General features: G+C 30.9%; 4 protein-coding genes across 4 annotated transcripts; 2 read left to right on the top strand and 2 right to left on the bottom strand.

Moving 5' to 3' along the window:
• Window positions 1-22,844: 22,844 nt before the first annotated feature.
• LOC111020058 (fructose-bisphosphate aldolase 3, chloroplastic) lies at window positions 22,845-26,502 on the bottom strand. Its single transcript, XM_022296619.2, has 6 exons — window positions 26,209-26,502; window positions 25,121-25,390; window positions 24,899-25,008; window positions 24,605-24,695; window positions 24,135-24,404; window positions 22,845-23,473 (listed from the first exon to the last, which is right to left on the bottom strand). The coding sequence occupies exons 1-6, from the start codon at window positions 26,359-26,361 to the stop codon at window positions 23,195-23,197; spliced, it is 1,173 nt and encodes a 390-aa protein (XP_022152311.1). The 5' UTR covers window positions 26,362-26,502; the 3' UTR covers window positions 22,845-23,194.
• Window positions 26,503-30,646: 4,144 nt separating this feature from the next.
• Window positions 30,647-37,783, top strand: LOC111020059 (2-oxoglutarate and iron-dependent oxygenase domain-containing protein CP2). The gene is made up of 9 exons (XM_022296620.2): window positions 30,647-31,099; window positions 33,796-33,843; window positions 34,339-34,515; window positions 34,607-34,757; window positions 34,853-34,939; window positions 36,053-36,177; window positions 36,590-36,708; window positions 37,209-37,320; window positions 37,411-37,783. The coding sequence occupies exons 1-9, from the start codon at window positions 30,800-30,802 to the stop codon at window positions 37,444-37,446; spliced, it is 1,155 nt and encodes a 384-aa protein (XP_022152312.1). The 5' UTR covers window positions 30,647-30,799; the 3' UTR covers window positions 37,447-37,783.
• Window positions 37,784-52,689: 14,906 nt separating this feature from the next.
• On the top strand, window positions 52,690-53,421 carry LOC148211992 (E3 ubiquitin-protein ligase RHA2B-like). The gene has a single exon (XM_088122434.1). It carries the CDS (start codon window positions 52,748-52,750, stop codon window positions 53,147-53,149), a length of 402 nt encoding a protein of 133 aa, XP_087978560.1. The 5' UTR covers window positions 52,690-52,747; the 3' UTR covers window positions 53,150-53,421.
• Window positions 53,422-56,726: 3,305 nt separating this feature from the next.
• On the bottom strand, window positions 56,727-58,552 carry LOC111020029 (multiple organellar RNA editing factor 3, mitochondrial). The gene is made up of 4 exons (XM_022296570.2): window positions 58,036-58,552; window positions 57,842-57,939; window positions 57,379-57,444; window positions 56,727-57,276 (listed from the first exon to the last, which is right to left on the bottom strand). The coding sequence occupies exons 1-4, from the start codon at window positions 58,407-58,409 to the stop codon at window positions 57,002-57,004; spliced, it is 813 nt and encodes a 270-aa protein (XP_022152262.1). The 5' UTR covers window positions 58,410-58,552; the 3' UTR covers window positions 56,727-57,001.
• Window positions 58,553-72,089: the final 13,537 nt, after the last annotated feature.

The following is a 72,089-nucleotide window of genomic DNA, read 5'->3' as shown; positions in this document are numbered from 1 at the left end:
ACGACAATTGCCAGCGCTTTGCGAATATTATCCATCAGTCTCCCGAGCTGTTCACCCCCATCTCGGCCTCATGCCCATTTGCACAATGGGGGATTGACATCATAAGTCCTTTTCCCCTGGGCAAGGGACAAACCAAGTTCGCCGTTGTTGCTGTGGACTCTTCACCAAGTGGGCCGAGGCCGAAGCGCTCACTCATATCACAGAGCACAGAGTCACATCGTTCGTATGGACGAACATTGTATGCCGTTTCGGTATACCAAATGCTATTGTGACAGACAATGGAAAACAATTCGATAATGCAAAGTTTAAGGACTTCTGCACGAAGCTAGGCATAAGTCATCTCAGTTCATCCCCTGCACATCCGAAAGCAAATGGGCAGGTTGAGGCAATAAACAAAATTATAAAACGGGGGCTCAAACTGAGGTTGGACTCCAGAAAGGGAAAATGGGCCGAGGAGCTACCCGAAGTGTTATGGTCATATCGGACTACCCCAAGAGAGCCAACTGGCGAGACTCCGTTCTCACTGGCCTTTGGCTCGGAAGCTGTGGTTCCAGTTGAGATTGGCATGCCAACCGACAGAATAGAGCAGTACAAACCGCTTAGAAATGAGGCCGAACTGCTCCTCAACCTCGACCTATTGAAAGGAAAAAAGGAAATGGCTCAGCTACGCTTAGTAGAGTATCAGAACAGAATGGCCAGACATTACAACACCAGAGTTCGACCTCAAAGCTTTCAAGTTGGACATTTGGTCTTAAGGAAGATTCAGAGTCATGTGGGCACCCTTGACCCAAGTTGGGAGGGACCGTTCGAAGTTAAAGGCATAGTCCGGCCTGGAACGTACATGCTGGCCGATCTAGAAGGAAGTGTGCTTGCGCATCCGTGGAACACGGAACACCTAAAGCGCTATTACCCTTGAAATTTCAAAATGGTCCTAGAACGGACTTGTAAAAATTTTCAAGGGGATGAGCTGAATTGTTAGTAAACAGTTATTTAATTTCGTGACTCCGAGTTCGATCAGAAATTAAATGGGGTCACGGACTCCCATAAAACTTGCGGTTTATAAGTGAAAAAATTGATTAAATTCAATCCTCAAAACCCACAGGCTCGAGGTGCGATGTTAAAATCAAAATCAATTGCGAATCAAAATTCAATCCTTTGAACATCTAAGTTAAAGGTGCGATGTGAAAAATTCAAAATTGTTTAATAATCTTTCGAACTTCCGAGTTCGAGGAGAAATATAAAATGAACTCTCAAATTCAAACCTCAAGTAAAAGGTGCGATGTGAAAAGAGTTTATTCCACACTCAATTTTTTAAATACACGAGTTAGAGGTGCGAGGTAAAATTATTCATATAATAGTTCAGAGTTGCAAAAGCTCGAGGAAAAAATAATGGAAGAAAGAGACAGAGCTAGATGCACAGAAGCAGAAGGAATGAAGAATTCATTGATTGAAGGATAGAGCCAAGGCTTATAGACCTTGTAGCTCTGCCCTGCGACTTACAAAAAAAAAAAACAGAGAATGGAAGCCTCAGCTACTTCCGAGGTGGGAGGGCAGCTCGCCGTGAGAGCCCAGAAGGTTCATCTCCTGAGATCCGCCCTGTTGTGAAGGGACTTCCTCTTGCGTGATCCCAACATTAGCGAGCTCTCGACTTGGAGCGTCTTCATCCTCCGTGTCGGAGTAGTCAGAGTCCAGCTCCCGGCGTACTTGTCCACCAGGGACTGGGGGCTAGGAGTACCGTCAGGACCGGAGGCCCATTTCTCAACATACCTCTTCTTCAGATCGCCGAGGTCGATCTGGAGGTGGGGCATATCAACAGCAATGTCTTTCATTAGAAATTTTAAGCCTGCGTCGCTGAAGTCCTTGGCAAACCCATCAAAGTCAGGGTGCTGCCTGAACGCTTCCTCCAGAAGAACTCCGTTGGTGAGGCGTTCTTTCTCCACCTTGAGGTCGACAGTAAGGCGCCCTATCATAGCGTCCATCGTCTCGAGGGCCTGGAGCATTTCGTCCTTCTCCTTTAGGAGTTGGAACTTCTCCTTCTTCAGCCCTTTAGTGATAGCGTGGGCAGCTCGGAGGTGGGTCTTATGCCTCTCATCCTCCATCTTCAGTAGCTCGGCCTTGGCTTCCACCTCAGCCTTCAAGATATCCACCTCGCTCTGGGTCTTCAGCAGTTCGTCCTTCAGCATGGTGGCAGCCTCTAAGGCAGCAGAGGAGTTATCCCTCTCCTTTGCTGCCAAAGCTTTTCTTCCATCCAGTTCGACCTTGATCATAACCGCTGAATGGATGGAAGCGATGAACGCCTGCAATACACCGAGAGCAAACAAAGGTTAGATTATGCCACAAGTTGGGAAAAATAAAACCAAGTGTAGGAGTAGGTCTTACCTCGACGGCGTGGTCAATGGTCCTTTGCAGCATAGACCCTGGATCGCTTACAAACTTGGACGTTCTCCTCAGACAGCGGTCCAAGCATGCAGTTGAGATGCGGGACACCTGGTCCTTCACCCCGGAGCTTGACGGTTTAATTTTGAACCGCATCTTTACATCAGACGTCCCCCCCATCCGAGCTTCGGGGTTATCCACCAATTCGACATGACTTGCAGGCAGGGGCCCACGAGTTCCAATCTCCGAGGAGGAGGTAGTCTTTTTCTTCTTCGTTCTTTTCTTCAAAGGGGACTCTCCCCTCACCGCGTTCAGAGGAGGCACGTCCAGCGCCTCCGACTCATCCCTTGGACGCTTCTCTCTGGAGTGCTCCCCAGCAGATTCCAACTCAACCACCGGAGTTGGGACTTCGGAACATGCCCCAGCAGTGTCTTGAGCCGCAGGCTGAGCCCCGACGGGGGTCGTTGGCTCCGTGCTCCGAACAGCCTTGAGGGCGTGTGCACGACCCTTGGATTTGCGTTTCACGCTGCTGGAGAATCCACACACCATTGCTGCAAGGCAAGTAAAACAAAAAGTCAGAAACGAAAAATAAAATAATTGAAGTAAGGCCGAGCTCGACTTACCGAGTTCGGAATTTGGCCTTGAAGCTTCAACCGGACGCACCAAGGGGTTGTAGTCCAACAACCCTGATTCGAGGAGCAGTTTGTCAGTTACCAAGGTCCCGATTTTCCAGCCCCTTGGGAAGTGATCCTTATAATGCTTGAGGGTGTCGAAGGTGGCTTGAGCGAGCTCGGGAATCGGTTTGATTGATACTGCACAAGGCCGAGAAGAATTCAAGTTAGATACGATAAAGTTGGAACGGAAAGATTTAAAGATGCAAGAAGTGAACATAACGACCTCATACCTAGGTTCCCAAACCTAATAGGCACATGGGTTCTCTATCTCTTCAAGCTCGGACTCTAACCTAAGAGCTAAGTCCTCCCCAGAATCGTTGGGTTGGGGGGCGAACTGCTTATAGTCCGACCTGCGCTACCTAAACTATCACTATTAGAAGGGGAAGACATGAAAACTACCATATTTGAAAAGAGTAAAACAAGAATGACTGACCCACGGAAGGTTCGAGCTGGTTTCAGGTCGAACTCCAGAAATTCAGGGAATGTAAGGTTTGACCTGAAGTCTCAGAACTATTTATAGCTAATCGGAAAAACCTCTGCATCGTACACGTGTAATGAACAAGCGGCTAGGATCATCTCGAGATCCGTAACGACGGAATACTTGAGTACTCCGACAGCCTGACAGATCGAAACGTCTTCCACAACGGTCATATTCTCTCTACGAATTAGAAGTCGCCACGTGTCCAAAATCAAGTCGGATAAACTTCTCTGCCAGGTTGAGATCGAACCTGACAGAGAGGGGGCCAATGTTTGGGGGTAAAAATACCTCGGACACATGGAGGACACTTACTGGTGTCCAAGGATTAAGTGTCCCAGGTCCACCTCGAACCTGCCGAAGAAGTCGGGTTCACCCATTGGGAACAGGCTAAGTATACATGCCGAAGTCCGATCTAATTGGGGTTCGATCTACTCGGAACCCGACAGGTCCGACATGAGAAAAAACATGTAACCGCCGGTCGTGTGTACTGTCGGATTCCCCACCTATAAATAGAGGGTCTCATTTCACGCTCAGGTATGGAATCTCACCTCGAACTAAATACGGAGTCCGACCTATACTGACTTGAGCGTCAGAGTGTCTACTCTCTTGTGCAGGTCCACTCTTGTGTTCAGGTCAAACCGGAGACCGGGTTCAAGCTAGGTTCGTAAAGTGTCGTTGTGCCGACCTTTGCATAAACAGGTAAAAAGTAAATATATTTTATGAAAATATAGGATAATCGCCTAGATTTTGTTCTTGAATATTGCTATTTTTAAGTTCAACTTTTGTAGTTAATTTTGATATAATTATTTTTATTTTAAATATTTTTACATATTTAAAAATTGTTAGGTTGTCAGTTTTATTTAAATACGACAAGATTAATCTTTGATTTTCTCATATACATGAAAAAAAAATAATCATCCTATCATTTTATTTTATGATATACTTTCAACAAACATTAAATAATATTTTTTACGAATGCAATGTAAAAGAATAATTTTACTAAAACAAATATACCATTATCTAAAGTTATTTTTATTTAAAATAAAAAGTTAAAAGTAACATTATCTTCATGATTAAAACTTCCTTTGAAAGTAAATTTTATTCTTAGACACACAATAACAACATTTTTAAGGTCAACCAAATCATAGTAAGCACGTTTATCCAACCATGAGGTTGTTGTAAATATATAAAAATTAATTTATTCAATCAAACAGTGAGCTATTTATTTTAATAAGTGTTACTAAAGTTTAAAAATAATAAATAATTATCAAAATACATAGAAAAATCATTCACTATTGATTTATAATTTATTTTGTTATAAATAAGAATGATGGTAGTATTTGATAGATTCATAACTTTATTATAACTAAAATTAACGTTAATATACAATACGATTAAATTAAGATAAAACGTGCAATGCACTTGTTAAATTACTAGTATATTCAAGACAGTTGAAATATGGATACGATCTTAATTAAATATTTATAAATATATCATGGTAAATATTTATGTATATGTTTTCTATATTGTTTTATTAATTTATTTTATATTTTCTTTCCCGTGTTACCCTTTGTAGGATTTAAATTAACAGCCAAAGGCATAAACTGGAATAATGTTCGGTAAAAGATAAACAATTTACCCACGGATCAAGTCCTATATGAGCTAGTTCAATACTAACTTAAGTTTCGAAGAAATTTTGCTTGCCAATATCTAGCTTCTATTTTTAGCTATTCTAAAAATCTACTGTGACAATCGCATCGAGAACTCCTAGCTCTACCACGTAGACCAAGGTAAAAAGTATGTTAAAAAAAAGTTGTTATGTATATTGTGTGTGTATATATATAGGTTATATATTGTTTGTATCTATGTTTTTCTATGTCATCTCACTTTTTAAATTTTAATATAAAATATAGTCCCTATATATATATATATATTAATTTCTAAATTTCTAAATTTTTAATTTTGATTCTTTATTGAAAAAATATTTTCATAAATTTCTCATAATATTGTGTTTACTTTTTGTAGGTTTAGAAATGATTTTGATAAAACAGGATCCTTTTAGTTTATTTACTTTTTCACCTTTGATTTGTTATTCAAATCTCCCCCAATCTTTTTCTTTCCCCGACATCTCCATTACATTCATATTTGATTCATGGACACATCCGTAAATACATCTCCTATTTTTATTGTAAATATTTGGGTGATATTATTTTGTAAATGTTCACTCAATATATTGTCTATAACACACCCAAAAAAAAAAGCAAGCTTTTTCTTTTTCTAAAGTTTATATATGTTGAGTATTTGACTTACTTTATATTAAGAAATGTCAAAAATATATTATAAATATGATAATCATTATTCGAGGTCATATTTCACGTGGTACATATTGATTGGATGATGGATGTTGCATGTGGCTTTCCATGGATAAGCTTCAAGTTTCATCTTGCGCCATATGTACTGAGATTGTTCGGGAGACATGGTCCAAGCCCGGTGAAGAAAGAAATGCAAATTCAAAAGAGCTCGTGAGCTAATGGTGCCTGAAAGTGACGTAACGTAAGTAACTTAGTGCTCTCCCTTTAATTGGCCGTTCTGTCATTGTCTGATTTTTTGTTGTCTGATCACAAAAAAAATGAAATGAATGTAACCAGAAAAAATCTTTTCTTTATTTGAGCTTGATCTTTATTTTTCGTCTATTTTGTTCGATCTGCAAATAAAAGTCAGAAAAGAGCTTTCCACTTCCTTCACTTATTCTAATATATGTACTCTATCATCGATTTCGTTGGCTTCTTCGCGTCGACTTAGTTTCCAGCTTGGGCTGGTGCCTTATCCTTTCGAATTTGGAGTGTATCCGGATCGGATGACAAATCCTCGGACACACTTAAAGCTCTCTTGACTTTCCCAAACAATGCTCAGGATCTCGCTGAGGTATCTTCGCGGCCATAGCAGTACTCCGGGATATAAACCAGGGCAACAAATGTCGAGCATACGACGATGCCGCCCGTTTTCATTTCGTGGAAGTCCCCGGCAGAGGAAAGAAAGGGCTGTAGGTGATGGCGCGTTCTGCTTCTTATCTAGAGAGGGGCGCTGAAATCGTTCCTATTGGGTCCAAGCATCAAAAGAGGGGACTGGGGATTGGTCCCTGGTGATACAGTGAATATCGAACCATCAACGACTCGGAGAGCATCAATCCCAATAACCCTGAAATTGCGATCAACTACCTTGCCCACAAGGCATCCACCATGGTAGTGCCATATAGTACTCACTGTGAGACGGCAAAACTCTCCCATCAGCCGATCATTTGATTGATCAACGGGCAATGCAGGCCCCACGTATCTTCAATCTCGGCCCCCAAACAGCAAGCAGCGGTTCAACGCTACACCGCTTTTGCATCAATTCCTTCCCTGTTTCGGGTCTCACTCCCACCTATTCCTACCGTCGAACGATAGAGAGCACAGAATAGCTAATAGCATAAAAACGGATCCCAGTAAAGTATAAAGGAAAAACTGATATGCTGCCTTGATCTTTCTTTGTCTTGAACCCCATACCCCTATAATAATGGAGCCGACGCCTTGCGCAACCAAACCGATGGGCTTCCTTGAAACTCGTTCCCATTTATTAGTTGAACTTACCAACTTCATTTCAGCTCAGCTCCAGTCTCCAACAGACTCAACAACAACACGCCGTGATTTACAACCACCTTAAAAAGCCGTCGACACCTTGTCGGGGATATTATCAGGATAGTTGCCAATAAATAAACCCATTTACCTTTCGAGTACGCAAAAACTAAATTCTCTCTCGAGTTTAGTTCAATCATCTACTGAATTTAGCTTCGAAGTTTGTTCTGTTTTGCAGGTCTCCTGTTCAACACCTCTTCAGCTCGTCATCCAAATCATCCTCATTTAGAACCGACATTCTCGGAGTATGTCAATTTCTTAAAAACAATCATCATGGATGGCTCATTAGTCAAAATGGAGCAAAGTAAATTGAAAAGATTTAGAGGGAATGAACTTAAATAATCCTGCGATGATGCAAGCTGGCGTTTTTCAATTTCGTCTTGTTCATGATTTTTTTTTTTAGTACTGTGTTGTCCATCAACTAGAGTAATATAATTCACGTTTAGGTAATTTTTTTTTAGTACAACCACTTTTAGGTAAATAAATGCTGTAATGAATTTTTAGTCTTTTTTGTAATGATACTTTTTACCGGAAAAAAAGAAAATACTTTCCAAAAGTTGAATGCTTTTATTGCTATTTTTATTAATTAGAATTACTGGAGCAAATCAAAAATTGATTAAAGCATATATACTCAACTAAAATATCAAAAATTCAAATTCCCTTTCCCAAATGTTCAACTTAAAAAAAAATCTCAATTTTGGAAAAGCCATATGGATGGATGAGGGAATTAAGCTTGGTAAGGTCAACACATAAATCATATCTTAGACAATGAAGAAAACAACAATATAATTTGGAAAACAGTCAAAAAAAAGTAAGATGTATATATATTAAGTAAAAATGGAAAATAATTAATGAATGGACCACCAAAGTCCCCACGAGACACACATACCAACCCACTTTATTAAATTTCATCAATAAGCATATTATAGTCAATTAGAATATTCGTGTTATTTTTCTTTATTTAATTTCTACCATTAAATAATCTAAAGAATTGCTCCCATTTATTAATGGTACAATGAATAATTAATGAAAGTTACTCTCTTCCTATATTGATTAGGGAATAGTACAAAGTTTGAATTTTTTTTTTTTGGAAATATTGTACTTTTGGAATAAAAATAAGTATTCGTTCATTTGGTCAAAATCATTGAGATTTTCATAAATTCAATTGTGTCTTTTCAAAATATCCATACCCTTAATAACCACTAGATATAGATTTGAGATATTTTGTGGTTTTTCTCATAAATCCAAGCGTGTAAAACTGACAACCACATTGTGGCCGTCTATTGGAATAATCTCTCCTCTTTTTTTCTCCTGTATATTTGTTAGGATAGAAATATTGAACCTATTATTACATTATGGGACAATGTTCGTTTAAGGTGTAATCTTTGTCTCGAATAATGTGGTTGTGGGATCTTTGTCACTTCGAATTTCAAGTTTCGAGATTAATTGCACTTGTCTCTTAGTGACAATAATTTTGGAGGGATAAAGAGGTCTAAGAGGTTTTGGTCATTGAAAGGGAAATATCAACATAACAAAGTAGATGAGAGAGTACTTCAGACAGTGTGAAAATGGAGAGTTGCTGTTGTTTGATGTTGATCATCAATGTGGGGTTGTCTATTTTGTTTCAGTAAATGAGAAAAAAATAGCAAATAATTGATTTTGAATAATAAAGATGGAAAAAGGAAATATTGCTTTTAAATTTTTGTTCAATAAATGAGAAAGCTTTGGAATAATAATATGATCTTTTTTTTTTTCCTTTAGTTTTTCACTGTTAAAAAAACATTTTTGGTATTTAACCAAATTTTTTTAAAAATTATTGTTGTTGTTACTATTATTCTTTTAGGCTTAAAATTTTTATTGGAATCTCAAAAACATCTAAACAGTAGTTTAGAGAGAAGAAAATTATTGGTAAATAAGGATAACTTTTAAAAATATAAAATTAAAACCAAAACTATTATCAAATCGTTTTTATAAAGGTTCAATTAACCGAACAGTAGAGTTACTCCATATAAATATAAAGAAACTTACCTCATACGTACGTTACGCAAGCACTACATGGTGTTAATCTCTTGTGTGAAGATCATAGTTACATCGGTTTGAAGATATATGTCAATTACCACTGGGTTATGCTCACCTTGGCAATATCAAATGTTAGTTGAAGTATACATTTTACACAAAAGCTTTATTTTTATTAAAACTAATAAAAAATTTTGATATTGCTAAGATATTTTTTTTGCATGCTAGTTAAATACACTGATACTTTTCTTTTTTTACAAAGAAAATTATAACTTAAAAATAAAAATAATCACATTCCATGTAGGTTTGAAATGCAATAACACATCAAAGGGACAATCATTGACCATTCAAAATAATGAGAAAAACAAACACAAAAAGGTGAAAAAGATAGAGACTGATTCAATAGTTTAAACAATTCTCAAAATAAACAAATAAATGAAAAGTTGGTCAAACAATCCCTGACTTTTTCAATAAATTAAAAAGAAAACTCTATTCACAACTATTTATAAAGCCATGGGCAAAAATGGAAATTTCACAAATTTCATTTTTCTTTTTTCTTTTTTCCTTTTTTAGTGGGAGAAAATTGTACTGTAAAAAAATTGACCTTCTTTTTTAAGATCATTGTTGGAATCTAATGTGAAGAAATGTTGATGAAAAAATGTTAAATTCTCAATTTTATTGAAGTATGTTAAGAAATGAACATCAAGTATGTATGGGTTGAACGTTTTAATTTCTTGTTTATTGTTTTCATTCCTCCTTTCTCATTTTTAATCTTTTAGAAATATAAGTGTTTGACAACCCTGTTTTTCGTTTCTCATTTTAAGAAATTTTAGAAATAAAAATTAAGTTTCTTGTTTCTGCGACTCTTTTCAAATTTTTTTTTACAAATATTATTTTATTATATTTTACTAATACAATTCAGAAAACAAATATGACATAAAAGAATTGAATATTTAGTCTGAAAAGTTAAATTTCACATAAAATTTTTACTTCTTTTTTATGTAAAATTTTAAAGAACAAAGAAACTATGAATTATTATCAATCATGTTTCTATCTCTTTTTTTTCCAATAAAAAAGAAAATTAACAAAAAACAAGAAACGGTTGTCAATCACAAATTTGTTTTTCTGGATTGAAAAAGAAGAAACTATGAATAAAAAATAGGAAACAAGTAAAAAAAAAAAAACAAAAATGTTAGGAGTCCTATATATCTTGTTTCTAAAAATAGAATTATAAATCTTACCATTACAATTATATATTTACATTGATGACATTTTTACGTATTAATCTTATTGTTAAAATCTATCAAGATTTGTATAGAATTTTAAAGGTATCGATTCAATTCTAATATCAATTTAATGTCGTTAAAGCGAGCATAGCTCAACGGTAATTGACATATCTCTCTCCAACTAAAAGGTTGTAAGTTCGATCCCCTACCTCATATATTGTATTAAAAAAATATCAATTTAATGTGGAACTTTTTGATTAGTAGATTTATCAACATGTCACTAATATATATTAATTTTATTTTTTGCAAAAGAATATATATTAATTTATTGGCCTTGAAAACTGACCAAAACAGTGGAATCAAATATTAAAATCTAATTGGGCTGTCAAGAACCCTTGAATCATCTGTCAAACTATTTACAAACATAAATTGTCCCCATTACCATACAAATTTGGGGATTTATTATTATGGTTGTTATTCTTATTATTATTATTATAATATTTGTTGTGTTGGGATTCACAAAGCCCTAAAAAGTTAGTCCAATTTGTGTGGCCCAACATCAACCTTCCCCTTTTTTAATTAAATCAATACTAAAATAAAAAATAGGCTACTTAAATTTTTAAATTTCTTAATTTTACTTTTAATATATTGCAAATTCGCAATTTGATCCCTAACTAAAAATATACTAAAACTTATTAACAAAAAAAAATAATGTAACATTATAATTACATATTTATTACACACATAAACACGCTACTTAAATTTTTTTAAAAAGATATGGTCAAATGGTTACGTTTTATGTGTCATGAAAGAATTCGAGTAGCATTTTTAGATGTCCAAATCTATTGATATAATAGTAAATTTATTTCTGTTAATAAAATTTTAACCATTTTTCATATTTAATCAAGATTTTTTAATACATTAAGAGTAAAATTAAGAATTAATTTTTTTAATTTTTGAGAAAATAAGAAGAAAACAACCTAACATAAAACAAGTTCCGAAAAAACTAAATTGTGCAGCCACATGGGAGTCTGACATCTCCACTCTCGACTCAAATCATTTTCTATTGCTCTTTTGGCTACACCATGGGCCACCTTATTTGGCTCTAGATTGATATGTCTTTTTGATACTATTTTCGTATCTTCTATTATCTGTCAAATTTCTTTTAGAAGCCAAATAATTTCGGTTTGATCTTGACACTGTCCATGAAGGAGATAAATCGCTTTGAGGGGTCGGATTATATTCTAGGTGAATTGGTCAGAGGTGTTCTTGTCGAATCGCATGCAAGTCCTTGTAAATAGCTATCACCTCCAAGTGAGTAACGTCTCTTTCCATTCTTGTAATTCTACCTCCTACTCTGATGACTTAAATTAAGAATTACTTTAAAGATTAGATACCTTATCGTATATGTAGCACGAAAAATATTCACTACTTTTAAGAGAGGGATGAGTGTGCGATTAAATTAAATAATAATGAAATGTAGCCTTCATGTTACTAATCAGATGGTTTATAATAATTTAAATTGGTCAAAGATGCCGGATCAGTGTATATAATTTGAAGACAAGAATTATGTTTTTTTAAAGGTGGGATTTATATTAATTATCCCCGTAATACACACTGAAGCTTTTTGTTTTTAAATAACAAACTTGTGTATTAATAATTGATACTAGAAAAAACAAAGATTCACTATTTAAAAAAGGATTATGTGACAAAATAAATAATAACATATGGTGTGAAGTCTTGTTACTAAAAGAAATAATGAATAATGTTATAAGTTTTTAAATTTGAATCGGGAAAAGATAATCAAGAAATATATATGATAAGGAGATGAAGACGAAGGGCCCCAAATTAAACTATATCTCTATTATATCTGTTTCGGGAGGAAATCGTTGTGTCACGTGGAGGACAGAGAATTGCTCACGTAAGCAGTAGTTTCGGACATGTCCACCTCAAACCTTTCGAGGTGGGTCACTTAGTCATTTTTCCTCCTTCTTACATTTGTTAAAGGTTCAATTTGCTCCAAGATCGACATACCGAGTCTGACATGTCCGATCTGTCCCCCGACATGAATAACCACTGGTCGGAAGGTTTGTCGGATCTCAAACCTATAAATAGAGGACACCATTACACCAGGTATCGAATTTTACCTCGAACTTATTATTAAGTTCGAGTTGTTTTACTTATTTGAGTGTCGGAGAGTTTGCCCTCTTGTGCAGGCCATTCTGTAGCATACCAAGTCAATGAACTTCCGAGTCCAATCTTGACCAGGTCATACCTCGTCACATTTTTTTATAAACAACATCATTAAGTTTGAGCTCTTTTGTTAATGAATGAACATCTTAGCTATGGTAATTGACACCTATTCTTGAGTGGGTCAAACCCCACTTTTTTAAGGAAAATATATATTTTTAATTTTTGTTACGTATTTTTTTTTGTTGATTTTTTCATTCACTAAAAATATATATATAAGGACATTTTTATTCAAAGTAAAATATGACTTTTGTCTCTTATACCATTTAATTTATGAACCCATTTTTTATTAGTTTGAATTTATAGAAACGTTAACAAAGTATTTGATTATTTAATAGGCAGATAATATTTATTAATTTTGTTTTTATTTCTTCTTTAAATTTGATATATAATTTGATATATATATTGAATATATGTGGAAATGTATAATTTTTTTTAAATGAAACTCGGAGAAATTATTTTTCGTGGAGTTGAACTTTTATATTTTTTACATGTGTTGTATAGTGGATTCAATCTCTAATCCTTGTCCTCTGATTCTTTCTCTCGAACTTGATGTGAAGATATATGTTCTTGAATTTGGATCGAAGTTATATGTTCAAGTTGGTCTTCGAATCTTCAAATCTTCGAAGAGTTATTTATAGAGGTTTCCATAGGCTTTGGTGGGCCATTGGGCTTAGATAATTTTGGGCCAAGCCCAATTCTTTAAATGGATTTATTTAAATTTAAATATTTATCTCCTGTAAATTGGGTTTTGGGCCAAGTTTGTGAACCAAATCGATTCCAAGCCCAATACTCATATGACCCAATTATATATTTTAATTGTCAAATTATCTTTAATTTTAATTTAGGGTTGATATATAATTGATCCCTAAATAAAATAGACAATGACGTGACCGTTTATGATTAGCCCAAATTTTTTGGTTCTAGAGAAACTTTTAAAGTTGTTTAGTAATTGCAAATAATAAATTGAATCAAATCCGATAAAAGTTTCATTTCTGACATAAAATTCTAAATATGTTCTAAACGTGAGAATAGCTCAACATTTAAGATATTAGTAACCTCTCGTGTTTTCTATTCAAATTTTAATTTTCTATTTCTAAAGAACAAAGTGGTTTATTGCCAAAAGCGAGCATTAGCTTCGGTAATTTGCATATATCTCCAACCAATAGATTGTGAGTTCGATCTCCTACCTACACATATTATACTAATAAAAAAAGGTGGTTTACTAATAAATTCTTTGTTTTATTATTATCTAATTTTTAGAGCCTGAGTCAAAATTATTTAAAGAAAATCAACCAAAATAGCTTTTTCAAAAATAACTTTATATATATATATATATAGGATTGTTAAAAGGTGGATTCCAAAATTAAAAAATTATTAATAAACTAGTTTTTTTGTTTTTACAAAAATATAAAACTGAACATAAAATAACTACCATAAATGCTCATGAACCCTTGAGGTGTGATCTAATAAATGTCCATTAAATATAATAGAATTTTCTTTTAACTAATATTTATAATTAAGATGTTATTTGATGTGCTTTTTGAAAATCACTTTTTTAATATCTTAACAATATCAACCCCATATAATGCCAATTTTTTTTTTCTGTTATGCTCCACATTACCCATTAATATCAAATATTACTAGAATTTGTATTAAAACGCACAAGATAAAATTGAAGTTGTAAAAAACAAAGGAATGAAATAGAACTAAGTGTAAAAATATAGCAACGATTGAGATTATTGAATAAGCTATCTTTTGTTTCAAAGAAAGAGAGAACAAAACTTAGATATTTCAAGTTATATTAGTGTAATGTTAGTCAAAATTACTCAAATGATAAAGTTAGAAAAGTTATATCAAGGCTAGTGTGGGGAGAATAAAACAAAATTTAATTTTTTAGGGAAAAAAGACATATGTATAATATAATCTCAAATGACACTATTATATGTATGTTTTGTTTGATAAAATTTTGACTAAGTTCACGAAGATCGACAACGAACAAGCTGACTCTCTTGAGCGAGCTTAAGTAATGCAAGTGGAGGACCTGTAATATAGAGTATGCACTCCGACACTTAAGTCAATAGTTGATCGGTCTATATTTGAGAGAGAATATAGTTTCGCATAGCTTAGAATGAGGCGAGAGGTCTCTATTTATAGGTGGAGCTTTCGATAGGACTTCCGACAAGCCTCCAACACGATTTTCTACAGGTACTTCTAAGCCTGCAAAAGTACGTGTTGAACGACTCAACTGATAAATCAGGCGACTGAAGTGTGAGACTTAGGTCGGCTCGACATGGAACATGAGTCATGACCATCTCTAGTAGTTCGGCTAGACCTTCATACAGGTTCGAGCTACTATTCCTTTCATGTATGAATCCTGATGTTGATTCATTAGTGATGGACATTCGACATGTCAACACGTGACTAGTGAAAAATCACTCAACAAGTGAAGTTAGAGTTTTAATAAATCCCGGCAAGACACGGAGTTGATATAATTATATATCCAAACATTGTCCTATTCCAGCCTGTTTTTGTTATATAATCATATATTCAAACATTGCCTACCTAACCTTAATAATATTCTCTCTCGAAAAATAAATTAAAAAAAAAACCTTAATAATATATTCTTATTCCGACAGCAATATTGAAAACCCATGTTGAGGTTTGATCAATTGGGGATCCTAGCTCGTAAGAGGGAATATTAAAAATAAATAAATGAAAAATAAAAGTCCTAATTTTGACTACAACGTGATCTGGTCAATTTAATTTCTCTCACTATCTTTTCACTTTCTTTAATGGACAAAATATTTACCCAAAAACAAAAAACACGCACACACAAATAACAAAAAATTGATTGTCAAATGACCCTTTTGGACATCCAAAAATATCTCTAATTCTTATGTCGAGTCTTCACATTCTAGGGCATTTCATTTTTTTAATGGTGTTATATTCTTCTTAAAAGGAAAAAAAATGTGATATATATATAGTTAAATTATAAATTTGGCCCATAAACTTTTAAATTGCAAGTCAATGTACTTTAGGAAGAAATTTTAATAGATCTCTAAAATTTGAGGTTCTATTTAATTAGTCTTAATCAATTAAAACATTATAATAAGTTTCCAAAATTTGTATTATATATGAGTTTAATATACGTTTTAATGGTTAACTCGATAAGTTTAATACTTACACTACTAAATTTTGAATCTATCTGCCTAAAATTAATCCACAACATAATACCAAGATGAATATAGTTCAGCTATAAATGCATATATAACTCATTCCTTTGAAGTTGGAGGTTCAAATCCTTGTTCTCTCGCATTTGTTTTATTTTGTTGTATTTGCTAGGGAAAAAAAAAGAAATTTACAACTAATCCTTTAAGTAATAAATTCAAGGTGTCATATGAGCACCAAACTTTTGAATTAACTAGTCTTTTTAACATGTGAACCGCATGCGATATCTTCAATTTATTTGCTTATATATTAAAATTAGTGGAAACCTATTAATTAATAGTTAAACTTTTTGTAATAATAAAATTGAAGGATTCTAACCCTAGAAGAATTTTTATAACAAAAATTACAACCAAATTAATTATGGAATATATATTTTCGATCCTACCCCAAAATGTTGTAAGAAATGATCTTTTTTAGTTATAGCAAATGAAAGAGTGACATAATGTCAAGAAAAGAAAAAGAAAAGAAAAAAATGAATGAATTGTGACAAAAAGAAAAACTAGGAATTCCAAAATTGTTGATATTAAAAAATTAAATATAATTAATTGTTATAACTTATAATTATTGAATTAATTTATGTAAGTTAGAAAACAAAACTTTTCCTATTGTATCGTATGCTTTAAATTAAATGTGAAATCTTAAAAATATATCAAAATATTTAAAATTAAATAACAAATGATACATATTGTCTTATTTTTATCTATATCAGCAAAATTATGGGCAAATTGCTTGGTTGAATTGATATAGATAATTAATTACTCAATATCTTGTTCCCTAAAAAAAACTTTCAATATTAAAAATAAAAAATAATGATATTAAAATTAACTACAAAATAGTCCGAACTTAAAAATAGTAATATTGAAGAACAAAATCGATGTGATTATCCTATATTTTCATAAAATATATTTACTTTTTACCGATGTGTGAGGTCAAATTGACAAATGCCTGCAAGATACACACAATGATCAACAATTGCTAAACAATACAGCTCTATAACATAAAAAATAATATTGAAAATGTTAGTATTCTATCACTAAATCTAGAAACCACGATAAATTAAAGAGAAAAAAATATGTATAAAAAAAAGAACAAATTAGTGTGAAAATGAGGAGGAAGAGAACAACTTTTATAGTTGTAGGGAGTAGAAAAGTTACAAAAACATTTCAGATTCTAACACTTTTCATATTCCACCATTGAACCTAATTAAATGTAAAAAATTTAATTTTAAAATTAATTTATATAAATAAAGGCAAAACTTTTGATATTCTTCACCTTTCATGTTTCATTCATTTAATCCATTTCGTGGTGCATTTAAGTTTTGTTCCTAACCATTTTTTTCAATATTCATAATTTGTCTGGTTAAATATTAGGAAAATTTTAATATCTCAATTTAAAAACACGAATATTCTGATATTTTACTTCTTAATAATATATATATATATATATATATTTTGTTAACTTTGATATATATAATTTTATTTGACTGAGAGAAAGAAAATTATAATTAAATAGGGAGAGATGAATGAGAAAAGAATATGAGAGAATCCCAACTAAAAAAGAGGAGGAATGGATGGGAGAGCAACATAAATTGAAGAGAATGATAATTTAGATATTACAAATAAAGTAAGGGTTAATATTATCCAAAAAATATTTCTTCCACATCGTACTTTTGAAAGTATAAAAACCTAATACTAATTTTTTTAAGTAGAAAGACTAAACTGACGTAACTTTGAATGTTCAGTGGGCCATTAAATCATATAGAGTAAATAAATATGAACTTAAAAGTTAACTTTAGTATTTATTCTATAATTCATTTCTAGCAAAATTGTAGTTTTAATAAGCTAATGATATTTCTATAGATTTGTTTTTAGGTTAAATATTATATTTAGTCCCTAAACAATTTATCTACATATTGAACCTCAATAAGAATTTACCTAGCATGAACTAAACTGTCACAAATTTTAAACTATAAAAAAAAATTATTACATACTAAACTTAAAAAAATAAATCGTTATAAATTTGAAAGTATATGGACTAAATTATAATTTGGAATAAATTGTAACACCAATGAGGATGTGAAGACCAAAAAGTATTTGTTAACCCAATAGTAGTACGAGTATCATAGTTAAAAGAAGTTAATGAACTTCTTGCCAAAAATTAATATTGTTTTTCTAGTAGAAGTGAGTATCGGTATAACCAAAATATAGAGAGTAAAATGAAATTATTAATACAACGGACAAATATATAATTTCACCTTATTTTATATGATTTCTTAGAAAAGAAATCTACCTATTTTTGTATCAATGAGAAGTTGTGTCCCATTATTATTGGACAAAAAAATATAACCTTCAAACAATTAATATAATATTTATCTTCATGTAATAAAATTAAATATATTAATTAAAATTTTAAAATAAAAAAGTAGCTTCAATGATAACATTGAATAACAAAATATAACCTTCAAACAATAAATATAATATTTATCTTCATGTGGTAAAATAAAATATATTAAATAATTTTTTAAAATAAAAAAGTAGGCTTCAATGATAACATTGAATATTGGAGACAGTTTGAAATTTGGTCCAATGCGCCTGGACTACTAAGGTCGGTCACGTGGCGGCTCGATACTGCAAAAAGAAAGCAAATATTATGATGCTCAAGTTAGTATAGGCATAGTTCAAGCAAATCATTCTCAGAGCAAAGCAAATCGTGTTCAAGTTAGTATAGGCGGAGTGAAGGGACACGTTTGTTATGACCGTTACGACAAGGTGATTGGACACTTACGAACAGTCGGGCTATAGGTCGACTGTTCATCCTTTCATATGGATGAGTTTAGTAACTCCACCATGAATTAACTTAAGAGCTCGATGATAGATGAGTTTAATAGCTCGATAATGGGTGAACTTAGAAGTTTAGGAGTTCGACCATGAGTGAGCTTAGAAGCTCAACAGTAAATGAGCTTAGTAGCTCAGCCATGAGTGAGCTTGGATGAGCTCAAAAGCTCGACCATGGATGAGCTCAATAGTTCAATGGTAGGCAATCTTAGTGGATCGGTCATATCTTGCCACGTAGTAGTCATATGTTTGCCCCACGTAACCTTCAAACAATATATATAATATTTATCTTCATGGAATAAAATTAAATATATTAACTAATCTTTTAAAATAGAAACGTAGCTTCAACGATAACATTGAATATTTGAGACAGTTTGAAATTTGGTCCAATGCTTTCTAATATCATTTGGCCCACTGATTTTAAAAATTTGGAACAATAAATCAAAAGAATTTGAACGTGAAACATTTTTGACTAACAGAATGTTTGGATTTTATTTTTTAATATTTCTTAAAACTAAAACAAATGCTTCTTAAAATTTTCATGACATTTCAAAATTTTTTTTTGAAAATTATTTATAGAATTTAGAGGGGACTTTTTAATTAATATGTTGTTTCAAAAAGTAATAAAAAATATCAATCACAAAAATGATCCCAAACATACTATAATTAATTTTTTTCAACTCATGTTTGATATAAGTTATATTATTTTTTAAAAATAGTTTTAATTATTTTTTTAAATAGTTTGATTATTTTTTTAAACAGGTGCTTTTTTTTTCTCCTAAAATTGCTAGTTATGTGATCATTTAATCTAACACCCAACCATACTATGTATTTTGTTTGGAAGAAGTTGAAGGGAAGACTTTAAACATTTTGAGTCAAATTCGTTAAATTTTTTGAGCCATCAAATTTTTTTAACACCTTAACTTGAACATTCATTTTGAGTTGAATTAATTTTTTTTTTTTATGTTTCAAATTTTTTTAACACCAAAACTTCAAAATTTTGACTTAAATTGATTGAGAGCCATCAAATTCTTTTACCACCACACCTTAACAAAGAGTTAGGAATGCAAAAGTTAGCTTAAAAGACACTTTTTTTTAGGAAAACTTTAAAAACAATTTGGTTGTGTACTTTTTTTTTTAAGTAATGATTTATTTCATGGACTTTAGTTTGCAATGATTTAGTCCTTTCATTTTAATTTTGTAACAATAATTTAATCCCTACAGTGAAAAATCTGATAAAAATTAAGTGTTGATTTGTATTATGTAACGATTTAGATTTTGGAAACTCTATGGAGGTATCCTGTGAGTTTAGTAGAGGAGAGGGACTTATGGATCAATCCAATTCAACTCAACTAAATTACGAAATATTTAGGTCGAGTTGATTTGTGTTAAAGACAATGGATACCCCCAAGTATATCTCCACAATTATATGATATTGTCCGCTTTGGGCATAGCCCTCATGGTTTTGCTTTTGGTTTTACCCAAAAGGCGTCATACCAATTGAGTTAATTGTCTTCTCTTAAATACCCACGATCACTCCCTTCACTAGCCAATGTAAAACTTTGTTTGCATTTACCTTACAAATCCAACAATCTTTCCCTAGAACAAAGTACTACCAAATCTCCCCTCAAGTAGTCACTCATCCGTCTATTCTTGAAGACCAGAACGAGAGCTTGCTCTTATCCAAGGCTCAAGAGTGCAACACAACCTGATAGAACACAACTACGGATCACACCATAACTACACCTCCAAGACTCACAACTTCGTTGTTCGACACTCGAGGATTCACCGACACAGCTAGGTTTTAGACCATGACTCCGATACTATTTGTTAAGTACAATGGTACCTCGAGTACCATTTGTTAAGCACAACTACGAATTACACCATGACTAAATCTTTTGAAACTCACCATTTATTTGTTCGGCACTCAATGATCCACCGACACAGTTAGGTTTAGACTATGACTTTGATACCACTTGTTATCCATGATCACTCCTTTCCCTAGTCAATGTGAGACTTTGTTTGCACTCACCTTACAAACTCGAATTAATTGCATCATTTGTTCAAACTTTTGCTTAAAAAAATAGTAAAAATGTTAGAGGTCCTTCGTGTTTATCTTTAAAACGTGTATTTAAGATTAATAACCCAGTATCAATTTTTACAAAGACTTCAAAGAAATTATAATTTTTAGAAACAAATTATTAAATAAAATTGAATTAAAATAGATAGAAATACATATGTTATTGTACCTTTCAAGTAAGAGAGATTCTTTTAACCAATACTAAATTCGTTTAGGCTCAATCCAAATTAAAATAATTTATCGGGACATGACAACTTGTTAAAATATATATTCTTGTCCAAATATTAGAGATTCGAATTCTCTCCTAACAATTGGTTAAACTAAAAAAAGATGTCATAAATTTTTTTACCATAGATTAAATTTAAAGGATATCTACTTTGAATATTGAAGATGTAATATTTTAAAAGAAAAGGAAATAACTCGAGGAAATGAAGACGAAATCCCACAACTTTTTTTCCTTCTTTTTCTTTTTTGTTTTCTTTCGCTTTAATACACTTGATCTAAAATCTGGCGAATATTCAGAATCGAATTGCAAGGCAATTCACTTCCATTGTCAATTAATTGAAGAATAAAAATCTGGCACTAATTCCCTTTAATGCCAAATAAATTTTGATTTAAAAAAAAATCCATTAGTAACAATAAATCCATATCCAAACATTAGGAAGGTTAAATCAAATAACATAATCAACTTGAACAAATGCTATTCAAAATCAGTAAACAAGTAAAAGATCAAACCAATATGGAAGCTCCGTTTCATAATATGCAGCCGAAATTGCTTATCGTGTACAGGACATGTTTTAATATAGTTGACAAGTGAAAACCGATATCGTCTTGTGGATTGAGAAAGGTATTCTCAACCTGTTTGAAAATAATTCTATAAATAGTGATTTTAGGAAAAAAAAAGAAGTAATACTAATAATAATGATAATTGATAGTTGATTTTGTAAAAGTTATTTTTATATAATTATTTTAACGTTTGGTTATACACTTTTTTTAACTGATTTTTATATAATTAAAAGTGATTTGAATGATTAATATTTTAAGTTTTTTGAGAAAAATGTTAGAGAGAAATTAGAGAGGAACAAAAATCTTATACCGAGAAATTTTAGAAAGTGAGACAATTTTTAGATAGAGAAAAAAAATTTAAAAAGATATAAGAACTAAAAATTTTAAAGAGAGATTACAACAATTTTAGAGAAAAAAATTTAGAGAGAATAAACAAAATTGAACGAATAAGTCAGAGAGTGACCAAAAAAATTATAAATGAAAAAAAATGGTGAAAATGAGGTGAAATAAAAAGATAAATTTAAAATTTAAAATAATAACTCTTTCAAAAACCAATTTTCTATTATTAGTTTTTTTTTGGACTAAAAATCATTTGAGAATGACCTCTTATGTGATTGATCGAGAATCATTAAAGCGATTTTGGACACTTTAGAATTATTACCAATCATGACATTTTAAAATAGCAGTGATTTTGACATTACTGAAAATAATTCTGGCCGTGATAAAATCACTCTCATCTGTGCCCTCTTTTACATAAATAAAATCACTAAAAGTCTATACTGATGCTTTTAAGGGAGGAAATTTGGTTACATTGACAACACAAACAAGAGTAGCATTGAACTGGAGTTTAGATTTTTAGCTCATGTAAAACGATACTCGAAAATTTGAAGTTTTCTCATTTGACACAATTTATTGTGGCAATAAGATTCTGGGTCTCTACGTGATAGAACAAAATATATCGAGGTTGGGAAGCACTAAGGAGAGAATTGATGCAGCAGTAATATGTGTTTCTTATCTTCCAATGCTGGAGAAATTATTCATGTACAAACTAAAGGAACTCCAAAGAAGCATTTCTAAAACTAAATTGACAAGTTGGCGATGGAAGACATCTTTAAACTAGCTTGAGCCGGAGCGTAGGAATTCCTAATATAAATAGACCTAATTGCACATATTTAAATATAGCATGGTATTTTATTCACTCAAAATGAAGCATTCCAAATAAAACTTAAAAGCATAATTAATTAAAATGCTTTTGCCAAATATAATTATTGCCAACAAAGTGGACTCACTTTACCGGAAGGATGAGAGGCACATTGCATATAAGAGGCCAAAATCTCAAAAATACTAAATACTAACAAAATACTAAATATCTCAACTTAGAAAAAGATGGTAGGATACAATTTTCTTACTCTCTCAGTGAGTTTGCTTCTCACAGGTCTTATTATAAAAGCTTTCTATCAAGGAAGGGAAAGGCCTTATCTATTGAGAAACGAAAAAAGTCTTGTTCTTCTTCAAGGAAGAAGGAGAAAGAAAAGCACACATTCGAAAGCGATAGCAATTTACCGGGGCTCAGTAAGTATATCCCTTCGCAAACATTCCTTTCTTGGCCTCGTCGCTTTCGCCCTCGGCAGTGTACTTCCCGAGCTGCGCGAGGGAGTTTGCCTTCGCACGCACCAAAAGCGCTTTCTGTGCATCCTCGATGTTTTTCGGGTTTCCTTGCCATGTCTTGAGCACGCTGTTCTGCAGTGCACGGGCGTAGGAGAAGGAAACATGCCACGGGTTGGGGCTTTGGTTCATGGCGTTCAGGTTCAATGTCGCTTCCATCTCAGACTGTCCTCCAGACAAAAACTGCAGACATAACAGAAGATTTTTCATTGTTCTATATTAGCAATTAAAAAGAGTTTGGTGAACAGAAGTCCCAACCCAAGTGTAAAGAACTTTGCAAAAAGCCAAAGAAGCTCATCATAATTATATCAAGACTATAATCCCACCTAAAAAAGCCTATCAGCAGAAGACTTTTGCATTCACAGTTTTCATCTATATGCTGAAACCTATTATAATTTTTAAATCTCCACTTGTTCTGAAGAGATAATGATAATCTTGTTAAGCACGGGTTGTCTAAAGCAGCTGACTCATGTTTCCACTAATACTGTAAGACAACTGCACAATCCTATAACTTTTGGCACCAGCCACCAAGAGTGACACTTGAGGATGAAAAAGACATCCTATAGAATTTCCGCGCCTTCTGATTGACTGGAACAACATAAACGAATCCCCTCAACCTCCTTTTTCTTTGCTAATAGAATATCCTTCGCTATTTCACTAAAAAATGTTCCATTGATCCTATTTTGATTTATCATATGAAAATAGGCATTCTATGTAAACTGGTCCTATATCCCTTCAAATTCTACGAGATAATATAGTCTTGATGAGCACCTTACATCACGGTGCCTAATAAAGAAATTCTGTATGCCATCAAACAGTAGAAAACTGGTTTAGTTATTCATACCATGATTCCAGGAACTGCAGGAGGAACTCTTCTCCTAAGCATTGTTAGAGTGTATTTAGCAATAGTTTCAGGAGAGGCCTTCTCCTTGTGTTCGGCCCCAGGTGTTACCATGCTAGGCTTTAGAAGGATTCCTTCGAACAGAACATTGTTTTTGGCCAAATAGAAGAATACTTCTGACCAGACCTTTTCAGCCACTTCAAGTGTCCTGTCAATGGAATGGTCCCCATCAAGAAGGATCTCAGGTTCTACAATAGGTACTAGGCCATTATCCTGCAAACGAAGTGAATTCATGAAATCTGTAATAAATAAGAAAAATAAAGGAAGTATTTTAATAATGAATTCTCTCTTCAAATATTTGATTCCATAATATTATTTCCAACCAGATAGAGAAATACCCAAATTCAAACTTATAAACTGACCCACGATTTGCTAATAGATAAAGTGTTGGTATGAAGTGCATTGAGACATACCTGAGAAATTGCAGCGTAACGTGCAAGGCCCCAAGCAGCTTCCTTAACAGCCAGAGCAGAGGGACCACAAGGAATGCTAACAACTGTCCGCCTGTACATTTAATATGATTGTGCATAATTTGCTTTAGCAATAAATTTACCATGAGTCTATACAGAGATTCAAGTATCAATGAAGCAATTAAATGTCTGTGAAACAATAGGGTCTTGGTTCTTTCAAAAACAACTGTCAAGCAGATCAGTAAACTTCACATTTTAACTCATAACTCGGGTCTACCAGAAACATGACTAACTTACCACTTAGCAAAACGAGCACCTTGCTTATAATATTCAGCAGATCTTGAAGCCAGTCCATCTAGGCCTTGACACCAGGATTCATTGTTGGATCCTGGCAGAGGAACCAAACCCTGAAACCCACATGATACGAAGATAAATGAAACTTCATATTCATAAACTTTGGTAACATACATCGAAAAACAAGATGTTCTTTGTGTATTCAAAGGTAAAAGCATAATTTACCTTATCAACTTTAATACCAGGCACAATCTTTGCCTCTCGCAAGCAATCGACAAATTTCTTCCCATCTGTGGTTGACTGGTAAAGTGTCTCCTCAAAAAGAATAGCACCAGAAATGTACTCGCCCAAGCCAGGTGTGGTCAGCAAAAGCTGTCTGTAAGCTTGTCTGTTGGTTTCGGTGTTATCCAAGCCAATGGATGCTAACCTCTTCCCACATGTTGCATTAGATTCATCAATGGCAAGAATACCACGTCCAGAAGATGCAACTGATTTCTGCAAATCAAAGAGTAGAACGAACACTGACTTAATACAAGGAAAACCAACCTAGTTAAAATGGAGTCACATTACAAGAGATGAAGGTGCTCCTGCGATTTCCTCCATCGTCACAATTGGTGATTTTGAGCATAGAATAAGTTCTAATAAAGAAAATAGTCAGTTTCTTCTCGACTGTTACTTATTTGTTTGGATTTCAAAAAATAAACTAGTATATTCACATTTTCCTAGAAAAAGAAGGGGAAAAAATTCCATGGCTAACTCCCTCAAAATCTGTATCTATTTCTTTCTTGTCTGTTCCTTCTTAAATAGAATCTATCCATTGTAAGATCAAGAAGACGGGTTGTTTACCAAAGAATACAGCGAGGCAAGATTACTGCCATTTAGAAAGCCGAAACATGATGGTCAAACTTACCACTAGTGAAAAATACAACCCAATTCCAAGCATTAAACAAAACAAAATAAAACCGGTCTCTCAGACGGGATAAATTTACAGATTTCGATTGACTAGACGAAGGGGAAAAACATGAACCACCCGATTCAAAGACATCGCAGAAACGTGCAAATTTCAAGGAAAGAAAAACAAATCAAGATTTAGGTCAAAGTCATGGTAAAAACAAATTAAAACACTGATAAGGACAGAAAACACAAGAATCGCAAACATTCAACATAAAACATCACGATCGACTAAAAAATCCAACGGATATGAAAACAGAGATCAGATCCCAACACAAACAACAGCACCCACACGGGTTTCGAAACATGCCCTCCAAATCGCCGCAAACCAACAACGATCGAAAACCCAAATTAAAACTCACCGCAGTCTGAACAAGCTCGTCGGAGTAAGCCCCGGCACGGATCGGGAGAGAAACACGGCGTGCGGAAGAGGATCCGCGCCTCTGGGTGAAGGATTGCTGGGAGATCCACTGCGAGGAGGAGGCGTTCAACTTAGCGAAGCTCAGGGAGGCCATGGCTTCGATAACAGAAAGAGGAATCGAATGGTTGGTGATTTTAATGGGGAAAAAGGGTTGGGATTCGGAGTTGGTGGGTGGATGCGCAGTGCGCGCGGTTGACGAAAGATGGGTTTTTTAAATGTGGGGAAAATTGAGAGGTTGTCTCTTGGGAAGTCCGCCAGGGGCGGCGCCAGTGATGTGCGGCCAACGGTCCCTGTCGATGATTTCAACATTACCAAATTATTGCTTTTTTTCTTCTCTTTTTTCACATGATACGAATATTAATAGAAAGAAACAAGAATATTAATTAGGTTGGTTTGTCATTATATTTATTATACCCAATTCATAAATGGTTTGAAATACAAGATCCATCCATATACTTCGCTTTTTGAGCAATAGTTTTTTTTTTAAATGTATGAACTAGTTGAGTTATATACCTATGGTATATAATGGTTTTTGAGTATTTATATATGTAAATTGATAAAATCCTTTAAGAGATTAGTGTTTTAAAATTGTAGGATCAAGGATCCCTTTATCCTTTTGTTATCGTAGAAAGCAATCAGTTCTTTCGATTTTGTTCGGGCTTGGAAAGGTTTCCTTTATCAATTCCAGAAGTGGATGAGTTGTTATCTATGTAATTGAAGAAGCTGTAGAAGAGCACCACCACGGTTCAGGTCCCGACACATGGGGGATTAATTCAGCAACAAGGATCGTGAATCAAGAGAAGGGAAGAATGTTACCAGAATTTTGAAGTCACCCCATTTTTGTTTTTGGTTTTTGGTTTTTTTATTTTCTACTTCTTAAAAATAAAAATCACATAATAATTGTTTTTTGTTTTTTTTAAAAAAAAATAGAAAACCAAACATCTCTGGACTCCGTTTTTGTTTTTTAAACATTAGAAAATTTGAAATATATATTAGAGAAAAATTTTATGTAGGGTAGACTGACAATGGTGTGAGGCGAGAATAAAGATGCACTCCCCTATTCTCGTGCTCGTTAAAATTTTTAGTCTACCATCCCTACTTCGTTTGTGGGTTCAGAATATAGATCCATAATAAATAATCCTTATTTGGAGACGGGATATTCACAAATATATATCTCGGTTTTGTAATTAGTTTTAATTGTTTTTATAATTTAAAAGATAAAAAGTGTAATAAATATATATTAATTATTTTTAGAAATTTTATTTACTAGGGTAAATAATTAGTTTAAAAAATTATTCAATATTTTATTCATTATTAAATATGTTGATAAAATATATATTAATTATTTAAAAAATGGAAGTGGGGGTGGGGTTCGGACATGCACCTACTATTATTCGAGCGGGGACTAAAAAAATAGTGAAATAAAAGATAAAGACAAAAAGAGAAAATTTTAGAAAAAAAAAGGATAAATTTAAAAACAAAAAAAAGGAAACATATATTAAATAATAAAAATATAAAGTCGAAAGAAAACGAAAAATTATGGTGAGAACAAAATTTAGAGATAGAAACAAGATTCGAAATATACTTTTTAAAGAAAATAAATGAATAAAAGGTGTAATGAAAGAATATTGAACGAGAAAATAATATATAATTTTTTTAGAAAAATAGATTATGAGCAGAAAGAAAAGTTATAAGAAATATTAATTAGAGAGAATAATTTTAAAAAATATTAAAGTTTTAAAAGGGAAATGAGAGTGATCTCGGTTAGAACAAACGAAAAAAATACATAAATATGAAAATTTTAGAGAGATAGACAATAATAAATATTCGAAATTTTTGTCATTCCTAATGTAGAGATATGAAAATACTAGTTTAGAGTGATCTAGACAAATAAATTTTAGAGAGATAAATAAAAAGATTTAGAAAAAAAATAGTGAAAGAAAAGTTAAAAGACAAAAAGAGAAAAATTTTAGAGAAAAAAAAGTAAAATCAGAGAAAAATATATGTCAAAGGAAAAAAAGGAAATTAGAAAGAAAGAGAAAAAATTATATTGGATAGAAATTTAGAGACAAAAAAAATATTTAAAATATAATTTTTAGAGAAAATAAATAAATATATAGATAAATAAAAGTTACAATGAAAAAGATTAAAATATATAATTTTTAGAAGAAAAAATATATTATAAAGTTAAATAAAAGTTATAAAATACAAAATTGTAAAGAAAAAAGTTCGAAAAAAAATTAAATTTTTAGAGATAGAAATGAAATTGATCCGTTAGAAAAAAAATAAATAAAAATACATAAAGATTAAAATTTTGGATAGAAAAATATAAATATAAAAATATAAAAATTTTAGAGAGAGAAATAAATTTTGTAGAGAGAAATTTAACCAGAAAAAATTTTAGAGTGAGAAATAAATTTTTTAGGAATAAATATGAGAAAGAAAATCGGGTATAAAAATCAAACAACCTGTTTTTTAAAAATTAAAAACAAAAAATAAAAAACAGAAAACGAAATGGCTGGCCTTGCTTGCTGGATTAGATTGTTGATTGGGTGAAATATTTTTCAGAGAAAAGTTGAGTGTTTTTGTAAAAAATATGGATAATTACAATTTCTTTTAGATACTTGATTAGGCCAAACTTTCCACTTCGCACATACATGTTGTTGCTATATTGTACAAACAAAATTTGGGTTACTCGCATATAAGTAATGGTCGTGAGGTATGAGATTAAGCCATCAATCTTTTTGAATGATAATAGATGTCTTATCTACTCAGTTATGTTTGGATTAGTTGTCAAATCATTTTTTTTAAAGAGTTATAAATATTGCCATGAAAGAGAGGGACCTCGTAGCACAAGGACAAGAAAAAAAAAGAGACTGAAAACACCCTCAAAAAATAAAAGCTGACAAAATAAAAGAAAACAACAACACGCGACTCACAACCCGAACGAGATAAATAAAATAAAACTCTTTTATTAAAATAAATCTCAAATAAACCTTATAGATGATTCATAATTATAATAAACAATATTTCACCCTGTAGCACTAAAATATACATCACTTCGAGCAATATGTAAAATTAAATGATAGGTGTTGATGCATAAATTTGGCCTTCTAAGATCTTGCAAAATTCGCACCAATCTTCTAAAATAAAAGGGATCGATGAGACATGCAAAACAAAATAGTACTAAGATCGGTGTAGCTCTACCCACACAGGCTCCGATGCTTAAGTTATAATCAGAGTAGTTGAGTATAAAGAGTAGGGTGTTGTGAGCATACCTCTACGATTTGGTTAACCCTCTTATTTATAGAAGGCGAATTCTCATAAATCTAGGAAATCTAGATATTCGGACCTATTCGTTTCATTGTGGGATTAAGGTCGAATTGAGAGTTGAGGCGAGACAGGTCGGAATGCAAAACGATAGGGATGAACCATAGGGTTCTTGGCCGAGGGCTGAGAACTGCTCGGTGCCGAGGAGGTCTCGGCGTCGACCATGAGGGCCGGCTCGAGTCGCTGGGTGCTAGCCCTCTTTCATTATTCGTGCCCATCTCTTAACTTTCTTCTAATCTCCTGTCGCCTAATTGGATATCGCTTATTCCCCTATAACAGTAGGATAATAAGCATCACCATGATCTTGAAATACGTTCCCTCCAAATATAAGAAAGTAGCTGTATAGGCAATCCTCAAAACTCAACATCTAGACAAACCATCTCTACTAATATGAAATATGATATATACACTCCAGCTCTCTATCCCAAAAGTAAATATTATGCGAGGAACCGGCTATGCAATCCTACCACTCCATACAATATATGCTAAACATACACTAAAAAATAGAGGATCTCGAGTCGCAATATATTTAGAATGCAAAATAAAAAAAATGTGGATAGAAAAGAATCAATAACATATGCCATCCCAAGTTTGACAAACTATTACAAATATTCAGCCAAATAAATAAAAAAAGATTCAACTAACTACCAAAATTACTAAAATTCCTAAGTACTCTTAGGTTAAAAGGACATTCTAAGTACTCAGAGACGAAGAAACCCCAACATTTGAGTAATGAGTTTTTTTAGTATGAAGACGATAATTCGAACTCATGATTTCGTGGTTAGAGACGGATATCAATTACCATTGAATTAAAGTCGCGTATCCTAGAAAAAAATTGAAACTTTTTAAAATTTATACATTAAATAGACAGTAGTATTCACAAAACTTAGGAAAAATTTATTGTTAAAAGTTGCTTTTTATTTTGGGCAAGGAGGTAGTGTGGAAAAATTTTGATAGTAGCGTAGCACTGGAATATTTCCCAAGTTTAGACGTCCACGTAATCTGGAGGGTCCCACATGGAACAGGTCCACAACTAACGAAACAGAGCCCTAACCCAAACCCTAGCCTGCAACCTTCACCATCTTCGTCTTCTTCCTCTTCATAACCCTAATTTCCAATTCTACTGCTCAGTTCTCACACTCAGCAACATGCTTCTGTAATTCTTCTTTCACACGCATTTCGACCTCCACAGATGCGAAGCCATGTCTCTGGAAGCTTCGCTGGAACGACGAAAGCAGCCCCAAGCCCATGGGACTGGCAATGGAAATGGCGTCGTCTCGCCTGGCGTGCAGTCCTTCACCACCAACAGGCTTCGTCTCCAACCCAAGGAGGATCACAAGCCGGATACCTACGAGGACCTGCAATTGGAATTCAGCCCGCTACTCTTCAGCATGCTGGAAAGGCACTTGCCTCCGACCATGCTCAATGTGGCGCGCGACCTTAAGCTTCAGTATATGAGGGACATTTTACTCCGATATGCTCCTGAGGGCGAACGCAACCGAGTAAGCGTTTTGAATTGTTTATTTTCGTATCTGTGATGAATTTCAATCATTGTTTGCATTTGCTTGGTTGGCTGGTGAATGGAGAAGGTAGAGAAGATAGGGTTTTCTAGACATTGTTTTGTTGGCTGATATCCAATGATTAGCAAATGCCGCATGATCTTTTGAGTTGTTAGTCGGACGTTGTTTGCAGGATAGGATTTAAGATTTTTATTTTCTTATTACGCTATGGTGGATCAAGACGCGGGGACATAGTTTTTTGAATGTTTAGATTTTTCATTCGTCTGATGGAAGCTAGAACCGCACGTTGGTAAAATTTACGATTTGTCTTATATAGGAAAAGAGTAAAATTTACGATAGAATGGCTAATTAGACATCTAGGTTAAGATGTCAAGTAAAATGAGGATCGTACTTGGCAATTTTTCTGTGATGGTAGTAAGTTGATGATATTGAGTTTGAAGCAAGTATGATGAAAGCAAGGAGGTGTAAATGTTCGTACCTTATTATTTGTCGGGAATTCTTTCTGTTGGTCATGAGGAATTATTATGAATTTTAGGCTTTGAATTTTGGAGGCTCTGCATTCAGTTTGGGAAGTCAATGTCTATTCCTATATCTGTTTTCCTGTATTTTGTTACGTCCACGTTTCTTGGAAGTATTTATAGAACAATGGATTAAATGTCATTTAGACAAAAATGGAGAAAATATGTAAAGAATGAAGAAAGATAAGAATTCCTCCCAAGAATAAAAAACCCCTTATGGAGCTTACAAGGGAGCTCTAGTTAGATGAACAGTAGCAGGAGATTCATTGCTAAAAGTAGAAGCGAATTCTCTCATTTCTTTCAAGCTAATGGTTCCAAATCAGAGGTTTAGAAATACTGAAAAAGAAACAGCTTGAGAACTTGGTGAAGGAATTTCTTGATATTTTAGTGAAACACCCCTACTAATATTTGAGAACAGAGTATGGTTTCTCAGTTAGAAAAAGCTTGGGTTTCCAATGTTTTACAGGAAGTTTTAAACCAATATTTTTTGGTTACAACTTTTATAGTAAAAAGCATGAAATAAAATTTAACACTTACCAAAAATATCTTCATACGAAACATCTTTTTTTCTTCTTCTAGAAACCAAAGAATAGGATTTATGAATAATTTTTAAAGATACTAAAAATTTTATTAATATTTTCCTTTGGAAGTATGGAATGGGAAATAAGAGGTATTTATCAAGGGTATGCATTTCTTCCTTTCTTCTTCTTTTAATAAACAGACCGCATGATGAAAAAGGAAACACAAAAACAAACAGTGGGTGTTCTGATGCTATAGGTTTTTTTGGTTGTTGGTGTAAATGCACTCTCCTTTTTCACTACTATAACTATTATTCTCTATTAACCAATTGGAGAAATTTTTTGTAACTCCCTTAGATCATGATTTGCCCCATCTTTTGGAAGTTCATACCATCAATGAAATTATGTGTTACATTTAAAAAAAAAAGGGCTATCCCATTTTTATTATTTTCTCTTGATAAGTATCACGATGAACTCTATTAGTTTTGTATCATGATAAACAATGGACCATGTCATTTTCTCTCTCTCTCATGGTGTAAATTTTATCCCATTTTAACTCATAGTTTAGTTTCAACTCTCTTTTCCCCAATTGACGAACCTTCTTGTAACTTCCTTGACTTGGGACTTGGCTTTCCTCAATTTTTATTTTTATTGTTTTTTAATTTCATACAATCTATGAAATTGTTCTTTAAAAATAACTAAATTAATCATGTCATGTTGTAAATGTTATTTACCTCAGTTACGGAATGACACATTTTTTCTTGTTGTACTCATTGCATCTCTCATCTTTTGGCAAGCCAGAAACGTGTTTTCTTAAATTATGTTGAGTCTTGGAAACATTGCTTATGCGTGAGAAATTTTATAGTTAACTATATGCTTAAAAGGGTTACCTTGTTTAGATATCTAATTTGAGAACTTTTTAATATATTATGTGCCTTATTCATTGTTGCACCTTGCTTTGAGGCTTGCACCATACTTGAAGGAGCTTTTGCGCTTAAAGATTGGCATTGGAAACAGCTGAATGATCGGGTGTTGTTCCAGTGAGATGGATTATCATTCTTTACGTTGTTATATCCAGTTCCAACAGGTTTCTTGAAGCTGATGGATATCTAAGAGTAGTTCAGTGAAGTCCTATGAATAATTAACTCTCTCTTAAAATTGGCCTATCTACCCTATCTCTTTCCCTGTGATTACACGTTACCAGGCATGTCCCATTAAACCTTTAGGCATTAGCTTCTAAAGGAGTATATACCTTCCACGATGGTGCAGAGAAAAGCATGTAAGCTTGAAAGCAATGTAGATTGTAGATAGAATATTGTGCTTGTCATATTACGTGATGTGAGTTGAGTTTCACGGTTTAAAGACGTGAATACTAGTTTATATTGTCTTCCTGAACTTGTTTACCTGCTTTTGCAATATGCAATGTGATGGGCTAGAATTATTTGGACTTCAGATTGTAGCTAATTCTGAAAAATGTAAATTAAAATTTTTAGGTTAAAATCAATTTAATTGTTTCATTATTTCATTAACCAATGGAAGTCCTGATGTTCCAATAATTTGCTTGTCGCAGTGCACAAAATGCTAGTTTTCTTATCTGAAATGTTGTTATCTTATCCAAAATTTCATGTATTTGAATTATCAGGTTCAGAGGCATAGAGAATACCGTCAAAAGATTATATCAAACTATCAGGTATGTGAAAGTCTTAGCTGTATGTATTTTAGTAAGTCATCTCATGCTTATATTGGGGTGAGAGTGTATGGGGTCCTTTTTTCTATTCTTCAAATCTATAAACTTAAGATTGACATTAATTTAGTTAGTATGCTCAACTCCCCGAGTAACTCTAATGACATAAAGTTTACCTTATAAATTGGAATTTTGGGAGTATTTTCAAGGACCACTTTATATGGTTCGTCCTAATGCTACTGGGTTTGGGAGTACATTGCAAAAATAGTCAAGAGTCTTAGAAGGTTATGACTTATGTTGTTCTTAGTTAAAAAACTATCAATTATCTCTCTGAAATCTTATGTACTTTCTTTACACATTTTTTAGTTATATAATTCATCTAAGTTAGAAGAGATCTCAATCTTGAGTAATATATCTTAGTTTACACTCTGTTGATCCTACAAATGGTTACTTACAGTGCTTCCATACTATATTCCCGGCCTTTCTTTCTACTCTTTGCAGCCATTACACAGGGAGCTTTACAGCATGCATGCTGCGAACTTTTTTGTCCCCTCATTTCTCAAAGCTATCAATGAGAATTCGGAGGAGAGCTTTAGACGCATCATGTCTGAGCCTTCTCCAGGAATTTATAAATTTGAAATGCTTCAACCACAATTTTGTGAGAAGCTATTATCTGAGGTACCATAATTGAAACTTTATTAGCATTTTTGACGTCTCTGAGATTTGGTTTGTGTAATAGTGCTGTATCTGTTATTTTTTTATTGTTTAGGTGGAAAGCTTTGAAAGATGGGTTCACGAGACAAAATTCAGAATCATGCGACCAAACACTATGAACAAATATGGCGCTGTTCTTGATGATTTTGGTCTAGAGACCATGCTTGATAAGTTGATGGATGATTTTATACGTCCTATATCAAAAGGTAATACATTTTTAGTTGATTGCTCCTTGAAAGTTGTTTCGATATAGAATGCAAGAGCTATTTAATTCCTCATGTTAGGTTTTTGTATTATGTAGTTTTCTTTCCAGAAGTTGGAGGAGCCACACTGGACTCTCATCATGGTTTCGTAGTTGAATATGGAATTGATAGAGATGTGGAACTTGGTAGGTTTTAATAGTAACTACTTCATTTTCTTGCTTTCCCACCTATCAGTCCTTTTCTTATTAATGCCTTTGTTGAATACGAAATTGATAAAGATGTGGAACATGATAGCTCTCAGTAACTTTTTCTCCACCCACCGATCCCTTGCTTCTTGTTCACGTTTTATATAATTTTGAAAAATCACGAAATTACATATAAAATGACCATGAACCCATGAGTTTTTTTAACTTGCATGTATGATACACGTGAATTTCCAAGTATGCTCCAAGTTATAGGTATCAAATTTTAGTCCATAGATGGATAGCTTCTACCTTCCTCACGACCTCACTCGGGAGAAAGCCTCCATGGATACTTCTAAAAGTTTTAATTTCGTTACTATAGTTTAATAAATTTATCCCAAAAGTTTTTACTGTTAACATGTGGTGTGAAATATAATGGAAAATTAATGTGGCATTAGTGTAGTGCTAATGTGGACTTATGTGACAGTGATTTGGTCAACACTTTTTTTCAACAAGTAACGGCAAAGGCTATTGGAATTAAACATTAATAAATTATAGAGATGAAATTGGAACTCTTTGACGAGTATTATAATTTAACCTAACTTTATAAGGGCATTCGTTTTAGTTTGCTGACATTTTTCTTTCTGGTAAAGGGGAAAATTTCTAGTACTACGAGAGTACTATACTCTCCCCATTTACACAATAAATAAAGGAAATGTACCCCACATCATTTTTAATACACGGCTGATATGGCAAGCAATAAATGGAAGGGAATATGGTACTCCCGTAGTATAAAAATTTTCTCTTGGTAAAGACATTGATTATTCAAAATGGAAATCCAGTAAGAATAGCATGAAATAAAACGTTAAAAGGACCAAACCATAATCTGTTCTTTCTGGGTGCTCTGTTTCTGCTGAAATTTCATTTATGTCCGGTATAGTTTCCTTATTTGTATCTAAATTTATAAACACCTTTCCTGTAGTTACTCAAAGTGTGAATTTATGACATCTGGTTTCTTGTTCTGTGCTTTCTTATTTATCTTCTTCTTGAGGTTTTAGATGCATCTGTTTTCATCGAAGCTGTTAATCGACTTTCCTTAAAATGATTTTAATGTAGGTTTCCATGTGGATGACTCGGAAGTCACATTGAATGTTTGCTTGGGTAAACAGTTTTCTGGTGGTGAACTTTTCTTTCGTGGCATTCGATGTGACAAACATGTTAATACGGAGACCCAGTCCGAGGTATTTTAATCTTAAAGACAAATTCTCCTTACACCTTTGTTTTGTATTTCTGTTATTTCCTTTGTGGTTGGCCTTGGCCTATACCTTTCAAGCGCTTATTTGAGATTCTGATATGGGTAGTTGCTCTTTAGTCTCCAAAGGAATAGATAAGAGCTCATTAAAATGAATCATTAACGCAATACCAATACTATGGGCCATTGGGCTAATTAATATTTTCTTAAAAGTAAGTAACTAGAATATTATTATTGAAAAGTAAGATGTTTAAGTATGGGTACATGTAAGCAAGAGCATTTCTATTTTTTCCTGAGAACGCAAGGTGTATGCATTACAAGATCAATTAGTACTCAGATTTTCGGCACTCCTTTTTAGTGCTCCACAGGGGTGAAATTTACCAAAATGGTCTCTTTCTTAGGAAATCTTCGATTATTTCCATGTTCCTGGGCATGCGGTTCTTCATCGTGGTCGTCATCGGCATGGTGCTAGAGCCACAACAGCTGGGCGTCGGGTCAACTTACTTTTGTGGTGCAGAAGGTATATTTACACCAGTACTTTGATTTCTTAATGATTTCTGTATTGTCCAAGTAAAAGAAAATGGATGTGATATTTTTTCAAAAAACATGGTCCTGTCCCTTGATTGATAGAAAACAATAATCAGTAAGCCCAGTGTGATATATAATCTTGGGTATTGCTATTGCATTGCACTTGTACACGCCATCCAGCGTTTGGTTGTTATCAAGCACAAGACTGCTTAGGATCAAGAATTAGCTTATACACTAGACAAAGTGAATTTTTTATTGTTTCTTTTTTAGTAAAAGTACTTTGGCAAATCATGTCGTTGTTCAGTTACATTCTCTTAAAAATATAGCCTTATAATGTACTCTAAAACATTTTATGTTACTACTTACTTCCAAACATGAACTGGAAGTACATATGCCATGGCAAAAGTAGCCTTATTATGTACACTACAGATGACTATCCTGCTCGGTTTGAATTCCTTTTTTCCTCACTTTGTTTGGCCAATTTTGTTGTAGTTCTGTGTTCAGAGAGTTGAAGAAATACCAGAAAGATTTCTCCAGCTGGTGTGGAGAATGCCAACGCGAGAAGAGAGAAAGGCAGCTCCTGTCAATCGATGCAACAAAGCAGGTTCGATTCTGTCGAAACAGAGTTGAGTATTACTACTTTACTTTCTAAGTTTTTACCTCAAATCCAATGCGATCTATCTCACATCCTCAGGAGTTACTTAGAAGGGAGGTAAAATCTCCTCCTTGAGCTGCACGGTAAAAACTATGCTCGAGGAGGAGCTGTAAATTAGCCAGAATATGGTGGGATGTTCACCAGAATGAAGCGTCTCTGCTGTCTCAGGTTTCTTCGCCATGTGCAGGTAATGAATGGGTGTTGTCCTGTATTATTATTTATTGTGCTGCATTACATTTTGCAGAAGTAGCTGTACATTTGAAATGTTGTTGATAGGTGAAAATGTTACTATATAGTTGCCAGCAAAATTTAACCAGTTAGAAACCACCCGTTTGTGCCGAATTGGAAATGAATTAACATAATGTAATCTTAGCTTCTGATACTGTCTATGTAGAGTTGAATATTCTGTTCATAGTGCAGCAATTTTATTACACTGCTCATCAAGTGGGACGGCAATGAGATTGGATTAATGTGGTCGAGTCGCGTTACGTTATGGTATTGAATTTACTCGTCGGAGGGAATCTAGTTACTTGCTCTTTTTAGTCATGGCACATGGGTAAGGATGTGTAGAACTTTTCGAACTTGATATCTGTCTATGGTTAATTGCTTTAACTCTCGATCGCCACCGGTGGCCTATTGATCCCTCGGATTCATTCTCTTTCCTCTTATCTTCATTGTTGATAACTTCTTAAAAGATAACCTGTGAAATAATTCAATATTGGACGTTGGAGGTTTATTAATTTAGCTCCCAATCACGAACAAGTAACAAGTGGCCTTTGATTCTCTATCGTGCATGTCATTCTTTTTTCTTTTATCCTCATAGTTGCACTCTTTCTATCCCGGATAAATATATTCTGTAGAATTATTCAATATTGGACCTTGAATATATGATAGTTTCGAGTAATTTCTGGATAGTCTTTAAAATAGGTGGGGAAGTTGAGATTCTCTTTTATGATTAAAACTAGGTTCCTTCTCACAAGTTGTTTTCACGACCTTTTTCTGTTATTGTTTCTTAGAATCATTTTATCAAAATTTAAGCCAAAAACTAGAAATGGTAGTTTTACCTTGTTTTTATTTTTCAAATTGGGCAAAAAATTCAAATATGTTTTTGAGACAAGTGAAAATTATTGTAAGCATAGCTTTTATAAATGAAATCGTTGGTTATCAAACAAAGTTTAAATTTTATGCCATTTCATTGCATTTTCATTTGGCTTCTCATATTGAAGTCTACTCTATATCCAACTTCGATTTCTCGTTAAATTTTTCTGAATCTTTGCAGTCATAGAGGACATCATAATTTTTTTAATTTGGAAGGTAAAATTCTTATTTTATAGTTAAAAAAAAGTGTAAACAAACATCAAATGACACAAATTTTGACACGCTAAACCATGTAATAATTTCTTTAAATTTCACCTGATTCAATTTGAAAAAATTTGAGAGTAGAATATCCTGTCAACCTTTGCTTAAAAAAAAAAAAAGGAAAAAGCAATCTGAAAGTCAATTACATTCTAAAGTAAGGTTGGTTCAACTCCTAATCACAAAACTTTGTGTTATTGACTACCTACATTGGACCTAACACTTACTTTATTAACTTCAGAATCATTATGAAATTTGATTTGCAATCCACTCCAAAATGTCCATACCATAATTTGCTCAATCTTTCTAAGATTTTTTTGTCCCTCATTTTGAGCATGTTTTTGATGATAACAATAACGCATTTATATTTATTTATTTGGTACATTGCTTGGTGAATGAATATGAATCATAATTTGGATCTCTATGTATGTAGTACAAATTAACAGGAAATGCACAAATAAACAACTTTTAGTCCTATGTTCACGTGGCTTTCAAAAGAATAAAGTTTCAATTCTCTTTTTTGGTCCTTTAACTTTCCAAATTTATTTCATTTTATTATGCAAACTATTAAAAATGTCTATACTTTTAAGTCCTAATCCTTCAATGGGTTCAACATTATTTTGTCGCCAGTTATTTATGTGTATTAATATCTTGATGTGAGCATATACTGAAAAATTGAGGATACAATAATGACCTGAATCAAAATGATTATTTTTTGAAAGCTTAAGAACTAAGATGAATATTGAGAATAAATATAGAAGTTTAGGACAAAGTGAGATTTAAACACATTAAAAAAATGTTTTAGTATATTTGAGTGTCTTTTCAATTTAGTCCTTTATGTTGTAACATTTTTCAATTTAGTTTGTCACTGTTAGTGAAAGTTAAAATTGGTTGATGATAAACTTACCCGCCATAATAATGGTGACTTTGCAGAAATTTAGACGAGAAAGTAACTCATCAAGAGAAGAAAACTTGAAATTTAAACCAACTTTTTAGAAATTTGAAGGAATTAGAAACTTTATTCTCTTAGATGACCTTGTTTTACCTCTCTAATTTTCACCAATTATCTAAGTAATATGCCACTAAGTTTACTAATAGCAAATTTTAACATTTACCAGGTGAGGAACTCAACTGAAGAATAAATTGAATTTTTTTAAACAATAGGACTAAATAATAAGGAAAAAAAACTCAAATATTTTGTCAAAAAAAAAAAAAAGAAAAGAAAAATAGCCATTTAACCCAATCACTCGTTAATAAATATTAAAATTTAATTAGACTTATCCCAATACATTGATTATTAATGCAAAATTGAGTCGAAGAAAATTACATTTCGGATATTTGAATTTATGATTTCTTCTTTTCCTTTAATTAAATCATAACTAAATTTAAAAGTTTGACTTACTAATCCATAGCAAATTTAATCTTTTTATCTCCAACACAAATTTTAAAATTAAGTTTATTTACCTACAATCTCATCATTTTATTTTTCACTATTTTAAAATCTCTTTGATTTCTTAGCTAACTTTCATGGAAAAAAACAAAATATCGAGAACAATTATTTCTTCTTTAAATTTGAAAAAGTTTTAAAGCTCGACCAAGATTAAAAATGCATTTAAAAAATCGATTGCCATACAGAATAAATTCATCCAAATAAACTTAATATTAGAAAACAAATAGTTATCAAACAAGATCTAAACGTTCCTAATTACAAAAAGAACCCCGAAATTAATATGGGTATTTGCAAAAAGAACCTCACAATTAATGTTATTAATTAGAATGAAAGAGAGTTGGGGGAAAGGGAATGTGATTATGATTTGATGCATGAACCTAACCTAAGCTGTCAATGTTGTTTCCGGAATCTTCTCATTACTTTTTTTTTCTGGGACAAAATCACACCATTTTGTAAAGTATATTGCAAGGAAAAATAAAAAGACTGGTAAAAAAAAATTAGGAACTTGAAAATGGACAACGACACGAAACGAGACAAAGAGTAAAAAAAATACGGGGCATAAAAAACAAAAACTAGAAAGATAACATCTCAATTATGAGAGTAAATCTCAAGTGAACTCCCTTAAAATTAGGGATCTAGATGTAAAATTAATCAAAGTCGGACAAGAGACACCAACGTGGATTATAGAATTTCATCATTTTCATCATTTTAGTCTTTTGCCTTAGCATTACAACTCCAAATTTTTTAGTGGGGTGACTTTTGTCCGATCGAACATAACTAAATAGATAAAATATATGTTCTGATAACTACGAGAAAAGTTTTTATCTCACAAATATATATATATATTAGCTAAACTATTTAGAAAGATAGAAATCAACTTTACAATGAATACAAATAAAATTTTTACTTGGATTTAAGCCTGAAAGAAAAACAAAATGGATGCCAATTTTTCTTTTCCTTCTTTTTTTTTTTCTCTTTCATTTTTTTGAGTATAATAATTATTTCATTTTTTTTCCATTGAATGTATGGCTGTGTGATCTCTTTTTGCATATCCATTTTCATCCAACTAGAAGAATTCATACTCTCCTATCAATTCTTTTCCCCTAAGATTTTTTTTTTCTATTTTTAAATATACAATCTCTATAGGTTTTTTTAACAAAAAATTAATATGATATTCATGTTATTATCGTTTTTATTCATTAATTTGACAATGAAGTTAGAAATAGAATATGACTTAATAATGATGGTAGATAGGCAATGAAAAAGGTCTAAAGAATAAAGCGAAAATATTCATTTAATGGAAGAATGATTATAATTACAACATTTCTTCATTTGCATTTATTGAAGCTCTTCTCGTACACGTCAAGAATGAAAATAGACGAGTAACTTTTAGGCTAAATTACATACGTAGTCATCAAATTTTGAAAGGTTCCAATTACGTCTTTGAATTTTTTATTTTAAATCTAATAAGTCTGCTATTAATATTATTACTTGAATGTTGACATAACAAGCGGAATAGATTAACGAGTAACTATTTGGTAAATGTGATGCAAAAGAATATAGACAATTTTTACTTTATAGTATAAATTAATAAATATGTAGGTTAAAAAATGCTACAACTTTTCAATTTTTCCCAAGTGTGACTTTTCTTTAAGTGTTTATATGTTACATCTGAGTTTGAATTTGCTTTTGATTATGATATTTTGGAAAATTTTAAACTAGTTCGAATATACATTTATATTTTTAAGCTATATATTTATGTAAAATACTTCACAAATGTATCAATTATCTATCAGTATAATTCAGCATATGTAGTGACAATATTTCAATAACAATATTAACAGTAGAGATTTATTACGATCAAAATTAAAGGTTTTGAAACATAACCAAAATATTTTAAAATTAAAAGACTAAAAATAGACACAATCAAGGGACTCAATGTGCCAGTTAAGATTTATCAGGTAAGCTTTGTCTTACACCAATTGACATACTGATTAAGCTCAGTTCGCATCAACTTTATTCCAATCTTTTCATCATATTCAAAATTTCTATTTTAATTTTTCCACCGTAAATAGTCATATCAAATGGATGAGCGAGATACACAAATACATTCCCAACAAAATCAAATTCCTTTTTTTTTTTCAAGCAAATTTTTTTTTTTTCCATTTCTTAAGTTTCTTATCCCAAAAGGAAAATATATTACATCAAAATATGAGAAGTTGTGATTGAAAGTTATAGCTTGTTTGATTTGCTAACTTTTTATATATTATCACTTTCTTTATGTCTTTATCATTTCTCGACCTTTCCCTTCTATTTCATTTACACCCACTTTTATTTTCTTTTCTAAAATATATTTTTCATTATCGGAATCTAATAAACCTTGAATTTTAAGAAAATGACTATTATACTTTTAGAAATATATAAAAATAAGATAATTTAGAAAATGATTCCAAAAAATCGCAATTCTTTAAGTTGTCGTGGATAATTTCGTAATAACTTTCAACTTAATTTTTCAAAATTAAAATCATATTTTAGCCTTTAAACTTCTATATTTATTTTATTTTAATCTCTAAAATTTTCAGTTATTTTTTTAATTCTTAAACTTTTAAAATATTTTATTTTAATTCTTTTTTTTTTTTTCAAAAACACTCTATTGTAACTTTGCAATTAGTAATTCTTACAAAAATTTGAATAATCCCATTTACAAAATTGACAATTCATTACACTTGGTTTAAAAAATCATTTGGTAGGTGTTGTAAGTGGATATCTACTTATAAAGGGATGAACAAAATATTTGTACATTCAAATTCAAGTTTTTACTAAATGATTCATATAACAATAATAGAAATAATTAAAATAGTCTTTTTTCTTTTTGAATTATATATGTTATTTCCTAAAAATGAATTATAATGTTATTTAAAATCGTTTCACTTTTTTTTAAAAGAAAAAGAAATTCAAAACTACCCTAAAATTCAAATAGGTTTTAAAATTAAACTATCTTATCTTTTAAATATAAATCTTTAAAATATATAATATTTATTTATCAAAGATACGAGTAACCCTTTTGTGAATTGGAATGTTTATAACATTTTTAAAAGGTTAAATGATCATTTTAATCCTTATAATAAAATTTATATCGTTATTAAATATTAATTTTTTTAATATAATAAAAGAGATATGATAAACTAAGTATTTAGGATGCATAACCTATGTGCCACTTTTTTCTAGTGAGTTCTTTGAATTTTTTTTTTATTTTTTTTATCTTTTAGATTTGAAAGTGAAGGGTTTATAATTTTATTGTGATCTAATCCATTCAAATCTTGTTAACTTTAGTTTTATGAAATCAAGATCTAATTTTAGATTTACAAAATAATATTTTGGCTCTTTTACTTATATATGTTTTCCTTGTCCAATCACCATGACTATAAACAATCTTAAATATTTTTATATATAATATCTTATTTTATTTTAGTATCTAAATTTTTAAATTTTATATTGTAGTCTGAGCTTTAAACTAAGTGTAAACATTATTTTTTGTTAATTATTTAACAAAAATTTGAATATTTGGTTTTGAAACTTTTTTAATAGACATCTATTCATCAAGTAAATAAATAAAAGATGTAATCTTCTTAAAAAATAATTAAAAATATTTAAAACTTTATGAAGCAACCAATATAGAATAATTGGAAAATTTTAAGGGATCAAAATAGAGTTTAAATAACTATTTATTTTTTTTATTTATTCATTTTTTTGAAAGATCCACTAAGAAAAATTAATAGTTAATTGGTTGTAGAAAGTTAGGTACTTGACCTAAATAAATCTAAAACCTATCCTTTGATCATAAAGTCCAAAAGGTACTGTTTTTTTTTTTAAATATTATTGCTACCTTAAATATAAAAAAATATTTGCTTTTTATCCTTTTAATTTTTCTTTAACCAAAAAATACGAACATAACAAAAAGAGTTACTAAAAAATATTTGTTTGTTTTCCTTTTCAGAAAAAAAAAATTTGTTTGATAGGGATGGAGAATTGATGACGTTTTTTTAGAGTGAGTTATTTCTTAATATTCATGATAATAATAATAATAAATAAGATCGAGGTAAAGAATTTATCAAAATTCAAAATTTACACACACTTCTAATTATCACAGTCCAAAAAAAAAAAACTAATGCTCTCCTTCTTTAATTATCACACTTCTAATTAAAGCTAGTAAGTTAGAATCTACACCTCATATGGTACTAAAAATTTATTCAATTCTTTTATACACTAATTAATAATCATATTACTGTAAACATTTAAATTACTGTTTAAGAACTCATAATTTCGAAAGGAAAAAGAATTCTATTAATTTAGTTTAAAAAGTTACTCATAGGTGCTGAGAACACATACACTAAAGTATTTAAAATATGCCAAATAACTTTTAGAAAATAATTATTATTCAAATAAACTTTTGTTCCCAAAAAAGAGAGAGAGAGAGAGAGAGAGAGAGAGAGAGAGAGAGAGAGAGAGAAGAGTATTTTGAAGATAACGTCCAAACCAGCCTTATATTTTTCAAATTTAATTTATTCCTCAAATTATCTCTTAGAATATTAATTAATTTAATTTATTATAGACAAAATTTTTGTCATGTTCCAATCCTGGCTAGGCGGCTTGAATTGAAGAAAGTGGTCCTATAACCCACCAATCGGAATCTTTCTCATTCTCTCTCTAACAATGATTTAAAAATGATTAAAAATAAAAAATGAATTAAATTATTTCTCCCCGAAACAGCTCTAGTATTTCTTTAGTACAACTGCGAGGGAGAGTAGAAAGAAGGTTCAAATGGATTATCTTCTCGTGCTAATTTTCTCTTAAAAAATTGAGCGAAAATTTACTCATGTCTCTCTTAGAAAGTATTAAAAAAGTGGATTTCAACCTAGTTTAATTAGTTTAAAAAATATTATTATTTTGAAGACTAGTTGAAGTAACAAATTATCCAATTTTTAAAAAACCTAGGAGTTTTTCTCACTGTAAAGTCAAAAAGATGCTCGAAGAGATTAATTGAGGCGCACATGAAAGAAGTTAGCGAAACACTTACAATATATATAAAATAAAATAAAAAGTTAAAATAAGATAATTGATTAAGTTTGCATTGGGCAAAAATATAATATTGCGATTTTTAGTTAACATACTATTTTATTTAATGTACTTTCGATTTTAATTCATTTTGGTCAATGTATTTATAAAATGTTTGTTTTGGTCTTTGTATACTTAAAAGTGATAATTTTTATCTCTATTTACGAAAATTTCAACACAAATTCTACACATAACATAACTCTTTAATATAAAGTCATACTACATTTCAAGGAATATAGTAGTATAGTGACGTATTGAAATTATGATAGAAAAATGAAATTGAAAATAAAATTAAAGATTTTTAAAAGTGTAGAGACCAAAATCAATATTTTGAAAATACATGGACTAAAATGAACCAAAAGTAAGAGTATGAGAATAAAAATAATATTTTAACCAAAGATTTACAGTATCTTAACCGATGAACTATGCTGCTCAAGTTGAGGATTAAAAAATTATTAAGGGTGAGTGGGTGTAGTTAATTAATTAGAGCATAATAAACTTCATTAATTAGACAAGCGTGGTCGGTGGGATATGCGGATCTTTACGGACGGCGGTGATTGCATCATCACGAGGGTTGGAATTATAAATCATGTGGCTCAAAATTAATTTAATCATAATCTCAGTCGCCGGAGATCTCGCCAAATCTCTTTTTGTCTTTTTTCTTTATTTTTTTTAATCTCTTTAATTAAGGATTTTTGTTTAACTTAATCCCCTTCACCGTCCAAACCGGCTTTTTATTTATTTATTATTTATTTTTTCTTTTCTTCTCTCTCTCTTTTTAATATATGGTTTCCACATGAATGTTGGAAATTTTGGGGGCACTTTTCTTCTGTGCCCAAACTACTTTTCTCCCCACTATTAATATTCTCTCTCTAAGATTTCATTTTGACATGTCTTTTACTTGTGTTTCATTTACGCAGGGCAGGGCAAAAAGGTAATAATAGAATCGGATGACCACGAAACTTTTTCTTAGAGTAGGGTATAAGGATTGAAGGGTAGAATTGATCTCGACTTTATCTTAAGAACCGAGAGAGTTACAGAGTGAAAAATTAAAAGTAACCACATTTTTTAAGGTATATGAATTTTATATATTATTTGATAAAAGTTTTCTTATTAGAATCCCTAATGGGAGACGGAAGACTCAAAGAATTTCGTGATTTCTTTTTAAAATGAAAATTCAATTAAATAGTTTAAAGTAATCGAAAAGTATTTTCAAGGCGAAAAGTTGATAAAATCCTTTTTTAATTAAGAAAAAAGTAAAAACTTAGATCCATCCTTACACTTTTCATTAGTGGAAAAAAAGATAGTAAGACAATTTTTTTCTTCACTAATCAATTTTGGGATTTGGCTTGCCCAACAAGGGGTATTAGGTCCTTGTGGGACCCGTTTTTGAAGAATTTTTTGTCACTCTCGTAGATTAAACATTTTTTTTTCCAATTCTTTAACCGTCGAAGAAGTAAGAGATCGAACCTTCGACTTCAAGTAAAGTAATTATTTGGTGTACCTATTTAAAATTAAATTATATTTTTACCTTCACCAATTCTTCTAAACTATGTAGTATAGTTATACCATCCTAATCGGAGTCAATATGAGAATATCTCAAACTTTTGGGGACATCTTAATATTATTCCAAAAGTCGATGGTTCGTTCTTCTACTCCACAACTTTTAAATTCAAAAAATAAAATACCATCATGATTAAGATTACCTAGATCTTTGTCTCTATGCTATGCATCACTACTTTACCTAATGGGATAAGTGTGGTAGGTCAAATTTTGAAAGAGACACATCCTTCCCATTAAAAGCATTCAAAAGTTTGGTGAATTTTTATTGGTTTTGAATGGGTAAATTTTAAGTAATTTAGTGATAGTTTTCACCCTAGAGTTATGAAGTTCTGCCTATATTTATGTGTATTTATTAACCTATAAATGACATTGAATTCATATTTCTAAATCGCTCATCCCTCGAGTCTCAACTTTTAAAAACTACGTACAAATTTACTAGTCAAATATACATGGTTATAATTTGAACTTATTTTACGTGTTCTATTATTATTTTGTAGAATTTTAATTACAGGTTACACAGCTCCAGATTTTCAACTACAAATTACACCATATTTTAAAAACGTTAGTCAAAGTTTTTCCTAGTAATTAATTTTCTTTAATTGAGTGTTTGAATCTTTCCCACACCCACCACTTTTGTACCTTGTAAAAGAAAAAGAAAGAAAAAGGAAAAGAGAGATACATGAAACAACAAAGAGTAGTACTCATGGTTCAGTTAATCTTTCCTCTAAGATCTTGATATCTCAATTAAGTTTTCTTTGTTTCAAATTTCAAAGCATCTCTTTTAGGAGAAGAAAATTTCATTATTATATTTGTCATGTTTGTCTTTGTGCGAGCTAGTTGGTTTTAGTGGATAATGCTTCAAGATTACAAAGCACTGTAAAATAAAATAATTAATATTATTTAATCTGATTAATATTATGATAATAAATTCAAAAACTTGATTGAAAGTGAAAGATATGTGTACCAGACAAGCAATAAGTCGATTGATGTATAAGACAAGTCAAGCTCGATCAAGATTTTTGATCGGACAAACGAGCAACGAATGATAGGACATAACAACTAGAATAGAGCCAGACATAGATCTTGATTTGAATAAACGAACTCAAACTAGAACAAAAAAACTAAACCAGAGATGAAATTCTAGATTGAAAACAGGACCGACCCTGTTCATTCTAAGGCCAAGATGTCCATTACCCCATGTGTTGTGATATGCTCTAATGGCCTACGCTAAGACTGTGAAATATTTTATTTCATATCTTAAACAAGTGGCAGTTCTGAATGGACACGACCGATCCATTGTCGTCAAGCAGAATCATTGACACCCTTTTCTTTGTAGTAATCACTTTGATATTAAGGCTTTGTTATGGTTCATTACTGCCTTCAGATGATTGGCCTACTATAGATTGCAAATTAAATCTTTAATTCCATTCTCTAACCCAAGCTAATTACTTTCATTGTTTCAAAATAATGCTAGATTTGTCTGCACTTTTTTTTCTTCTTTTTTTATTCCTTTACAAAAGTAAGTAAGAATGTACTTATAATATTTTCTCTTTTCTTATTTTCTTTTTATTGCTTCAATAAAAAAAGAGAGGGAAAATAAAGTACAAGAAACATCAACAAATGCAACTTGTACCTTTTAGATAGATTACAAAACAAAATATTGTAAAAAAGGCTCTCAACAATTCAACAAAAATACATAACCATGTATAAGCCTCCAAATTATATATGTTATAAAATCATAGCTTTATTGGTAAAATGTTGGTAATTAAATTGGAGCAATAAAATAAGTTCACTATTTTAAATTCATAAGACCGCCTTATGGTAATCTATTAAAATTCTATAACTTTCTTGTAACGTGTGCGTGATACATACACGTATATTGCATAAGAGAGAGAAATCACATCTTAATTATTTAACTCATGTGAAGTCGTATAAAATACTTATAGTGGTTCATGATTAGTTTGCTTCTCAGAGTACGTTTTTTAAGTCACACCAACTTTAATATTCAAATACAATTAAGATGTAATCATAAAAATATGATGTTTTGTATAGAGACAAATTAAAGATGAGTTCAATTGGTATAAAGAATGTGTGGAGAATTGAAAAGTTCAGATGTGTATTTGTGGTCGTCCCTGGGAATAGCGCAGTGGCAAGGACTTTAACCCAACACCCTGTGTTGGTCACTAATTTGCTCAGTCTAAATAATAAGCTCCGATAATAGGGATCGACAGCGTAACACACACGATACTGATTTTGAAAAATAAATTAGAAAAAAAAAGAGGAGAGAGAGAGAATAAAGGGTGACAAAGACAAATATGGGATAAGTTAAGAAAATGAGGTGCAAAGAGCTCCACAATGTTGGAAACGCGTATTGGTGCTTAAAAAAACAGCAACAACAAATTTGTTCCACTGATAAAATTGCTCCTAAACATCTCCCTCTCTATCTCTACAATTTATTTATTTATTTATTTATTTTTTCATATTTTAAAGTTTTAAGCTTTGATCCAATGAGAATGAGAGACAAAAGTGATGCACATGCATGTCTTGTTTGGACACTACACATGCCATACAATTTCTCTCTCTCTTCTGTGGACCTCCTGCTTAGAAAGTGGTTCTTTTCTTCTTTTGTTTTATTCATACTCAATATATAATAATATTGTGAAAATGTATATATCGATATGATGTTATAAAATTTAAGACCAATTTTTCAATTAAGAAAAATAGAATTTTGCATTTGATAATTGTTTTGTTTGTTTCTTGTTTTTTTTTTTAAACAAAGATATGTTTGGTAATCTTTGAAATTAAAATTTGAAAGTTTGGATGTTGTATTTAAATTTTGACTTGTTTCTTTTCTATACATTTTATAAGTCAAGAAATGGTAAAATAATACTTTTATCAATATTTTCAGTTACTCAATCATATATACTTCATAGTAATTAATCGTGCTTGACTTGAAGTAATGACATATTGGATGACCTCCGAAGAAAATTTAATAAAAAACATAAGTGAAGCCTAACATGCTGAAAGGACTTGATTGTAAGGAATAGTCTTCAATCTCATGGTTGTTGGAATATATATTTAGCTTATTATATTAATTGAAAATTCTTACATGATAATGTGGTTTTTGGTATAACAAAGGTAAATAGTGGAGATTTGAAATTCCAACCTTTAAGTTATATCGTTATACTCATACTCAGGTTCGTGACACCTTAAGTATATATATATCTCGATGTGACATTGAGTTTAAAGATAAATGGTCGAAATTTTAAATTAAATGTAATATAAAAATTGTCCCCGATGGACAAAGGATTATTTTTTCTTTTAAGTTCAAACAGATTAAAATATATCACATATAAAATAGAAAAACAAGTTTTGAAATAAATGAAGTCTTAAATCTTATTTTTATTATTATATAATTTAATTGCATAAAAATCATGGCTCTAAAAAAACTTGTATTTGTATTCTTTTCATGAAGCATTTTCAATATGTCACCGAATTCCTATATATACTAGTATACATACACCTTAATCTGCATGCTCGTTTTACCCATCGTCCTAGTTTTTCTTTTTTAAGTACAATAAATGATATATATATATATATATATATATATAGCGATAATACCAATACGTAGGTTAAAGTGCATGTGCAATTTTTATAATTTATTTTCAAATTATGTAATGTGTCACACCCACCATTTTTTTATTTTTCTTTTTAGAATGTAACCAAAAAAAAACCTTTTTATATAAGTTAAAATTTATATAAAAAATATCATACACAAAATCTTAATTGCAAAAAATAGTTTCAGTTGTTATAATTTGGAGCAGAATTTCAACTTCGTACTTATTGATTTGATTAAAATCTCCTGTCAAAAATTTTATTAAATAATTTACCTCTTATTCTTGTGTCATTATTTTTGTTTACTTTAAATTTTATTAACAAAAAAAAAAAGAAGAAAGAATCATAAACAAAATCTTAATTGCAAATATGGTTTTAAGTTGTTATAATATGGAGCAATTTTTTTTTATTACCCAAGGAATCCACGACCCTTTGGCCTACGGTCCTATACCTGAGAGATATGCGCATTGTTCTTATACCCATACATATGCAATGAGTCATCGCTCAGTGAAAATTGCGTATAATTTAGAACAAAATTTCAACTTAATACTTATAATTTGATTAAAACATCATGTCAAAATATTGTTAAATTGACCTAATATTTTTCTTTCTACAACATGTTATTAATTTTGAAACTAACTCATTGCCTCTCTCTACCACGTTAAGGAAAATGTGATGATTGTTGAAAGAAAAGTTCCCAAAGTAAGTCAACTATCAACTTTTTGGTAATGTTATATCACGCTTTGAAGATTTATCAAAAGAAACAATGATCAACTTGTAAAATGTGTGGCTACAAAAGATGCTCTCTTTGACGATTTAGTTTGTAAAATTTAGTATATGAAATTTAGTACTTAAAATTTTTGTTATAAATTTCAAACTAGACAGACTAAATTGTTATAAATTCTAACAAGTTTATAGGGTCTCGTTGAATTTTCCAATTAGCAGCTGAGAAATGTATTTTGAGATATATAAACGTTTGACTATTACGTGAAGTTTCTATCAACATTAATCAAAAAGCAGTATGAACCAAATTATTGAGTAGAAAAAGGGGGGAAGAAAGAGGCTCCATTAATTTGGGTTCATTAAAACCTTAATGCTCTCAAATTGATCACTATCGTTTTCTTACTTTCTTCAAGTCGTATAACTATTATAAAATGTCTTTATATATTTTGATTTTTTGGAATCGATATCGTGTGACTTATGCTATGGATCTATATGACTGGGCTTGTTGTCGAAGCTGAGCAACACAGTGACCAGCACAAGATTGAATCCAAGACCTGACACCACAAGGCCTGAGTCCCTTGCCACAACATCATTCCTCTGGGGATGAATTCTTACTAGAGATAGTTAGTGTGCGGGGAATGCGGCTCGGTGCCTCGAACATGGGGCTCTACTTACTCCTTTGTACTAGTGGCTTAGTCTGCCTAAATTTTCCTTGCGCACGAAGTTAATCAGATGCTTACTATTCTTATACTATCCTTGTTTCTTCTCTAAAAATATATTTTACATAAAGGTTGGTTAGTGAATTTTTGTAAAACCACTAGTTCATGGGACAGGTCGTCGAATCGAAGTTTTCTTAAGTAGCCACCGATTTTCCTACATACTAAGTACCTATGCGAATTGTATGAATCATTAGTTCGTCACCAATTTTATATAAAGGGTGGAAAAAGGACTCCATGTCATGCCCTTTCTCTCACAAAAAGGCATAAATATCCTCGAATAAGAGATATTTTTCACATTAATATATGAAACATAACAATTTCAGTGATCTTAAATTACAAGTATTGAACGGTTCCTTACAAAAATTCCACAGATTAAACCATTACTCCTAGAAAAATTTTGAACAAAAAAAAATGATTTAATTAAAAGTTTTATCTCTAGATATCTAATAAATTCTTGAATTTAAGAGTATAATGTATCTCTAAATTTTCAATCATTAATCTATGTCTAACAAGTATCTAACAAAAATTTGAACTAAACATTTTATTCATCAATGCCCTAAAATTAAAAAATATCTAACAAATCCTCGAACATTCGCAATCAATATCATTTGACAAGAGAGAAATAAAACTTCAAAATAATGGCAAGGATAAAATTGGTCCAAAATCGGTATCTAAAGTTTAAAGTTTAGAAATCTATCGGACATTTTGAAAAATTTACGAAAACGTCCCTTCTCTCGCACTCTCTCTCTCCTCTATCATACTATATATATCCTCCCACCTCCCTCTCTCTCCTCCCTCTCTCCTCCAAATCTCTCTCTCAAAGCAAAAGAGAGCAATGGGTTTACAGAGCCAACTCAACGACTTCTCCTCCGATTCCCTTCCCCTCTTCTTCCTCTCCCTCATCGCCTCTTCCCTCTCCCATCTCCGCTCCTTCCTCTTCCCACGCTCCCCACGCGCCTCCCACAGCCGCCTCGACCTCAACCCAGTCCTCTCCTACCGCCACCCCCACGACGGGGCCTCCTCCGCCTCCGATTGCGTCGTCTGCCTCTCCCCGCTCTCCGCCGGCGACCGCGTCTCCCGCCTCCCCTGCCGCCACGTCTTCCACACCCACTGCTTCCACGCCTGCCTCCGTCATCTCAACTTCAACTGCCCTCTCTGCCGCTCTCCCATCTCACGCGCCGCCGCCCCCAATGATCCTACGCTTCACCTCCTGCCACCTGTTCCATCATCATCATGATGCCCTTTCTTTCTTTTTCTGAGTTTCCAAATTATTTTACATTTTTACCTTTTTTTTTTTCTGTTTTTTAGAGGGTCTCTAATGGCAGTTTTGACCATGGGCTTTCCCTTTTTCTTTTCTTTTTAATTATTTTTAGATTTAAATATATTTCTAGCTTTTCTTTTTTGAAAAAATCCTCACGGATTTTTTTTCTTTCTTTTTTGTCGTTTACCCATGTAAAATTCTCACATTCTATGGTGTTTAATAATTGAGACTTATTTGTATCTTCTTTATTTTCGTCCAAACAACTTTACTACTCTTTTTTCCTGGTCAAACAATGGTTAAGATGAATAGATGTTATTTATTGGCAATTTTATTACTTTTTTTTACCAGCTATTTCATTTTCCTTCATATGTTTTGATATTTCCATCTACATTTTTACCTGTATATGAATTTAACATGGACATGATTAATAAAAAGATTAAAAAAATCATTTAATATTAGTATGACACGATATTAATAATAAAATTTGAAACTTTATCAGAAAAAAGGATGAAATACTTGTTTGTAATTTATTTTCATTAACAATTTCATAAAATTGAAACCTGAGATTCTGGTCAACATTAGAAATAGATAAACATTAATTAAATTCATTTTAATTTTGTAAATTTAAAAATTGTTTTGTTTGAATGAGACAGAAATATTAAAAATCCAAGTGATTGAAGAATATGTGTGAACAGAACGTGGATGGCCAATGTGAAAGCTATTAAGTAAAAGCTTACTTGGTTGTTGCAAGAGCTTCCTTGGAATTAAATTTAATCACAATGGACCAATAAAAAGTGTATAAGTTTTATTGCCACTTGTGCATAGTTTTTTTTTTCTTTCTTTTTAAATAAACACTTGTATTCAAAGATCGGAGAGAATAAGTTCGTTTTCGTAGTTGAACATGAAATGGGGAGGATTCAAACTCATAACATTTTAATCGGAAACAGATGTCAACCTGCTAAGGTATGTTCAAGTTGGTAGAGAATAATATTGTTACAAATAAGATACTTGTATTTCAAGTGCATATAAACGAATTTTACCTACAAAATGTAAAATTAGACGTGTCTTGAGATTAGTGTATTAAATTTCTGTAAATATGTCGACATTTTTATATGTCCATTGATTGGATATCTACATAAAGAATGAATCGATAGTTGAAGAGTATCGTAAGAAAATCGAAAGAAATATAAAAGAATATATAAAAAAAATCAAAGTAAGATTTTTTGAACTTACTTTAAAAAAAAAAAAGAGAAATGCTTGTTTATTATATTTTTAAAATTTTTTAGAAATAAAAAATATCTATAAACATCAACATGTGAATATTTTTATAAAATGAGACTTCAACATTTTCATCCACGTCAACATTTAAAAACCTTACTCGAGACTCGGGAGAGATAGGAAAATTATGTTCATTTAGGGAAGTTTATTATGAAAAAATCTTTGAATATGTTTAGAAAGCTAGGACAAATGAAAGATATTAGCAAGGTTTGAAATGTCAATATCGATGAAAATATCGAGATCTTGATTTTACGAAAATGTCCAATAATTAAATATAAGTATGCTTATTTTGCACAAATATTCACGAGTACATAATAAAATTAACAAATGTTCCAATAATATCCATGGTTAAGTTATTAGTAATTAGTAATTTTGTATATGATTTTAATTTCAGTTAAACTATTATTAATCTAAATATGGCTTGATTTATTTTATATGATTAACATGTTTTACTTCATTTATATATATAAAATATTAATTTAATATTTAAATCATCGAAAAGCTCGCTATATAAACATCTATTTAGAAATTATAAAATTCAATCAGCTCATAAACCATATTTGCATACCAAACACCTCCTAAGCCATAATATTATGGTCATATCAATGGAACTAATTTCAAGTCTATTTAAATCATTAAATAGACTAAAACCATTTTTTTTTCTTTTCCAATAAGAGCCATTTTCGTACTTAAAAAAAAAAAGAAAAAAAAGAGCCATTTTTTTACAGTTAAAAGTTGGTCAAAATTGACAATTTTGAAGCTTTTTATTTAACTTTTTCCATTTTAGAAATTTATTCTTCAAACCAATCCCTATCCAAGAAGAAAAAGGAGAAAAAAAAAATGGAAAGCACAAGCAATCAGAAGCAAATTGTTATAAGGAAACCCAAATGCTCAATTTAGAAGCAAATTTTGATATTTATTGCTTATTGTTTCTTCCAAGCAACTTTGATATTTACATAAAATTAAGCCATGTCAGCATCCTTCAATTTCATCACGAAATTATTTACCTCTTAAAAAATGGTAGATTCAAATCTCTCTAATTTGTTGAACTCCAAAAATATTATATCTAATTTAAACATGGCATAGGTAGTTAGATATTGATGTCTTCTTTTATAAATCGTGAGTTCGAATCTCTCTTAACCTGTGATGAAATATTGTTAAAAAAAAAAAAAAGACATTCAAGTATCGAGCAGATTATATATTTTTATAATAGTTTGTTTTTTAACTAAATAGCATGTTACTTTTTAAAAAAAATTTAACTTTAAAATAGTCTTTAATGCTTTTCAAAAGTTTAATTGTAATTTTCCTATATTTTAGTTAAAATTTTCTAGACATCTCAAATATTAGTATGAATTAATAAAATTTCTAACATGACTAGTTGTTGTAAATTGTAGTTACACTCTAAGCGAAGTTATGAAAATTCATGGAGCAGTATTAATTAAAAACCGAGCATAGCTCAAGTGGTCCCACATGTTATTATTCAAATAAAATTTCAAGCCATGAATCTTATTTGGCAGATTGGATGTTTATGTTTTTCTTTTTCCAATAAAAAGATATATTTTAAACGACGTGGTTTGAATAGTTGATTTTTGCTCTAAATAAATTGAGCGATTTCTTGAACATACAAGTAAAATTCACTTCTTCTAGGACTGATGATGGACAAAATTGAACATATTCAACAAAAAGATGATGGGACTGAAATCTTCGATGCTTTGATGAGGAACACATTCATGCCCGAGAAGTATTGGCTTCACTCTTACTATACAGGGGCCTTCCGAGCTATCTGCTGAACATGCTTGAAACCCAAGATTCTGAAGTTGCTTAAGTAGTAACCTGTTTAGTTTCAACGGGGCTGATAATGTTCTCAAAATCTGTTGAGCCACAATCAAAGGCATGCTAAAAACTCATGTAAAATGAGAGGGAGTTTCCTGAATCAGGATGAATCTACCACTTTAACAAGGATGGATTTTTCCACTTTTGGACTATAGAATCTTCACAGTTTATTCCAACAATCATGGTTCTGCAAAGATTGGAATTTAAACCAAAACAGATTGCTCAACTTTCCTTCATCATCTGGAAAGAAGACACAGTGTCATCAACAACTTGCAAATAGTTTACTTTATGGAGAGATCATTCCTTCCCCACTTGAAGCCTTCCACTAAGCCAATTTGAGCACCTTTAGTTAGAAACATTCCGAGGCAAAAAACTTTTGATATTCTGGTTGCTACTTCTCAAATTTGATCATTTCTAGTGGTGTAAAACAACAACATTCAAGTAGGAAAGATTAATGATAACGAGTTATAGAAAATCCAGATACAGCATTAAGGATTCCAGTCAACATGCTAAATATTTCACATTCTCATACATTTGTATGCTAGATATATAGAAATTTGACTTGAATATTTAGTATGTTGATGCGTAGGATCCAAACTCTCCTAGATCAGTAAGGCATTAAGGAGTGATAGAAATCTCGACAAACCCCGACATATGATGTGTAGACTTCATGCATCAAGGAGTCACTAAATATTCACATTTTCACGCATTCATCAATCAGGAATTGCTCCTATTAAAATCTCCTAGATTTGTCGAGAAACCTCTGACGCCACTTTGAGCTGTATTTTGACCATCTATGGATGGTAGTGGGTGCACTGGATCTCTCTGGTCTTGACCCCAGCTTTGTCTCTGAATCGGTTGTCTCCGTTCAACTTGCATAGTTTCTCGTCGTCTATCATACCGTGGACGAGGCCTGTTTCTACCTGTTTGTTGTCTCTCATTGTATCTATACTGGGGTCTAGGGATGACCTTTCCATCAATAAACAGATCCCCTGAAATCAACACGAATGATTTGTACAAGAAATGAGCATTTGGCTTGATATATTAATTGATATCAATGTCAATCGATTTAATAGATCCAGAATAATGATCACCTCCGTAATCTTTGTTTGGAACATCAAGATATGAATCTGGTAAAACCCATAGAACGCCTGGCAACTCTGTCCATCCGGAATGAAAGGCTCAAAGTTAAAAACCAATATTGTTCTTTACAAAAGCTAAATAGAAATGATCACAAAAAAACCCAAATGTCAACCTCAATGGTCTCTGACTCTCACATATCATTATAACTCGGTAACACGCAAATGATCAAATTAAAAATCCAGTCAATTATGAGAGCAAACTTCAAGAGTGAAAATATAAAGAAAATTTTCTAAACCATTCAGATATTCTCTGGGTACTTTCTTCAAACAAATTGAGCGCTTAAGCTCAAAACTACGGTTTCAATCTTCAATCGTAGTCCAAATACTTGACACAATTCCAATATCTACAACAAAAATCGAGAAATCCGGTTCCATAAACTCCTTAATCTACACGCCTAAGTCCATAAAGTATTACCTTTCACTTTGTAAGAAAGCTCTTCCGAAATCAAGGCACCGAAGCCAGTATACGTAGTTGTACAGACTGAATATATTTTCTTCTTTGCCTCTTCCTCGCTGAAAATCAGAAGAAAACGAACAACCAAAAATCAACAAAGATAATGCATATAAAAGACACGCCAACAAGTATTCCGTTTTTAATAAAAAACGTACCTTCCGACAACGGCAGCTAGAGTTTTGACATAAGAATTCACCATCTCCTCCTCCGAGGGTTTAGGGTCATTTGGAAACTCCAGCACTATCAACCAGTGTTCGTAATCACAGCCATCGAGCAGTATCGTCTCCTTTGGAGGCCGATTGCTCCAATTAGGAGAAGGATCGTTGAGGGGAGAGTATCCAGATCCCGAAGTCTTGAATCGAACGAGAAGATTGAATGCGTTGGGGGCTATTGGATCCTGTCTGTTCATCAGAGCAAAAGCGAATCGCTGGCGAGAAGAAACAGGCGACGAAGATGAGAAGGAAGAAGAGAGGCTTCGAGTTCGGGTAAGGACGGTGAATAACGTGCGCCGACTGGCCGAGGAAGCCATAGCTGAGAACTCGATGGTCGCCGGAGCTATGGACGGTGCCGGCGGCGGGTGACAAAGGAGGTTTTAGGGTGTAGTCGGGGATTATAGGTTTTGGTGAATTGGGGATTTTACTCTGCCCATCCGAAGTTCTTGCATGTCTTTTTTATTTTAAGACACATTATTTTATCATGTCATTTAGTAAAAATTATATTTATAAAAATCCTTTAATATCTTAGGTAAATGTAAAGCTTTAAAAAAAACAATATTTTAAAATTTAGTGCATATTGATTTTTGCTCCTACAAGCTAGTCTAGTTTATGTTTCTAAATATCCGTCGCCACGTTTCCATCCACATATCCATGTTTCTATAGATTCTTTCCATTATAGTACAAGAAAATCGACAAAATATGACAAATATCAAAAAATGTCACTAATATATATATACAATATTAATATTAATTATTTTAAACTAATTTAGAATTTGGAAAATGTTTATTTGTTCATTTAAATATTATTTATGATTTTTTTTAATTTTTTAACTTTTACATAAATATTCATCGATATCGACATTTTATCGACATTTCTATCGATATATCTTGAAATTGAGACCTTGACATTTTCATCGGTCTAGTCATGAGTACATTTTGTTTTTGTTTTCTTTTGATTCGTTTTTAAAATATAATTTTGATTCTTAAGATTTAGTTTATTTTTCATCTCCGCCAATAAATTTTGAAAGTTTTATTTTAGTTGTTCAATTTTTATCCATTTTGGTTCTATAAATTTTAATTTTTTTTCCTATAAATATTACGCTACAAATATGTGAAAAGATAGGAAATAGAAATATGTCTCCAATATTCATTTAGAAAATATGAATTTATTACTTAATATAATGTATTGGTTTTTTTAGTGCAATATATGAGAGTGAGGGATTGAACTCACAACCTTTTAGTTGTAGATATATGTCAATTGCTGAATTATGCGTTTTGATAATATAATGTATTGGGCTAGATTACAATGTCAATAAATTCGACAATAATAATTTTTTTATAGAGATTAAATATGAAAATTTAATGAAAGATGAAGAACGTAATTGAGACTTTAAAAGCAAAAGAAAACCAAAAAATCAAAGTTTAAAACTTGTAGAGATCAAGATGGTAAAAGTTGAGAGATCAAACGACATTCAAACAAGGTTATATTTTTGTTACTTTTTTCAAAGGTCAGGATCAAACTCGAAATATGTGGACCAATATATACTATATTTAATCTAATTTCACGAGCTGCCCCTGCCCCAAGATGAATCCGATTTGATCATACATTCAAATTAAAATTAGTGGTAAATTTATGGATTTATACTAAATAATTAAAATTGTTGCAAGTATTAAAATAAAAGGGTTGTAATCATACCTGAACTTTTAAAACAAAAATAATAACAAAATTAACCATAATATATATTTTTCAATTATTAAAGTAATTCTAAAACATTTGCACGTACGTACGAGTTTTAAACTTCAGAAAAAAAAAAATTAGGGAGGAAGAGACACAAAATAATTGTGGAGAAGACACAAAAATTTTGTATAAAAAAGTGAGAGAGGAGAGATTTTTATATAGCTGTAGAAGTTAAAAAAAGTTATATAACTATTAAATTTCAAAACTTTTGACATTCTATTGCTGATTATAACCTGATGTTAACTCATAATTTTTTTAATTAGTTTTATAAACAAATTAACAAAATTTTTTATATTTGAAAGATCTAACAATTTTGCTAAAATACTATTCTATATTTAAAGTTTCAAAATTTTGGATCTTAGAAATTAAAACAATGAAACAAGATGACACATAGACGTTTTTAACATGGGTCGGTTTTCCAACCTACTCCACCAGGTCGGGCCCAGAGAATAAAATTAACAATCAAAAGTTAGTACAATTTACAATCAATATTGACTTATGCATAAAAGAGCTCCGTTCTTCATGCCGCAATACTTGATCAGACTCCTCCTTCGTTTGAACCTTTTCAAATACAAGCTTCCCCTTGTGTTATAGACCACCGCCTGAACTCCCTTCAATGGTGGATGTGTCTTCTCCAATACTTGATAGAAATCTTACAAAACAAAAACAACTCACAAAATTGCACTTATCGAATTACATAAAAAATTCTCTCTCAAAACTTTACACCATAAACAATGCTTGAACAATTTGAGAGAATAAACAAACTTTGCTCCACACTTCTTGTTTGATATGTTCCAAAACTACACAATAATTAGACAAGAAAAATTGACATGAGAAGGAAAATGAATTGATCATAATTCTAATTCAATCACAAATCTCTCGGTACAATTAAAACACAATTTTCATATAATCAATTTGTAAAACATTCCAACAAAGAAAAATAGCGTGGGAAACATTTAAGAGCTCAAAATCAAATTCAAACCTACAATAGATTGAATTATACACATAAAATAAATAGAGAAAATGATTAAATATAACTTAATGTTTTTGTAAAAATGCCAATAAATAAAATTCCTTTTAATATTTTAATTTTTCAAATTTGTATCATTATAATCTTTTCATATTCTAATCACATATTTGTATTTAACTAGTATCTTAACACGTGCAAGGCACGTGTTATCTTAATTTTATTTCTTATATAATAATGTTAATTTTAATTTTAAAAATTAATATTTTGATTATAAAAGGTATAATGGTTTATTTTATTTTCTATTTAAAATAAAAATAATTTAAAAAATAAACTAAAAATATTAGTGATCATTAAAATTATTAGTTTGCATTATTAAAAAATAAACATTTTAGAAAAATACAAGATTTTAGTAATTTGTTAAATTAAGAACTATTTAAAAAAATTATTTTTAACTGCTATTTTAAACTGAAAAGATTATATTTATTAAACCAATTATTAGTGTGCATTATTAAAAAAATAAACATTTTAGAAAAATACAAGATTTTAGCAATTGTTTAAATTAAGAACTATTTAAAAAATTATTTTTAAATGTTATTTTAAACTAAAAAGATTATATTTATTAAACCTTTTACTAAGTATAATTAATTATTTTCAAATCAACATTATGAATTTTAAAAGTTAATATTTTGATTGAAGAAGGTAGAAAAGTTCATTTTATGCTTCATTTTTAAATAAATATAATAAATTAAATTTAAATTATTTAATGTTTAAATTAACCACTTAAAAGATTAAACAACTATCTAAAGCCTCAAGCATTAGTGCTCATTATTAAAAAAAATAATTTAAACATTAAAAAAAAACTCAAGGTTTACCTGGAGATGTATTGGTTTGTTGATTTAGTAATCTTTTTTTGTAAGGGGATCTAGTAATTATTTTTAAGCAAGGACTATTTGAGTTTGTATAAAAAAAAATCAAGGTCAATATTATTTAAAAAATTAAGATCAATATTGTGTAAAGTAATTACTCTGTACATGACACATTATACTTTTTTTAATAAAATAACAAATTTGATTATATTTTTTAAAAATTAATTATTGAACAAATTTACTTTAAAATTTATAATTAGTTTTTCCGTATTTTAGAAAACAATATATATATTTTGTTGAAATTAGTTTAATTTTAAAATATAAAATTAAAGGTGGTCTGTTATTTATTTATTAGTTTTATTTTTGTATTATTGTTTTTTTACAATGATATCAATGGGGTATAAATATAAAATTCAAATTACATCACTTATTAATTTTGAGCGGCCGACGTTATCCCCTAAAGGGTCTCTTTTGAGATAAGGATTTGGAGTCGCCAAGGAGTGATTGGTCACCTATTTAAAAACTTTGTCTGCGAAAACAGATTTTTGGTTCGGGAGTCGACTGAGCGTAGGGGAGGTGTTAGCACTCTACGACACCCGTTCGAAAACGGTACCAAATTTTATCATAAATTATCCTATTATTTTATTTGGTCCAAAGAAAAAAAAAGAAATGTTTTTATTTTATTTTAAATATCTCATATTATATTAATTCACATTTTGTATGAGTGGCACGAAGGCCATTAGGAAAATTAAGCACATGAGTGTTGACACTCAAACATCACACCAATGTGCCAATGATATAAGCTATGATCCCTTTTAAAATACAAATTTTGTATTTTTGAATTTTGTTAAAAAAAAAACTCTAAACGAAATCTTTATTTAAAATAATTATTTAGTAAAAACAAATGACAAAAATGAAAAATTCAAAGATTCAAGCTTAGGTCTTATACATTAAGAATCAAACATCTTACCACTATGCTAACATAGATGTAAACATAATATTCTTTTAAAAAACAAAGTTTTTAATTTAGTTTTAAAAACTAAAAAAAACGAATTTTATTAAATTAAAACAAAATAAAAATAAAAACAAAAATTTTATTTAATTCGAAATTAAAGAGATTTTTGAAAGAAAATTTATTTCTTAATTCAACAAAATGTTTTATTTAAAATAGATTTTATTTGGTGAGATTCCCCAAAGAATAATTAACAAACTTGTTTAAAAAGATTTCAATTATGTATTTTTAAAAATTAAACGATTATCTTCAAATATTTTTAGTTCCTCTTCTTAAATCTGCAATAATTCTTTTTTAAACAAATTTTATATTTCTAAAACTTATTTGAAATCTTGATTTAGAAAATTCTACTTTTATTTTGAAACCTTTTATTTCTTCACAACAAACTCTTTTTTTAGAAAAGAAATTAATAAATAAATAAAATCTTTTATTAAAAAGAAGTATCCTGGATTTCACTGTACATTGGGTTACTAGCCAAACATGGAGACATTACGTAGCTATCCCGCATATAGAATTTTCCATGATCAAACTTTGACAATGGAACACGCTGAAAAATTCTCAATTCGCCAATTCCGACGACGATGATGAAATTGAGGCGTGGAGGAGGAGTAGGCTAGAACACAATAATTAGAAAATTTGAACGCGTCAAACTTTTGTAGTCTAAGATGGTAAATAAAAGGGATTGAGAAGTACAAGGGAGGAGGGTATGAAGGAATTATGAAGAAGATGAGAGAGAGAAAGGTAGGGGAGGGATGAAAGCCTCAAATTTCCTTTTTTCCTTCCTCTCCACTGCAGCTCTCTTAAAATACACCTAAAAAGAAAAAGGGGCGAGAGAAAAAGAGGAGGAGAAGAAGGGAAGGGAAGGGAAGGGAGGCCACGTTAGAGAAAAAGAAGGGGAGTAACACGAGAGGAGGCCATGTACGTGGTTTTGAGCGGGAAAAATCAAACGGAGAAAAAAAAACTGTTAATATCAACGTTTAAAATAAAATCTTTATTTTTAAATTTGTAATTTTTATTAATAAAATCAAAATCTTTAAAAGAAAACCTTTTTTTAATTTAAATTAAAACTTTAGCTTATAAACAATAATAAAGTAATCTTTTTTTAATGAACATATTTAAAAATAATAATAATAAATAAAAAATAATTAAAAATTAGCCAGATCAATAACGATGTCTACATTAACGAGCCACACTGGCCTCCGATGCTTAAGTTAGCAAAAGGAGAGATCACTTAAACAAAGTAACAGACTTGAAAGTGTAGTCTTGACTTACCTTGAAGAGGTGACCCCTCCCTATTTATAGTTGAATGACCCCTAGGGTTTCGTATTCCGCGGGCCCACACGCAGGGAAAACAATAATCAAAGGTTTGGCCGACCATTGAAAGATAGAGGACGCCTGGCTTTGGGCCGAGCCCTGCTCGGCTCGGCCCATCACTCACGGGTCGGCCCGCATGGTTCACCTATGCCGTTATCTTTTACCCACAACACAAACAATAATTATGAGGTTCTAACTTTTTATTTTAAATAAAATATTTTTAGAAAAGTGTATTTTGTTTGAATTAAATTAATATTTTCCTTTTTTATTGTATTAAAAAAATATTATTTAATGTTCATTAAAAGATTATCATAAAATAAAATGATACGATAGTTTTTTTTTCCACATTAGAAAAGGAGATAATCGAACCTGAACTATGTTGTATTTAAATAAAACAAACAACCTAATGAAAATTGACCTACAACTTTTAAGAATTTAAAAATACTTAAAATAAAATAAAATAAGAATAATGATATTAAGATAAACAACAAAATAATTCGAACTTAAAAATAGGAATAGTGAAGAACAAAATCAAGACATATTGTCGTGTATTTTCATAAAATATGTTTACTTCTTACCGTTGATTGAGATGAAATTTACAAATACTTTGCAAGATATACAATGACCAATGATTGCTGAACAACGTCATTATACATTAAAATAATATTAAAAATATTAGTATTCTATCACTAAATCTAGAAACCATAAAAACGACAATGAACTAAAGAGAAAAAAACATATATTAGAAAAATATAGAAATCAAATTAATTAGTGTTAAAATGAGTAGAAAGAGAACCTAAAGAGAGAAAAACGCGTATTAGAAAAAGATATAAATCAAATTAATTAGTATTAAAATGAGTAGAAAACAACCACTTTTATAGTGGTAGGAATTAGAAAATAGTTACAAAAGCATTCGAGATTGTCAAACCGAGCATAACTCAAGTGGTTAAGGCACCTATCTCTGACCAAAAGGTCATGAGTCTAGCTCGGTTTTAGTCCGAGCTGGTACTTTTGCAAGTAGCCTTCACTGAGCGCCCTTTTATTTTTGGCTAACTTAAGCGCGGATGTGTCTTAAAACTCAAAAGCCCAAACAATAAATTTTAAGAAATTTTAAACTAATTTTTAATATCTCAATTTAAAAATAAAAATATTCTCATATTTTACTTCTTAATAATCATAATATATTTTGTTAATTTAGATCTATATAATTTTTATTTGCAAATTATTAATTCAATTTTTTTCATTATTATTGTAAAATAATATTTTAAAAAAATTATTATATCATAAAAATAATATTAAAGTTTTTGTTCTTCCTAAAGTTTGAAATTCTAACCCTTTTCATATTTCACCATCAAATTAAACCTGTAATTTTAAAATTAATTTATATAAATAAAGGCAAAAATTTCATATTCTTCACCTTTGATGTTTCATTCATTTAATTTTAGAAAATTGTTATATTATAAAATATTTTAATTTTTTGTTCTCCTAAAAAATGTAAAGTCGTTAATTTTAAATTAATTTTTGATGTACTTTTTTTACTTATGGTTAATATAATAACATTTCAATAATTTGGATGGCTAGGGAAAGATGAGAAATCCAACATTTACAAAATTGAAAATGATGAGACTTCATGTATTTAAAAATGAAAATTCTGTATATTTAAAAGATTGAGGGAGGCAGCTATAAAGCTTTCTTTTTAATTTGAATAAATCATTAACTATTTAATAAAGTGGGTGTAGGAGTGGAAGTGAAAGAGTATTTTACGACCAAAGTGAGCATAGATGAATAATAATTGAAATATAGTTCTAACTAAGAGGTTGTGAGTTCAATTCCTCATCTCCACAGATTGTATTTAAAAAAAATATATTATGTGGTGGTAAATTCGTAGGTTTAATAATGATATTTATGAGGTATTGACGGAGGAGGTAGAAAAGTTGTTTTTTTTCTCGTGTTAGGTCAGTGCATGTGTTTTGAACCTAGGTTGGTGGGTGAGTTTTTATTAGTCGGTTTTAATTAATAAAAGGATAGTTTAAATACTATAAAAAAACAAAGGTTAAAATTGTCCAAAAAATATTTCTTTCTAACTTAAGTACTTTTATATATATTATAATAGATATAGATATAGATAGATTATAGATTGATATAGATAGGTTTAAAATCATTATTAGTCAATCACTCAAAATAAACATATTTTTAATAAATATTAACTATTTAATCTAGCTGCTAGCATCCTTTCTTTTGTCCATGTTTGTTCAAAAACCAAGATTAATATTGTCTAAAAAAGAATTCTTCAAATAGTCAAATTTGGCTTTTGAATATATAAATATGATGATTGATATTTGTCAATGAATTATGTATATATATTTACGTTTCACAAATGTTCAAAGGCGTTGCTAAACAATACAAATTGAAATATAACCTACTATACTAAACTAATTAAGAAACCTTTAAGAAAACTGCGAGAGAGAAGTAAAGAAGAAGAAGACGAAGAAATATAAAATATTTACTTTTCACCAACAACACTAATCTGAAATTTTAAAAGGGTAACGTTATCTAGATTAATAAATTTCTAAAACAAAATAGTCATGAGGGAGAGAAAAAACAGAAGGATAAGAAAAAAGAAATGAATCTCAAATTGTGGTTGGAAATGAGTGAAAAGACTTCTACGCTAGAAGATGTTGTAAAACCTTTTGCGATTCTACGACCTTTTAATATTCTTTAATTAAACAAATGTTAAAATTATATATTATAACATTTTAATTGAATAATTAAGTGAAATAGAATTTTAAAAGATAAAAAAAGGAAAGATAAATAATTATTTGGGTAGGTTAATTTGAGCAAGGAATTTGGATGGGTGGACAAATAATTAATCAAGAGCCAATGAGAGAAATATAATGCTATAATGCAAGGATTAAGAGGGAGAATTTCCTGGAGAAAAAAAATTAATTTGAGAAAATTGAAATTTGAAACAGTGAAAACATATTTTGAAAGAAGATGAATAAAAGAAAAGAGAGAAATTGAGCCCCGACTAGTGTGGAAGAGAGACAAATTTATATTTGAAAGATAAACTGCCCCACATTAATAGTGAAAATGTTTAAATTAAAAACAAAAAATAAGGAGAGAGTTTCTCCCTGTAACCACTTTTATATATTGTATAGATACATTTAACTTATCCGTTGTTTTAACATAGGAGAAATATAGTCAAAGCAATCATAACTCAGCGGTAATTGACATATATAACCTCAATGCATGCATGTAGCTCATGTGTGATTTTGAGTATTTATTAATAAGGTCGTCTTTTATTCTTTAAAAGAAATTATAAATTTGAGGATTTCCTAGAGTGACCCATGGTGAGTTAAATTACACCTCCAATTTATATGGTGTTTATTTAGTTTCTATATTTACAAAAAATTAATAGATTTTTAAACTTTTTGAAATTATATCTATGTACTTGTTATACTTATTACTTAAAAAATGTTTAATAAATTAACTTTTAATTTCACTAGTGTCTACTAGGTATTTTTTTTTTGTTAACCTCGTGCCAAATTTTAGGTACATACTAATTTTATTATTTAAAGATCGAGTGATAGATAAGTTTTGGTTTTTTCGTGCTTGGTGGCATTAAATTGATGGACTATTATAATTTTTTGAAAATTATAAGGACTAAGTAGAGACGACCTTAAAAATTTAAGAACATATTAATTTTTTTATTAAAAAAGATAGATTAAATAGGACTCATTCTTGAAACTAATTAAAAGGATGAAATTAAATTAATTTAATCCAAATTGGTAGCACTAAAAATGGAGTGAAAAAGTACTTTTTTTATGTTTCCTTATAAAGAATTTATATATATATATATATATATATATTATTTGATGGTTTTTTTAAAGAAAAAATTATAATTCAAACAAAAGTAAGAAATAAAAGATTAGCTTAGTTAATTACCTTGTCTTTAGTAATTACATTTGGTGTCACATATGATGAAATAATATTTGTCAAATTTAAGATTAAAATATGAATATCAACTACTTTCAAATTATCAAATTATCTTTCCCTCAAAAAAAAAAAAAAATCAAATTATCAAAGTTCACATCCCATAAATTTGATCTAACTTGTGCTAGTCCAAGGGGTATATAAGGAATATAATAAAAGAATGCTTGAGAGAGAGATGAATTGAGAATCTCTTCATTGACTTACAACTTAGCTTTATAGATATGCTTTTTTCTTTTTCCCTTTGGCATTGACAAATCCAAACAAAAGTGATTTATTTTTTACTTTTTGAATGTCCATCACCCTTTTTTCTCTCTCTACCAAACTCCAACAAATATATAATTTCTATTTTTCCATCATACATGAGTTTGAAAAAAAAATTAATCCCCATTTTTTTACTTTTGTTTCTTTCCCTATTTTCTTCCACATCTTATTAAAAATTAAAAAAATTAAAAGAATTATATGTTCATTCCTATATGAACCATCAAAAATTGAAAGTTTGTGATGTTGATGGTAGATGTGAAAATGAAAATAATACACATTTGATAATTTTTTTTGGGTGGGTTTGAGAATTGAGAGTACTCTTTTGGAATTGTTTATATCAAAATTACTATAATGGCTTTAATAAAAAGTGCTTGATAACAAAACATTTTGTTGTTTAGTTCTAATATCCCAGAAGTGTATACAATCTAATTAAAATTTTATTTATTTATTAATACTATTTACTTAGCAAATCTTTCCAAGATTGAAGGATCACTAGAATAAAAATTATTATAATTATAAAAAATTACTACAACTAAAACAATTAAAATTTTTTAAAAAGAAGCAAATGAGATAGCTTGTGCAGAGGAATCAATAAAAGCAATTATATATGTAGCTGAAAAATAGGAAAAATGTTGAGGAGAGATCTTAGTTGGAGAATCTACATATTTGTCAAAGCGAGCATAATTCAATGGTGAGTGACCTATATCTCTAAACAAGAGGTTGCGAGTTTGATCTCCCACCCCACATGTTTATACATTTCTCAAATAATCTAAGATTTATTAATATATGATGCAAACAAAATTTAAAACCTTTATGGAAATTGAAAAAAAAAATTAAAAGGGAGGTCTAAAAAATTCACAAAAATAATGGTTCAATATTACACCAAAATGAAATGAAGCTTTTAAAGTTGAAAGACTAAATTAAATCGAAAAGATTAGAAACCAAATTATTTAGTTGGTGGAACATTCATTACTAATAAACATATAAACTTAGTTCATTTTTCATTTTCAAACAATTTCGACTTTAACATTACTCGAGGTGTTAAACATTAATATTTCTCTCCTTGTAAAATATATAGATTCAAATCTTTCCCCTTTTCATGATGTAGTATTCTAGAAAAATGGTTATATAATTTTAGTTATGATAATTGTGTTTATTTACTTCCAAAAATTATTAAAAAAAATTAATTACATAGTTGAACAACCTTAAACTATGGTTTAATAATATAATTCATAATAATTCAAAATTGTTGTGTGTTTATGGTGAATGCCAATCACTGAGAGTACTGAATCATTCAAGGAGTGCAAAAGAACTTGCACAAAAAAAGCAAAAAGAAAGCAAAAAAGCTCTGAGGTTCAAGTCAGTGGAATTCGAAGTATGTTCTCAAGACGAGCAATCAAATTCGCATACCTGCATATGGAGTATGTCCCCATATTTATACGTGTTGACGTGTGGGACCTCTTCACGGACACTACACACAACTGCAAAATTCTAGGCGTGAGATCTGAGCGAGCAGTTCTAGTTGATACCTTAGTTCAACTTTTACTAAAATTGAAATAAAGGAAAGGTTTCGAAGTATAATAATCAGCCTTGACGTATGAGGTATTATATCCCACGGATCTTCAATAACCTCTATTCTCCTATCACGTGGAAGGTCGCATTACGTCTCTCAATAAATTGAAACTTTTTTCCTAGAAGATTAAGAACTAATTAAATTCACAATTTAACGAGAAAAAGAATTTGCATTAAACAACACTTTTGAAAGAAACATTATCCCAAAAGAATTATGTACATAATCTTGAGTGCCCCATGAATGTTTTTGTGTTGAAACATAAAAGATTCCAACAACCATGCACAAAATGATTATGCTTTGGTTGTATGTTTGAAATTTTAGAAAGTTATTTGTCAATCAATGGCTCAATCAGCTGCCACTTTCACACCTTAATTGGCTCAAATTGCTCAGTGGAATCAATGGTCCACTTTTGGTTTTGGGAATAATAAATTTTCATGTCGAATGACCCACCAACACCACCACCCAATAATAACCTAATAAAACCAAAAAGTTTACCTCTTTTTTTTTTTCTATTTTCTTTTCCCCAACCAAAAAAAAAAAAAAAGCTTTATTTGTCTCGAGCTGTAACCCTCCCCTTTGCCCCATGATATGATAATTCCAAAGGCATTGGAAATCGAGTTAGTGGAGCTTTTCACCGTTCTCCACAAGCATGTCCTTAACATTCATCCCAAAATTTCAACCCCACTTTTAAGAAAAAATACTGTTTAAATCTTACTTTATTCTACAATATTATTTCCTTTTTTTATTTATTTTGTTTAGATTCTCTACATTTTCCATTTCTTCTATCTATAAGGTTCGGATAGGGAGGAGAAGTATATGGATGAATCGATACCACGAATGAGAGGATACTGAGATCATAGAAACATAGTTGAGAAAGACTTAAAAGAATAGACTGTTACTATACCTATACTTACAAGGTTTTGCACCATATTTTTATGGTTCAACAAAATTAAGCATGTTTGACTAGGAGTAATTTTGGGTCAATGATTCGTGTTGGTTTGAAGGAACAGTCTTCACTCTTCGTATGATGGGACAAAAATTTGAATCTATAAGTATTTGTCTACGCAGATACCTATTTTTCAAAAACTAAATGAGAAAATAAAGGAGGGTTCATGTAAAGCTTCTCTTAAATTGTTTATTAAAATATTTGGGATAAAAGACTAAAACTGTTGTTTTATGTAAATTTCAGGAACTAAAACGAACGAAAACTCTCAAATTTCATAAAATAAAATGAGAAGCTTCAACCTTTTTGGCTCTATATATATATACCTCCCACTGTGCCCTCCCATAGCCCAACTCCTCTCTCTTTTCTTCCTCTGTCTCTTACAATATGCAAAGCTCAAGCTTGATATCAAACCATCCTAACGACGCCGAGTCTGACCCGAGCGACATCAACGGGCAGTGATAGCGGTGGATCGGAGATGGGTCGTTGTGTAGATAAGAAGAAGGGAAAGTAATTTTTAAGCAAAGCATGAGAAAAATATGCAAAGAAAGAAGAAGAAAAAGAAGAAAAATCAAAGCTTTGCAATGGCTCTCTCCTGATAGTTTCCCAGCTTCAAAAGAAGAGGCAGATTTTGGGAGTTGGGAGAGCGTTTTCTGAATTGCATTGCAGAGGGGAATTGAGGGTAATGGTCCGAATTTAATTTATGGGGTTTTTTTTTTTTTTTATGTTCAAATCTAATTTTTCTTTTGTAGCTTTTAATTGGTGTTCAAGACATGGGCTGTAAGAGATGCATACAAGCAAAGCTGTTGGTTAGGGTTTGTAAGAGTGGCTTTAGGGTTTTTTAGGGTTTCGTTAGGGTTTTTTAGGGGTTGGGGCTTTCTTTTGCTGCTGCTGAGCATGCATCACTTACACCAAGCATGTATTTTTTACTGTCTTTTCTTATCATCATTTTAATGGAAAATGTTTCTTGATCGTCATAAATAAGATTTGTTTTATAGAATAAAATTTAGCATTTTCAATAATCATTGTCTTGAATTTGATCGGCCGTTCATGTTTTGATTCTGTGAGTCGAAATTAATATGATATATATGTTTCATTTAATAATATATTGGTTTTACTTTCGGTAAAGAGAAAAGATACATTTTAAAATTCTTTTTTTAATTATTATTTTTATTTTCAAGAATCTATATCTTATTAATCAAGAGGATCCTATACATCTTTAAAATATAAGCTAGAGACTTTGACGTGAGGAAATTAAAACATATTCTCCTGTATAATCCAATAAAAATGACCAATTTGAACATAACTCAGCTGATTTAGGCAC

The sequence above is a fragment of the Momordica charantia genome (assembly GCF_013281855.1).
Source record: "Momordica charantia cultivar OHB3-1 chromosome 4 unlocalized genomic scaffold, Mcharantia_2.0 BLBB01000004.1, whole genome shotgun sequence".
Lineage (NCBI taxonomy): Eukaryota > Viridiplantae > Streptophyta > Magnoliopsida > Cucurbitales > Cucurbitaceae > Momordica > Momordica charantia.
Note: the sequence above shows the minus strand (reverse complement) of the source record. Positions and strands in the feature narration are given on the sequence as shown.

Bases quoted from the DNA above. Each gene is read 5' to 3' on its own strand.
- LOC111020058 (XM_022296619.2), bottom strand. From the start codon at position 26,361: ATGGCCTCCCTGAGCTTCGCTAAGTTGAACGCCTCCTCCTCGCAGTGG. The intron at 25,391-26,208 runs GTGAGTTTTAAT...TTTGATTTGCAG, and splicing joins ACGAGCTTGTTCAGACTGCG to AAATCAGTTGCATCTTCTGG. The intron at 24,405-24,604 runs GTATGTCTCAAT...CTTCGTTTGCAG, and splicing joins GTTACGCTGCAATTTCTCAG to GATAATGGCCTAGTACCTAT.
- LOC148211992 (XM_088122434.1), top strand. From the start codon at position 52,748: ATGGGTTTACAGAGCCAACTCAACGACTTCTCCTCCGATTCCCTTCCC.
- LOC111020059 (XM_022296620.2), top strand. From the start codon at position 30,800: ATGTCTCTGGAAGCTTCGCTGGAACGACGAAAGCAGCCCCAAGCCCAT. The intron at 34,516-34,606 runs GTACCATAATTG...TTTATTGTTTAG, and splicing joins GTGAGAAGCTATTATCTGAG to GTGGAAAGCTTTGAAAGATG. The intron at 36,178-36,589 runs GTATTTTAATCT...TCTCTTTCTTAG, and splicing joins ATACGGAGACCCAGTCCGAG to GAAATCTTCGATTATTTCCA.
- LOC111020029 (XM_022296570.2), bottom strand. From the start codon at position 58,409: ATGGCTTCCTCGGCCAGTCGGCGCACGTTATTCACCGTCCTTACCCGA. The intron at 57,940-58,035 runs GTACGTTTTTTA...TCTGATTTTCAG, and splicing joins CTAGCTGCCGTTGTCGGAAG to CGAGGAAGAGGCAAAGAAGA. The intron at 57,277-57,378 runs GTGATCATTATT...TGTTGATTTCAG, and splicing joins TCCAAACAAAGATTACGGAG to GGGATCTGTTTATTGATGGA.